Source organism: Primulina eburnea, chromosome 14 (genome assembly GCF_022965805.1).
Source record: "Primulina eburnea isolate SZY01 chromosome 14, ASM2296580v1, whole genome shotgun sequence".
In the NCBI taxonomy this organism is placed as follows: Eukaryota; Viridiplantae; Streptophyta; class Magnoliopsida; order Lamiales; family Gesneriaceae; genus Primulina; species Primulina eburnea.
Genome location: NC_133114.1, coordinates 17,797,596 through 17,869,684, shown reverse-complemented (window position 1 = coordinate 17,869,684; position 72,089 = coordinate 17,797,596). Strand labels below are relative to the sequence as shown.

The window sequence follows — 72,089 nt, the reverse complement described above, 5'->3', positions numbered from 1 at the left end:
CTGTGAAGTTTTTGATGACACTAATACTTGTATTTTGACAGGTACAAGGTCTGCTGACAATTGCTATCAACTTGGAGAAGACCTGATGTGCAATCATTCAAAGGTGAGTGAACTAAACTTGTGGCATCAAAAATTGGGTCATGCAAACTTCAAGACATTAAAGAACCTTGGTAAGTACGATGCTGTGAGAGGTATGCCTAATTTATCCTCTGGAATTCCTTATGTTTGTGGAGCATGTCAAAAGGGTAAGCAAACACGAGTTCCCCATCAAGTGTTGCAACACTTTGGGACAACACGGTGTCTTGAACTTTTGCACATGGATCTTATGGGTCCAATGGAAGTGGAAAGCCTTGGAGGTAAAAAGGATTCATTTGTTTGTGTGGATGATTTCTCTCGCTTTACATGGGTAAGTTTTCTTAGAGAAAAGTCCGACACATTTGCTGTTTTCAAGAAACTACATGCTAAGATTACTAATCTACATGATTTGAGGGTTGGTAAGATAAGGACCGACTATGGTAAAGAATTTGAAAACTCACACTTTATATCATTCTGTGAGAAGAGAGGGATAACTCATGAATTTTCGGTCCCTAAGACTCCTCAACAAAATGGAATAGTCGAAAGGAAGAATAGGACACTGCAAGAAATGGCTAGGGTCATGTTGAGTTCAAAGAATATTTCAAAACGATTTTGGGCCGAGGCCTTAAACACAGCATGTCATATTTCAAATCGTGTGTACTTAAGGAATGGTTCTACTATGACATCCTATGAAATTATAATGAGAAAGAGGCCAAACCTGAAGTACTTTCATGTCTTTGGGTGTGTATGTTATGTTTTGAATGACCGAGACCATCTTGCAAAGTTTGACTCTAAAAGTGACAAGTGTTTATTCCTTGGTTATTCATCCAATAGTCGTGCATATCGCGTGTATAATCTCAGAACAATAACGACTATGGAATCTATTGACGTTGTTTTTGACGATCTTGCAGATCTAACGGGAAAAACTATCGAGGATGATATTGATGGGCTATTGAACGTAAGTGAGACACTGCCTAACACAGATGTTGTACCCAGTGTTGTAACACCTGAGTCAACACCTGCACTGGCAGAATCAAATGATGAACCATGAGAGTATACTGTAAATGATGATGATGTAACCAATGAAGGGTTTGATATTCCCAGTAAGATTCAGAAAAATTATCCATCATCTCAGATCATTGGAGAAGCATTTGGAGGAATGCAAACTAGAAGAAAGGAGAAGGTAGATTATCGGAAAATGATGGGTCTAGTATGCATGACTTCCGTATACTCTCAAGTAAGTCATTCTTGTTTTTTTCCACTAATTGAACCCAAAAATGTAATTGAAGCCTTAAAAGATGAATTTTGGGTCAATGCTATGCATGAGGAACTTGAACAATTTGTTAGGAATGATGTGTGGGATTTGGTTCCCAGACCTAATAATGTGAATGTTATTGGAACCAAATGGATTTTTAAAAACAAAACTGTTGAATCTGGAATTGTTGTGAGAAATAAAGCAAGGCTAGTTGCTCAAGGGTATACTCAAATTGAAGGAATTGATTTCGACGAAACATTTGCCCCTGTTGCCAGAATTGAGTCAGTCCGACTTTTACTTGATATTGCTTGTCACATGGACATAAAACTATATCAAATGGATGTGAAGAGTGCCTTTTTGAACGGCATTTTGAATGAAGAAGCTTATGTAAGTCAACCTAAAGGGTTTGAAGATCCAAACCACCCGAACCATCTCTACAAGTTGAAGAAGGCATTTTATGGACTTAAACAAGCTCCAAGAGCATGGTATGGTAGGCTTACTGAATATCTGCTTGACTTAGGCTTCAAACGAGGTGAGGTTGATAAAACCCTTTTCATTCAAAAGTCGAAGCATGATATTCTTGTGTGTCAAATTTATGTGGATGACATCATTTTTTGTGCTTCTTCTCAAAAGCATGTTGATGATTTTGTTAAATGCATGCCTACCACATTTGAAATGAGCATGGTAGGAGAATTAAGTTTCTTTCTTGGATTACAAATCAAACAAATGCATGATGGTATTTTTCTGTGTCAATCCAAGTATGCTAAGAATTTAATAAAGAAATTTTCTGCTGAGAACACTAAACACTTGAAAACTCCAATGGGTCGACTGAAAAATTGTCCAAAGACGATGTTGCCACAGATGTTGAAAACACCCAGTATCGCAGCATCATAGGCAGTCTTCTTTACTTAAGTGCAAGTCGTCCCGACATTATGTTTAGTGTATGTTTGTGTGCCAGGTACCAGGTTGACCCTAAAATCACTCACTTAAAAGCTGTCAAAAGAATTTTGCGATATATATCTGGAACATTTGACTTAGGTTTGTGGTACACCAAGGAAAAAAACACCAATTTAGTAGGTTTTAGTGATGCTGATTGGGCAGGAAACCTTGATGATAGGAAGAGTACCACTGGTGGATGTTTTTATCTTGGTAACAATCTGGTGTCATGTTATAGTAGAAAACAAAATTGTGTGTCTCTGTCCACTGCTGAATCTGAATATGTTGCAGCTGCTAGTTGTTGTTCACAACTTTTGTAGATGAATCAAATGATTAAAGATTATGGATTCAACAGTGACACCTTAATTGTATACTGTGACAACTCAAGTGCAATTGACATTTCGAAAAACCCAGTACAACACTCTCGAACGAAACACATAGACATTAGACATCATTTTATTCGAGATTTGGTTGAGAAGGGTACAATTTGAATGGAATTTGTTAGAACTGAGAACCAACTAGCTGATATTTTTACAAAACCATTGGATTTTGAGAGATTTTCCAATCTTAGGAAGTCTCTCAGCTTGTGTGCACAATGATCACTCACGGATGTTGTCCTGGGTGTTACAACACCTGTGGACAACACTCAGCATGCATGTGCATTTTATTTTTAGGATGCTAGACATATTACATACATCCTGTTTTGTGTGAAGCCTGTACAAGTGAAGGATACTGAATGGTGTGCTCTCATTTGTGAATAAAACTTTCTACCAAAAGTTTCTAAAGTATGGAGTGAGCTCAATCTAAGTCATTAAGCTGTTGAGGATGTTCGTGTACCACATGATCTTGTCCAATGTAGAAAATGACTTAGAAAAATTCTTGAGCAATAAGGTGAAAAATAGAAAAGAGGAGAAAACTTGAACCAAAAAAAAATGTTTAGAAGAAAATGGAAAAAGCTACCCAGAGAAGTCCAATGAAGACCGTTCTTCTAGTGTGGGAGCTACCACTTCTAAGTCAAAATACAGATGGAAAAAGCTACCTAGAGGAGTCCTATGAAGACCGTTCTTCTAGAGTGGGAGCTACCATGTCTGAATTAAAAAATGTTCAAGAAAGTTTGAGTAAAACTTGTGAGTGTTGCCAAGAGGTGTTGCCAACACCTAAGTACAGACTGATCACAATTTTATCACATACGTGTGTATTTCATTTTTGATCATATCTTAGGCATAAATTTATGTCATTCTTACTGTTGTTTTGTAATTCATCATGTCCAGTGGGCTACCAGTTTTTAATTCTTAAAATGCGAAGAAAACCCTAACCGACTTAATTTTCAACTTTCTTGATTTCTAACTGATTGTGGGGTTAATTCGACGTGGTGTTTTATTCTGACTGGTTTCTTGAGATAATGATTACACTGTTTCAGAATAGTTACCGTTGGGTGAGAGTAAAAACTGAGTTGAAAAGGTGTTGAAGTTGCGGCTAAACAAAATATTACCGTTGGAGGATTGTGCTTAAATAATTAGGGCTGAATTAGGATCACCTTTACTGTTTAGTATTTTCCCTCACATTCGAAAATTTCTCCTGCTCTCATTATTCATTTTGTATTGCGTAAAATATCTCTGTTCTTCGTGATTCTCTGTGTCCGTCGAATCGATCTACTTTCTTTGTTCTCAAATTCGCAGATGGCTGGCTTTGATCCTCATGACATTAGGAGTGAAATGGCTGCGAGCATGAGCAGAAAATCTCCTGAGACAACACCCACAGCCAAAACCAATGTTGAGGGGATGCAAATTGTGGGTGTTGCCGAAGAGCCAACTCCGTTGGAAATAATCGCTCCTAGTGAACCTGGGAACGAGATCAATGTTGAGAATCCTCCGGACTTTGAAGTCTTGAATAAAGCTTTTCCCACTGCTCCTATGCGCCGAAGGCCAAAGAGACAAGCAGGGTTCGATCCTGAATTTTTTCCAACCAAGAAACCACGGGCGTTTAACTCCTCAAATCTTCTGGACCCTGATTTCTCTTCTGGTGACGACTCCAATGATGATGATTTTGAGTTGGTGGCTCGCCCCAAACCAACTGTTGCTGCTAAGGAATCTGGTTCTACTTCTGGTAGTCAAAAGCCAAACCCCATCACAGATACTCAAAATGTTGCAGAAGAAAGAGATCCTGCTGAGCCTGAAGAAGATGAACAATCTCTGGCCGAGTTTCTTGCTCACCTTAAGGAAGAAAAGGCTGCCAAGAAACAAATGACTAAGGATGATGAACCTGATTCAGAAATGATGAAGGAATTTGAGCAAAAACCAACCTGGAGCTTCTGATGATCCCTCGTCATCGTCTGTATCTGACTTTGAATCTGAGGAACAGGGTGATGCTGACTCTGAGGATATTGGCTCTGAAGCCAGTGAGTCTTCTGATGATGTTGCTACTCCTACTGCCGGTGTTGAGATGGATGTTGACAACACCGAGCACAACATTGACTCTGATGACTATGATTTAAGTAAGTCGTTTTCTCCCAAATTTTATTCTGAGGACTCCTTGGCATTATGGCCACTGTTTGTTCAGATAGAGCTAATTGAGGAGAAAAATATTGATGTCAATGCACATGGGAAATATAACTTGATTGAGTTTCTCAAGAACCGAAGATTGATGTCCACTGTCACTACTGTTATGCCCTACTGTCGCCGTGTGGTCTTAGAATTTTACTGCAACCTCCTGAGCAGTGTTGGGAATGAGAAATCGGTAAAGTATGGGAGAGTGTTTGTTCGGGATCGTATCTGCACGTTCTCACCCTCTGTGATCAATACATTTTACAACACTCCGGATGTTGAGGAAGTGGACGAGGATCTTGACATACATGTTGTCACCTCTGTGCTCACTGGAGGTGTGATCACCATGTTTCCTGATTATCCCAAAGAAATTGAGTGCTGCTAATCTCACCTCCTTTTTCTCTGTGTTGCACAAGACATCAATCTGGAATTGGACTCCGTCAACCAATTATACTACTGTAACCAGATCTCAGTTTCTGGTGTTGTTTGCTATTGGCACTGGAAGAGACTTTAACTTTGGAAAGCTAGTGTTTAGGACAGCCCTACAATATGCTGAAGGAGATTTCAAGAGAACGAAGCTGCCCTACCCCTCGCTCATTTATGGAATCCTGGAATCTCAAGGTTTCATCAAGGATATTGATGAAGAACTCTGTCCTGTCGGAGGAACTCTGAAGATTTCTCCTATCTATTTTAAGGGCCACAAAAAGATTGATCTGCCCTGGCTGAGATCGAGTGTTGCTTCGGATGTTGGCCACACTGGTGACACAACATCTGAGCCTCTGCCTGACACTGTTGATACATCTGAGCCTCTGACTGCAAGTTTACCCCCTACACCTCCTCTTGGTTATGTTACATTATCTCTCTCCTACATTCGCGCTCAAATTGCCTATGGTCGACAACAGATTGCTAATGCCAAGGAGACCATTGATCATTACGAAAATCAAGTGGCAGATTATGAGCTTCTACTTGCTGGTAGTATCCATTCTGGACAAAAAATGGGAGTAGATGATACAGCTGGAACCAGTGGAGCCAAAATGGATGATGATGATGGCAGTAATGATGGATAATGAGATTTTGAGTGTTTCTTCTGTTTTTGTCTCTCTTGATGGTTCTAGTACTTCTTAATTTAGTTGTCCTTTTATTTTCTCTAATCTTTGTTCCTCCTGATTAATGAATTGAACTGTTTCGGTGTTATGATCTGAATGTTGCAACATCTAACATACAAAACCTGTGATATTTTTTATCAGGGGAAGGCTTAACAGTAGAATTCAGGGGAGTCAACTAAGTTGGCTGAGTCACTGATTTGATATTTTGTGTGGATAATAGTGCTTTATTATTTAATGATAACATTCATTTTGTGGATTGAAATATTAAATATGAAGTTTTTTATTGTTTATTTGATGAATATTTATTTATCTATTTTTTTGGTTGATGAATTGTTTGCGAAATAATGTATATTTGTTTTAAATAAATACAATAAAAGAGTAAATTATTGTTAAATTGGATTTAGGAGCAATTCCAAATAAATTTATTAAAATCATTTTAAAATATTGGCTCAAACATTGCTTCTATATCTTTTGTTTTACGAACGATTTGAAAACTACTCTCATATCGACAACGTATAGGAACAGAGGAAAACCATTCTTATTGCCAACTGTGTCCAAAGCGGTTTGACATCGGTCCTATATTTCTTGATCCTATATCGATGCCATATAGGAGTGATTTGCAACCGCTCGTAAAGTTGTGATATGCACGACGTGTATGATCGGTGTCAAACCGCTCTTCAGTTGCCACCATCAATGGCGGTTGCAAAGCACTCTTATATTGATGGCGTGTAGGAACGGTGAATGACCGTTCTTACACCTCACTCTTTTTAGAACGCTTTGAAGGGGCTCCTAAATGAAGAGCTACGGGAGCGGTCCAAAACCGTTGTAATATTCACAATATATACAATTGGTTTCAAACCGCTCTTTAATTGGCAACATCAATAGCGGTTGCAAATCGCTCTTATATCCATGGCATGTAGGAGCGGTGTAAGATCGTTCTTACACTTCACGCCTTTTAGAACACTTTGAAACGTTCCTAAATACACAACTACAAAAACGGTTCGAAACTGTTGTAAATATGTTATGGGTACGAGCATTATCAAACCGCACCTAAAATATACAATAGAAGCGGTTCTTCAACTTGTACCACCGGTTGAAAAAACCGCTTCTATAAGATATAAGGTCATCGATAAGAGGAGCGCTTTTGCAACCGATGGTACAAGTGCTGGAGCGGTTAAAAACCGATCTTAAAATTGAAAAAAACCGCTTCTGTAAGAGTGTTTGTTTGTAGTGAGTTGAGCTGTATAACCATTTTTTTGGTTGTTTTGTCCAGAAAGGCAAAAAAGGGGAGATTGAAAGGAATTTTTTTCTTTGATATATTTTCCGTTTTTAACTTTGATATTTTGCCTTTCTAGACATGAGAATAATCTTGAAATCAACATGTAATACAAGACTATATTTGATATGATATCATAATATCTTTAAGATATTATCCTTGTTTCAAAAAGAGATTGTTTCCTAATGAAATTGCTTTCTGTCTAGGTTAAATAGGACTCAAAAAGGAGAAAACGTGGTGATGAAAAAGGGTATAAAAGTTTTGGCAGAGACGAACTCATATGAAGAGAGGTTGTGTGCTCGAAGCAATCTCGCATCATTGATAAAGTGTTGCTGTGAAGTGCTGACAACATCTTGAGATAACACCTAATCAATGTTTTGATTAGTGCGCTGATTTTTGAAGACTTTTTCACTTCTCAGTTGATGCATCCTAAATATTTTGGTTATACGATTTGTTAGAGAGTTAGGATGCAATTTGTTACTCGCCTTTATAAGAGAGTTGTTTGATTCTTTCACTAGTATTGTTTTTTGTAAACTTACAAGTTTTTTTAGTGAATTATTTTGCCCTGAGGCACCGCACAAGTATTTGATACTTGTGCATAATTTATATCTCGTCTCTCGTATTAGTATCATTCGAGTTGTGTGTTAATTTTCTAAACTGTAATTTCCGCTGCATGTTGTCGTGGGTGTTACAACACCTACGCACAACACCTACATTCTGACTCACACAACACTCACCCTCATCACTCTCACACTGTGGGAACAGAAATTTCAGATAGATCCAGTTCCAATCATTTATTTAGACTAAATATATGATGATAGCGCAACACACCTAATGTATCGCTGCTTAGGTACCGGTCGTTAATGAAAATTACAGATCACTGAATTTATGGATAACAGTAGTTATATACCAAATTAGATTGTCAGATTAAACGACATATAACTTTCATATAATTAAGTCATAAACCAACAAATTGTAGTGACCCGTTCCAGAATCACCTACTAATCAGAACTTAAGCATGCAAAATTAACATTTAAGACTGAATCAGGTAAACAACGGAAAAACAGTAATACAACCCAATCGAATCTGTAAGTACAAAATACTTAAACAACCAGATCGAACAAAATACCAAGAACAAATACCAACAACTACAGGTCAACCTCTGCCAGCTCCCTGTCCACTCCCTCCTGGACCGTCCAACCTGAGACCTGCCCCATCGAATAGGGTGTCCAAAACAGAGATAAACCGAGGACGTGAGCATAAAACGCTCAGCACCGAAAGCATGAGTATACAAGACTATGACATGCATGTATGCAAAATGTACTGGATACCAGGATCTGGGTATATCGAAATACTGCTCAGGTAAATGACGTCAAGGTATGTAGCACTCTGCGCCGTCGCACCAGGAGGTGGCTCCCATACCAAAATAAACCTGTGGATATACCGGTGACCTGACCACCGTCGGCCAACGGGGTCCAACCATCCACAACAAACGAGGGCTGAGCACCCTCTCAACAGGCTATCTCAAAAATAGTCAGGCTCAACATGATTATGCAAATGCCGCATAATAAACCATGCATCATATGACAGATAATAATGCAACATATAAACATGCAACACATAGTAAAGCATACTCAATCCTGCTATCTCGGATAGTACTTTCGTACCTCAAACCAGTAGATCCTAGCAATCAGTCCTAGAATCAAGTCTGCGTCCGTAGTCAGCCCACTGATGCCGCTAGCTCCCAACTAGAGCACAGCTCCGCTACAAAACCAGTAGCTCCCCGCTAGTGCCTAAACCTCGGGAAAAGACTAGAAACCCATCAGAAACGACTAAAACGCTCTGGAACACTCGGAATTGGCGAGTAACAAATGAAGCCTCGCGCCTCTATTTATAGACAACGATCGGACGATCCGATCCACTTCGGACGATCCGATCCACTGTACACTTCGGACCTTCCGAACCCTTATCGGACGATCCGAACCCTGCATGTCTTCCACGTGTCCAGACACCTGTCTTCGGACGATCCGAACCCTGATCGGACGATCCGAACTTTGCATGTCTTCCACGTGTCCAGCCACCTGCCTTCGGACGATTCGAACCCTCTTCGGACGATCCGAACCCGCTTCGGACGATCCGAACTCTGTTCGGTCCTTCCGATCCCACCGAAATATAATTAATCCAATAATTAACTCAAATTAGGCATCGGGATACTACATTCTCCCCCCCTAAAAAGGATTTCGTCCGCGAAATCGAGTCTGAAGAATGACAATTCTGAACAACAATACATTCAACTTAAGAATGAATTACAACTGAAAGTACAACTGAAATTACAATCATTACTGAAATTACTACAACTAGAACAACTCTGGATGCTCTGACCGCATGCGACTCTCTAGTTCCCAAGTAGCTTCTTCAGTACCTCGGCGCTGCCACTGCACTAAGACAAGAGGAATAGTCTTATTTCGCAGTACCTTATCCTTCCGGTCTAAGATCGAAACCGGTCTTTCCACAAAAGACAAATCCGGATTCAGCTGAACTTCTGTCGGATGCAAAACATGAGACTCATCCGCTACGTATCGTCTCAACAAGGACACATGAAACACATTGTGAACACTAGACAGATACGGTGGCAAAGCTAATCTGTAGGCCAAATCTCCCACACATTCTAAGATCTCAAAAGGACCAATGAATCTCGGAGATAGCTTACCCTTGAGTCCAAATCTCAGAATCCTCCGAAAAGGTGATACCTTGAGAAACACTTTCTCGCCTGCATCAAAATGAAGAGGTCTGCGCTTGGAGTTCGCATAACTCGCTTGTCGATCCTGAGCAGTCTTAATCCGTTGTTTGATCACAAGAACTTTGTCCATGGCCTGCTGAATCAATTCTGGACCCTCGACCTGTCGTTCTCCGACTTCTTCCCAGAACAGAGGAGTACGACAACGTCGACCATACAATGCTTCAAACGGAGACATACCAATACTCCTATGAAAACTGTTGTTGTATGGAAACTCTATCAGCGGCAGATGATCCTGCCAAGCTGGCCCGAAATCCATCACACAAGATCTCAACATATCCTCAAGAGTACGAATAGTCCTCTCTGACTGACCGTCAGTCTCTGGGTGATATGCAGTACTCAAACTCAAGGTAGTGCCCAAAGCTTGCTGAAAGCTGCCCCAAAATCTAGATGTAAATCGAGGATCTCTGTCACTAACGATACTCACGGGCACACCATGAAACCGTACAATCTCCTGAATGTACAACCGTGCCATCCGATCGAAAGTGAAATCTCTGTTATACGGAAGAAAATGGGCAGACTTAGTAAGCCGATCCACTACCACCCAGATAGCATCTCTATTCCCCACAGACATAGGCAAGTGAGTCACGAAGTCCATCGTGATATGCTCCCACTTCCACTCCGGAATAGGAAGATTCTGTAACAAACCTCCGGGTCGTCGATACTCAGCCTTCACCTGCTGACAGACTAGGCACTTGGAGACATACTGATAAACATTACGTTTCATACCCTTCCACCAAAATCGAGTCCTCAAATCTTTATACATCTTGTTGCTCCCCGGATGAACACTCAACTTGCTACGATGAGCCTGGGACAAAATCTCCTCCCTCAAAGTGTCATCTTCCGGTACAACAACACGACCAGATAAGCACAAAAGACCCTCGGACTGATAGTGGAATCCAGAAGTATTATCTCTATCAGCCAACCGAGCTAATTTCTGAATCTTAGAATCAGACATCTGAGCATCTCTAATCCGAGAATACAAAACTGGCTCGGACAAAATAGTAGCTATACGGATACTCTCTGTTCCCTTCCGATGCTTACAATTGAATCCCATCGAACAGAAATCCTGAATAATCCCAGATACAGCACAAGTCTGAAGAGCAGATAACCTCACCTTGCGACTAAGAGCATCGGCCGTGAGATTCGCAGATCCTGGATGATACTTGATCTCACAATCGTAATCTTTGAGTAGATCCATCCAACGACGCTGACGCATGTTCAACTCAGCCTGAGTGAACAGATACTTCAAACTCTTATGATCGGTGAAAATCTCAAATCGCTCACCATACAGATAATGGCGCCAGATTTTCAAAGCAAAAACGATCGCTGCTAATTCCAGATCATGGACAAGATAGTTTTCCTCATGAGGCTTCAACTGTCTCGATGCATAAGCAATCACATGCTCATTCTGCATCAGAACACACCCTAGTCCCTGCAAGGAGGCATCAGTGTAAACACTGAAACCACCAGATCCAGACGGTAAAGCCAAAACAGGCGCAGATGTCAAACGTCTGCGAAGTTCCAAGAAACTCTCTTCGCACTTTGATGTCCACTCAAATGAAACATCTTTCCGAGTGAGCTGAGTGAGTGGCTTAGCAATCTGAGAGAAGTTGACAATGAAACGGCGATAATACCCAGCCAATCCCAGAAAACTGCGGATCTCGGCTACTGTCGTCGGACGCGACCAGTTCAATACCGCTTCCACCTTGCTTGGGTCAACTGAAACTCCCTTGCTAGAAATGACATGACCAAGGAATACAACCCTGTCAATCCAAAACTCACATTTACTCAACTTCGCATAAAGCTGATTCTCGCGAAGTGTCTGTAAAATAATCCTTAAGTGTTGTGCGTGTTCTTGCTGATCATGCGAATAGATTAAGATATCATCTATAAACACCACAACAAACTTATCCAAGAATTCCCAAAAAACCCGATTCATCAGATCCATAAAAACTGCTGGTGCATTCGTCACCCCAAAAGGCATAACCAGAAACTCATAATGCCCATACCGGGTCCTGAATGCAGTCTTCGATATATCTCCCTGATGAACCCGAAGCTGATGATAACCAGACCTTAAATCAATCTTGGAATACACAGAGGTACCTTGCAGTTGATCAAATAAATCATCAATCCGTGGCAACGGATACTTATTCTTTATCGTCGCACGATTCAACTGCCGATAATCTATGCAGAGCCGCATAGAACCATCCTTCTTTTTGACAAAAAGAACTGGTGCTCCCCACGGGGACACACTGGGTCGAATATACCCCTTGTCAAGAAGATCCTGCAACTGCTGTTTCAATTCTTGCATCTCCGATGGAGCTAAACGATAAGGAGCTCTAGAGATTGGTGCCGTGCCTGGCACTAAATCAATGCCGAAATCCACTTCCCGAACGGGAGGAAAACCAGGAATCTACTCGGGAAAAACATCCGGAAAATCGCAAACCACTGGAATGTCTCTGATACCGACACTATCTGCGGACGAATCAATAGCATAGATAAGGTAGCCTTCCCCGCCCGACTCTAAAGCACGACAGGCTTTCAGAGCAGAAACCACAGGCATCGGGGGTCGCGCTCCCTCTCCATAGAAAAACCAACTGTCGCCCTCAACTGGACGAAACTGCACAAACTTCTGATAACAGTCCACAGTAGCTCTAAACACAGTCAGCACATCTATTCCCAGAATGCAATCAAAATCCTCCATCACAAGAATCATCAAATTAGCAGTTAAAACATTACCCTCAAACTCTAGAGGACAACCCAAAACTAGACGTTTAGCTAGCACCGAATGACCCATCGGCGTGGAAACAGATACCATAACGTCCAAAGAAGTGAAAGGTAACTTATGACGCTTAGCAAATCTCGCAGATATGAATGAATGAGATGCACCAGTGTCAATGAGAACGTAAGCAGGTAATCCACATAATAAAAACACACCTGCGATAACTCTCTCATTCTCCTCAGTCGCCTGATCCTGGTTAAGAGCAAAGACCTGCCCTTGAGTACGCGGTCGGAGGTTAGAACCCTGAGTAGACTGTCCCTGCTATGGCCTCTGATGAACTGAAGCCTGAGAACCAGATCCTGATCCTCTGCCCGTCTGTGGACAATCTCTCTTCATGTGGCCCATCTCACCGCACTTGTAACAAGCACCCGCAACCTTGCGACAACGCTCCGTCGGATGATCCTTCCCGCAATGCTGACACGGGCCCTTCTTCTTCCCAAAATGGTAAATTCCTCCAGATCCAGAGGAAGAAGAAGTAGATCCAGCCTTCTTGAATGCTTGGGCGCGGGGACCCAAAGAACTAGTAGGACGAGCAGACTGCATGGCTCGACCTCTCAGCAAACTGCCCTCAGCCTGGCGACAACGATTCACAAGGCCCTCATACGATGTCGGATCATCGCAGACAACAACCCGATCATAAATCTCCTGATTGAGGCCCTGAAGAAAATGGTTATACTTGGCACTAGCATTGTCACTGACATGCGGAACATACGGAAGCAACTCAAAGAACTTCTGCTGATACTCATCAACAGACAAACTTCCCTGCTTCAGATTGATCAACTCAATCGCCTTGGTCTGCAGAAGAGCTGGCGGAAAGTAAAGCAGCATGAAAGCGGCTCGGAAATCGGCCCAAAGAACTCGACCCTGTCGCTGAACTATCGGTGCAGAGGTAGACCTCCACCACTTGCGCGCACCACCCTCCAGCAAGAAATCAAGGGTATCAATCTGCTGCTCCGCCGAGCACTGAAAAGTCTTGAAGCAGCTCTCCATCCTCTCAAGCCAGTTCTCCGCAACATCCGGGGTCTCACCGCCTGAAAGAGGTTTCGGCCCCATCTGCAAGAACCGATGCATACTAAAACTCCGAGGCTCATCACGACGGTGTTGACGACGTTCTCGATGCTCTCGACGACGCTCCCGATCGTCGCGGTCTCCCCAGCGTCCAACGCTGCCATGACTACTAGCATCGTCGTCAAAACCAGACATCTCTTAACTACAAAAGTTACCAGAGATTAAACTCAAAAGAACAGTTCTAAATCCCAAAATTTTAATGCATGCTCTGATACCATAAATGTAGTGACCCGTTCCAGAATCACCTACTAATCAGAACTTAAGCATGCAAAATTAACATTTAAGACTGAATCAGGTAAACAGCGGAAAAACAGTAATACAACCCAATCGAATCTGTAAGTACAAAATACTTAAACAACCAGATCGAACTAAATACCAAGAACAAATACCAACAACTACAGGTCAACCTCTGCCAGCTCCCTGTCCACTCCCTCCTGGACCGTCCAACCTGAGACCTGCCCCATCGAATAGGGTGTCCAAAACAGAGATAAACCGAGGACGTGAGCATAAAACGCTCAGCACCGAAAGCATGAGTATACAAGACTATGACATGCATGTATGCAAAATGTACTGGATACCAGGATCTGGGTATATCGAAATACTGCTCAGGTAAATGACGTCAAGGTATGTAGCACTCTGCGCCGTCGCACCAGGAGGTGGCTCCCATACCAAAATAAACCTGTGGATATACCGGTGACCTGACCACCGTCGGCCAACGGGGTCCAACCATCCACAACAAACGAGGGCTGAGCACCCTCTCAACAGGCTATCTCAAAAATAGTCAGGCTCAACATGATTATGCAAATGCCGCATAATAAACCATGCATCATATGACAGATAATAATGCAACATATAAACATGCAACACATAGTAAAGCATACTCAATCCTGCTATCTCGGATAGTACTTTCGTACCTCAAACCAGTAGATCCTAGCAATCAGTCCTAGAATCAAGTCTGCGTCCGTAGTCAGCCCACTGATGCCGCTAGCTCCCAACTAGAGCACAGCTCCGCTACAAAACCAGTAGCTCCCCGCTAGTGCCTAAACCTCGGGAAAAGACTAGAAACCCATCAGAAACGACTAAAACGCTCTGGAACACTCGGAATTGGCGAGTAACAAATGAAGCCTCGCGCCTCTATTTATAGACAACGATCGGACGATCCGATCCACTTCGGACGATCCGATCCACTGTACACTTCGGACCTTCCGAACCCTTATCGGACGATCCGAACCCTGCATGTCTTCCACGTGTCCAGACACCTGTCTTCGGACGATCCGAACCCTGATCGGACGATCCGAACTTTGCATGTCTTCCACGTGTCCAGCCACCTGTCTTCGGACGATTCGAACCCTCTTCGGACGATCTGAACCCGCTTCGGACGATCCGAACTCTGTTCGGTCCTTCCGATCCCACCGAAATATAATTAATCCAATAATTAACTCAAATTAGGCATCGGGATACTACACAAATACTTGAACAAAACAATAATTTTAAATTAAAACACAAAAAAGCCTCACAATGCTAAAATTGAAATAGTAAAAATATTCCTTGAATCAGAAATAAAAACTTAGCATAAAGTTCTTGAGGAAAGATGAAAAATTGCTACACCTCCTTGTGTTTCACGTTGAAGAGAGTGAGGGAGAAGAAAGTAGAATTCTTCTCTGTCTATTGTGTGCCTCCTTGCTTTTCCCGTATATTGATTAACTGTGCTCAAGGGAAAGCACATTAATCAATAAAAACCCTAATATTGGAAATATCTCAAAAAACAAATATAGAGTTTTTTTATAGAATAAAACTCTATTTAGTATTCTTTTTCCCCAAAACAACTTCTCTCTCCAAGAATTATTTTTAAGTCAAATACCATAATTAGGATTCTAAATTTTGGCATAATCTTCACAAATTGGGAGATTCACTCCTTGAAATTTCGCTAGCTTCATTTTTACATACAGCTGAAGAACAGTCATAAGACGTGATCACGCCTTGTTCCGGGATTTCTTCTATTTTTATCTTTCTCTCATACACTACAACAAAAATGGCTTTCCGCAGTGCGCGAAATCACTTTCCGCGGCGCGCACTGCAAGCTGCACAGCTGCAAGCTGTTAAAACTTTAAGATTATCAACGGCGTGCCTTGTGTTTCAATATATAAAAACAGTCTGAAAATCCAAAGCAAGATACGAAATCTGTAACAACTAGCTGGTATAGATATAACAATGATTAAACTTTCAATACACGCAAATCAGTAGAATATGTATCATTCGCACAATACTTAAATTTAGATAACCATGCGGTCGTGCTTCCTATCGCGTCCTCGAGAAACTGCATTTCATCATTTGGACGAATTAGGTCCACTTTTTCCACCAAAACCTTATCAACCCAAACTTTCCAACAAGATCTACCAGGAACAGCGTAATGCACTTTTGTGTTAGGATCTGTGGATTCAATTCGACCTTCTGCAACAACTAATTCATAAGCACACCAATGAAGCAGCTTACATTTAGTATTAGCACGAATATCTCCAGGACTCACATTCCTCAAATTTGACTATAGATAGAAAATGAAAAGTTATTGATTCAACCGTGTCTATTTTTGTAACAATTTTGCGGTTCAAAATTACATAATTTAAAGTTAATTACCTGATAAACATGATAAAAATCACCATTTTTCTTGGCACCAATATCGATATCACCATTGCTACCACTATCATTCCCGATACCACTACCGATACCACCACTAGCAACCTAATTTTACAATCAAATCGTGTCAAGCGATGTAATCATGATAATACAGAAGCATTTAAGTGTGTATATATACCAAACATATTTTTTATATGTTATTTTTACTAACATGTTCTTGCTGATTTTGTTTATTCATATTTTGTAAAAACATGGACCTCATTTCTTGCATTTCTAGCTGATTTTGTTGCATTTCTAGCTGATTTTGTTGTATTTGTTGTTGGAGGCTTTGTACCATAGTTTGAAGTTGTTGAACAGTTCCATTTTATTTCACAGAAGCTCCAACTTTCGATGGTGTAACTCCGAAGCCCATTCCGCGCACTCTACCCCGAGCTTCGTCGCCAAACACAAGGCTAATTGCATCATCAACAATATTAGTTGTGTTTTGAGAATCAGATGGACATTCTTGTATTTCTTTCTGCAAGAAAAAAAAATTATGAGAAAATAACATAGTTATCTGCAAGAGCCATGAGAAATAATCGGATTAAAAGAACTAGTTTTAAGGTTATCATCTCATTAATTCCATTTTCCCAATTACACATTACCTGATACAAGAAAAATGATGCAAAGTTAATCTAATTATTACCATTTTCTCTCCAACAGATTGAGTACTAGGCTCTCCATTTTTTTTCTTGTGACCTTCAATCCAAACTTGCGATCTCGTAATTTTTGTATCTGCCGGGCTTTTCTTTTCCTTTAATATAGAAATATATACAAAATCGTTAGAACATAATTCAAAAGATGTATATATCACTAATTACATAAATTATAAAAAAAATTACCATAATGTGAGTCAAATGAGCATAACCTCTCCGACTCATTGTGTGAATGTGATATTGTTTTTTTCTCATCGCTCTAAATCTTTCACTCTTTTCCTGAGATTAGTTAAAATCGCACAATCAAACTGTTCAAAAGATTAAAACTTAGCAGTCACTTGCGATTAAAACTTAGTAGTCACTTGCCTAATGATAAAAAGACAAAAGATTTAAACTACAGATGCATTGCAAAAACAATGAACATAAAACAAGCAAATAATTGAAATGATTATATTTTACAGGCAGTAAATTCTAAATGAGTTTTATAAAAGACAAAATAACCTATCCAATACAAAGAAAAATAAAAAAAGGAAACAAAAAGCCAATGTCATCAACCCGACTGAAGTGGAATATGTAAAACCAAAATCTTTTTTTCCTGGAGACTTGGTTTACACTGTATGCTTGCACAGAATAAAAAAACAAGATTAAATTTAACACAGTCCATCTCTTCCTCCCGACCTGAACTAAATCCATCGCTTTTCACCAAAATCAAACCACAAATTTAGAGTCTTTCAATTTAAAATTAAAACCATAATAATTCAAATACGAAACCAACGATTTTGGGAAGGATTATTGGAAAAGCTTACCTTACGGGAGAATTCGTGATTCTTGCAATTGATAAATTGCAAAAACAAAATTTTTGAAATTTGATTCATATCAGACAGATCTCTTCGATTCAATGATGATTTAGTAGTCACTTGCCCAACCAAAAGATTAATATCAAGTAATTCGAAAAAACAATCTAGTTTTTGTTGCTGCTGAAGTTGCCTCTTCAATGGTAGCTGCGGCTATAAAGGCAATATGTTCAAACAACCCTTACATCCAAACACACACCTAAACTACTGACAAAGTAGTCTCGTCGAGGCAACAACACAAAGAAGTTTGCAAAATTAACAAAGAAGTTAACCTTGAACAAGTCTCTAGGTCCTAGTTATGCCCATTTCGGAACTTAATACAAAATTATGTAACGAAGATTATAAGGAATTTTGGAAAAGGAATTACCACAATTTGATGATATAAAAAATTCTACCAAAAATACCAACTTTGCAAGATAACCTAACATGTACATGAAAAAGACAAAAAAGTTTGAGCCACAATGAGAAGTCTCTGACCCCAAATCTAAAGATCAAAACATATGGCCTCACAGATGATAAATTTAAGTAAAATCGACATATGAGACAGAGATGCCTACAACATAAGCCAGTATACACATTATACATGGACTTAAAGTTGTTGGCAAGCTTATCTAACAGGGAACAAACAACAACTAAAAAATGGAATAAAATACAGAGGAAAAAAAGCAGAGATCAACACTTCAAATTGATTTCTTACCTACAAGCAATGTAAAGACAAGCAGCTTCTACTTGATCCTTCCTGCGGCCCCTTGTGAAGTTGCGTTCTAGTCCAATCTATACAAAAATAACAATTTGTCGTTATATAGAGCAAAAAGGTGGGGCGAGGCGAGAAATTCTTGACGTGCACAAGGAAGTAGGGTAGGGGGTTTGGTGGTGTCACGAGGAACCTATAAGGTGTGAAAAGGATCATTTGGCTTACCCAATTAGAATGATTTAGTTCAAAAATTCCATCATTTTGATAAGCTCAATGGCTCAAATTCGGTGAAACTTGAAGATTCATGCGAGTAATGTTTCAATTCCAAGCAATTCGCAGAAATTCCCTTACCTTTCAGATTAGGGCATCTGATGACTGAAATCAACAATAACGACACAGGCGGCACCGGTTAGAAGGACGTGGCGACGAAGATGGCGGATATGTAGATGCGGCGAGAAGGATTTTGAGAAGAAGAAATCGGCGATTAGAAATGAAAGAAAAGAAATTCGGCTTGCGGGAATGAAAACTGAGAGGGCTTAGAAAATTAGGTTCGCGCTTTTTCTTTCACACCTTACACATACAAAGTACGCCGTTAATAGTATTATTAACGGCGTGCTTTTAATGCGCGCTATTAATATATAGGCACGATTTTTTTTAAAAAAATTAATACTATTAACAGCACACATAAAAAGCACGCTGTTAATAATGCTATTAACGGCGTGCTTTTAATGTGCGCTGTTATTATATAGACACGATTTTTTTTTACAAAAAAAAATTAATACAATTAACAGCGCACATTAAAAGCACGCCGTTAATAGTATTTGCATTGTGCATGAGTACATTTCATTTACACCGGTTAGAAGGACGTGCTTTTAATGCACGCTGTTAATAATATTATTAACGGCGTGCTTTTAATGTGCGCTGTTAATAGCGTGCTGTGAAAAACTATTTTTGTTGTAGTGATATCTTTATCTCGATAATTTCAAATGTGATAAAAAATCATATTTTTAGCTAAAATTTACTCCAATACAAAAAAATTTCTTCCTACAACAAAATAACACCAAAGTGTATCAATTAAGTGTATCAGAACTGAAAATAATGACTAATATGATAACAAAAATACAAACTATTATGAGTCTATCAAAATCATTTACCATTTGATTTATAGTTATAAGAGGAGAAGTCGGGTTATCAATGACCAGCTCGAATGATTATTCTTATTCTATTGAAGGCATGGTCCAGATGGATTTCGATCTGGGTGTTCGATTGTTGTATTTTTATTAGTTTTAGCATCATCATTTTCTTGATGTATTTCTGGCAAGTTGTTCACCGGTTCAATTTCTTCAGCGGCTTGATTTAGAGCATTTTCTTCGTTGCTTGAAAGACTTGCTTCACGGCTGATTTCAGCAGTTCTTTTTAGTTATCATGATAGATAGAGGATTCATCAACGTCAGATAATTATAAATTCTATATGTTTTACTAACTGAAGAACAACCTAAGAACACACCAACATCATATTGTTAGAGTTCTATAATTATAAATTCTATATGTTTTACTAACTGAAGAACAACCTAAGAACACACCAACGTCATATTTAGCATCAAAAGTAGTTAAATGTGTTTTTATCATAAGTGTTGGTGAAACACTTACAAACAAATATGTTTTTCATGCCAGATCGTAGGCAGTCTTCTCAGGATTCTTGTTAGTCATTGATATGTTTTATGCATAGCATATAGTGTTTATGATTTCTACCGAAAATGGTAATTATTCTCTGGATCATGGAAAAACTAAGGAAATAATACAAGCCATGGGCATCGCAGAGTTGTTTAACATTTTTGGATGGCTTGTAATAGACGTGGTTTTTACATGTTTTATTGCATTAGTTTGTGTGTGTTTGCATTGTGCATGAGTACATTTCATTTACAATTTGTTCATGTTAGAGTAAACATATGCATTTGATCATGTCTCACTTGTGTGCGACAAATTTTTGCAGGAAAAATGACCGGAAAAGTGAATCTGGAGCAAAGTGCACAAGCCAAGAAGGAAATGGCAGAAAGGCTGGCGCTCGAGCGGTAGAAAATTACCGCTCGGGCGCGAGAGGTGATCCGAGCAGAAAAACTCTAGAGAGGATGGTGCTTGGGCGGTTTTCTACCGCCCGGGCGCGAGAAATGATTTCCGAGAAGAAAACTTATGGAAGACTCGGTGCTTGAGCGGTAATTTTCCACCGCCCAAGCACGACTGCCGCATTCCCCAAGAAATTTACAGAAGGTGTGGCGCTCGAGCGGTAATTTTCCACTGCCCGAGCGCCACCTATTTTTGGAAAAAGTTCCTTGCCGATTCCTTACCTTATTCGGGGGATGTGGATGATATGGAAAGGATCTTGGGACATTTTTCATTGATTCAGACTTCATTGGAGCAGCCGCCGCAAGCTTTGGAGAGAATTTTGCGCTTAGAGTTGAAGATTCGAAGATTTCCGGGCGTCGTTCCTCGCAATTGTCGTCAAATCTAGTATTTCTAATTTATTTTTTATCTTTTAAACATTGTTGTGTTTATTTCTATTATGAATTCAAGTAGCTAAACGTTATTATTTGTTGGGATTTAAGGGGATCCTACACCGAACTTTGATTTAAATTAATTCACATTTTGATTTCTGGTTTATTCTTGATTATACTATTGTTTTATCATGTTGTTAAAGTGTAGATAACTTTAATAACACTTTTATATTGCGAGTGAGTTCGAGAGAATAACTTGTGATAGGAACGAGTAGTATAATCCGTGGTTCTACAATTTACATAGATATATGAAATTAGATACGTGCCGATAGTCATAGTCCGGTAGAGTGAAAACTAGGAGATTTCATAGATCGACATGCGATTCACTCTCGATAAATAATTGAAGACATTTAATTACTTCATTGAGTAGAATTAGTTTGACATAGCTCGAGAGAGTGTGTTCAATTGAATAGGAAATCCTGTCGGAAGCATATAATCATTATCGAACGAATTAATTAATTAACGAGTGATAGGTGAACCGATATTCCCAACAAATTCATTTCTCGTTGAATTTTTTATCAACCATTTTAGATATTATATTTCATTAAATAATTCTTGAATATTTTTATTTTCATGTTTAGTTGATCACATAAGTAATAATCAATCAATCAATTTTCGTTGCTAAAGAGTTAATAACTGAAAATAATAATTGTCAAATACAGTCACCAATGGAACGATACTCGTACTCACGTACATTATACTATTACTTGATATCGTGCGCTTACGATTAATTTTTGAGCATACAAAATCATATTTTTATTAAGGATTCCACATTGCAAGTTTTGCTCGATCAAGATTTTGGCGCCGTTGTCGGGGACTGTTAATTCACAATTTTATTTTTAGTTATTTTCTTTAGCATTGTTTCATTTTTATTAAATTAACACTCCATATTCTATTACAGATATTTCTTCAGTGCATGCCAAAGTCACTTGACGTGGATGTTCAGCAGTTCGACCCTGAAATTGAAAGAACTTTCCGCAGGAGAAGACAGGAGCAGAGACTGAAAGAACTGATGGCGAGGCACGAGAACGATCGTGAGGAGGAACACCATGATGCTAGACATGTTGAGATGCCACGCCGCATACCGATGCTGGAGTATGCCCAACCTTCTTTGGATGGAGCACGCCCCAGCATTGTGAGGCCTATTGTGCGGGCAAACCACTTCGAAATCAAACCAGCCATAATTCAGATGATTCAGAACACAGTCCAATTTGGAGGATCTGCAGTAGATGACCCAAACACGCACATCGCAGATTTTCTCGAAATTTGCGATACTTATAAATTTAATGGAGTTTTTGATGATGCTGTTAGATTGCGTTTATTTCCCTTCTCCTAACGTGATAAAGCTAAAGCATGGTTGAATTGTTTGCCTGTAGGTTCGATCACCACATGGGAGACATGGCGAAAGCGTTTCTCATTAAATACTTTCCTCCATCTAAGACCATGAAGTTGCGGGCAGATATCACCACATTTGCTCAATTTGAGCATGAGTCTTTATATGATCCATGAGAGCGCTTCAAAGATTTATTAAGAAGATGTCATCATCACGAACTTCCACTTGGGTTAGTTGATCAAACCTTTTACTATGGCTTGCTTACTCCTAATCGTACTATGATAGATGTTGCTGCTTGCGGAAACCTCTTGAGATAAACTGCTGAGGAAGGATACGAGTTATTGGAGGAGATGGCTGCTAGCAGCTATCATCCTCAATCTGAAAGGAAAAACCAGCGAAGAAGTGCAGGAGTTCACCAGGTAACTGACCTTTCCGCTATTACTACACAACTTGATGTCTTGAACAGGAAACTGGACGGGTTGAATATGGGTGGCACGGCTATGCATCTTCAAGAGATATTTTGTGAAAAATGTGGAGGAGAACATTATGTTAAGGACTGTCAAGATTGAAATCCCTTTAATATGCCAGAAGGGGCACCTGTGAATCAAGTGGGAGTCCAAAACCGCCCAAGGAATGACCCTTATTCGAAAACATACAATCCTGGGTGGAGGCAACATCCCAACTTCTCATGGGGTGGTCAAAACAGCCAGAATCGACCACAAGGATGACAACCATATGGGAAAAAACCGATGTACAGATTTGATCCACCTAGAGAAGAGAAGTCCAATTTGGAGTAGATGATGTCTATGTTCATCTCATCTACCGAAACTAGACTCCAAAATCAAGATGCTTCGATAAAGGGGATAGAAAATCAGATTGGACAGTTAGCAAGATGATAGCAAGTAGAGAGCTGGGCACCTTGCCAAGTAACACCGAGACCAATCCAAAAGAGCAAGTGAAAGCCATTGAGTTGAAGAGTGGAAAAATTTTAGAGTCAAGAGAAAAAGAAAAAAATCAAGTGCCGGATTAACTGACTGAGACATCTAAAGGTAAGTCTTCTAACTCTACACCAGCACTCACTGCACAATCTAAAATTGTTATACATCCCCTTTTTCCTGCATCACTGAAAAAAGCAAAACTAGATGCACAATTCGGTAAGTTTCTTGAGGTATTTAAAAAATTGCATATCAATATTCCTTTTTTCGATGCTTTGATGCAAATGCCTAGTTATGCTAAATTCTTGAAAGACATATTAGCTAATAAGAGGAAGTTGGAGGATTACATGATGGTGAACTTAACGGAAAATTGCTCTGCTTTGGTGCAAAACAAAATCCCACCGAAACTAAAAGACCCAAGGAGTTTTTCTATTCCTTACATGATTGGGGATGTTGTTTTTCACAAAGCTTTGTGTGATCTTGTTACAAGTATTAATCTTATGCCATTATCTGTATTTAGGAAGCTCGGACTAGGAGAACCTAAGCCAACAAGGATGTCCTTGCAACTAGCAGACAGATCTGTAAAATACCTGCGAGGAGTCGTAGAGGACGTCTTGGTAAAGGTGGACAAATTCATATTTCCTGCAAATTTTGTGGTACTTGACATGGAGGAGGATGTGGAGATGCCTTTGATTTTGGGGAGACCATTCCTTGCAACTGGCAAGGCCCTAATTGATGTGCAAGAAATGAAGTTGAGATTGAGAGTGGGAGAAGAGGAGATCACTTTCAATGTTTTTAATGCACTCAATCACACATTGCACTCTGAGAGTTGTTATAGAATTGATGCTTTTGATGCTCTTGTGTCTAACTATGTGCAGGGTGCTATTAGAGATCCTTTGGAAGCCACTCTCACTACTGAACTGAGAGAAGATGAATTGGACGAAGAGAAAGCCGAAATAGTGGTGTACCTCAATGCCAACCAGCCATGGAAGAGGCCAATAAGGATGATATTAGAGGACTTGGGGGATCGAAGAGACTTGACCCCCCAGAAGTCAAGTCTAGAGGAGCCACCAACTTTGGAGCTCAAACCATTACTTCCACATCTGAAATACGTCTATCTAGGCGAGAATAATAAACTTCATGTGATTATCTCTTCTTCTTCGACATATGTAATGGAGGACAAACTATTGGAAGTTTTGAAAGCGCACAAGAGTGCTTTTGCGTGGAAGGTGGCAGACATCAAAGGGATCAACCCGTCAGTCTGCATGCACAAGATCTTGATGGAAGATGAGTACTCACCTCTTGTGAAACCTTAGAGAAGATTAAATTCAAAGATGCAAGAGGTAGTAAAAGCAAAGACTATCAAACTCCTTGATGTAGGTATTATCTATCATATTTCTGATAGTGCATGGGTAAGTCCTGTTCAGTGTGTGCCGAAAAAAGGTGAGATTATTGTGATCACAAATGAAAAAAATTAATTGATACCCACTAGGAAAGTTACGGGATGGCGTGTGTGCATTGATTATAGGAAATTAAATGATGCTACCCGTAAAGATCACTTTCCACTGCCCTTCATTGATCAAATGCTTGAGAGGTTAGCGGGTCATGAGTTTTATTGTTTTTTATATGGGTATTCAAGGTGTAACCAAATCATGATTGCGCCCGAGGACCAAGAGAAAACCACTTTCACTTGTCCTTATGGCACTTTTGCTTTTAGACGGATGCCCTTTGGTTTGTGTAATGCTCCTGCCACTTTTCAGCGATGCATGACCGCTATATTTCATGACATGATAGAAACTTTTCTTGAGATATTTATGGATGACTTCTCGATTTTTGGCTTTTCATTTGACGACTGTTTGCAGAACTTGAAAGCGGTATTGATGAGATGTGAGGAGACGAACTTGGTACAAAATTGGGAAAAGTGTCATTTCATGGTACAAGAAGGAATAGTGTTGGGGCACAAGATATCACAGCATGGAATAGAGGTGGATAAGGCAAAAGTGGAAGTTATCAAGAACTTACCACCTCCGACATCAATAAAGGGAGTTAGAAGCTTTCTAGGCCACGCCGGTTTTTATCGGCGTTTTATCAAAGATTTTTCAAAATTGCCAAACATCTATCTTCCTTACTTATGAAAGATGTGCTTTTTAATTTTAATTCTGACTGCTTGCAGGAATATGAGGAATTGAAGGAGCGCCTGGTGACGGCTCCTGTATTGGTGGCACCAGATTGGGATCTACCCTTTGAGGTCATGTGCGATGCTAGTGATACTGCGGTGGGGGTTGTGCTTGGCCAGCAGCAAAACAAGGTATTTCATACAATTTACTACGCAAGTAAGACCTTAGATGAGGCTCAATTTGATTATGAAACAACTGAAAAGGAATTACTTGCAGTAGTATTTGCGCTTGACAAATTTCATGCATATCTTGTTTTGTCCAAAGTCATTGTCTACAAAGATCACTCTGCATTGAAGTATTTACTTGCTAAAAAAGATGCAAAACCACGCCTACTTAGGTGGATTTTATTGCTGCAAGAATTTGACTTAGAAATAAAAGATAAGAAGGGTGTTGAGAATGTGGTAGCAGATCACTTGTCTAGACTGGAGGTTATTAGTAATGACTGTGTTGATCATGCTATCAATGATTGGTTTCCTGATGAGCAACTATTTGAGGTGAGACATTGTCCTTGGTATGAAAATTTTGCTAACTTTCTTGTTACAGGCTCAAACCCCCCCTCCCCCCCCCCCCCAAATTTAACATTTCACCAAAGAAAAAATTCTTTTCAGACGTGAAATATTATTTTTGGGAGGAACCTTTCTTGTTCAAAATATGTGCAGATTCTACGATCAGAAGGTTTGTTGCAGAGTAAGAGTTGGGTCAAATCCTCAACCACTGCCATGATCGTGAGGTAGGTGGTCATTTTGGACCAACAAGGACATAATCGAAGGTACTTGAATGTGGCTTTTATTGGCCAACTCTATTTAAAGATGCTCGTTCTTATGTGCTAGCCTGTGATAAATGCCAACGATCAGGTAACATCTCTAACCAGGGATAGATCATGGGACCGTTTCCCAGTTCGTTCACGAAAAAATATATCTTGGTTGCGGTTGATTATGTATCTAAGTGGGTAGAGGCAGAAGCGTATGACACTAATGATGCTCAAGTGGTCTTGAAATTTTTAAAGAAAAATATTTTTAACAGCTTTGGGATACCAAGAGCAATCATTAGTGATGGTGGCACCCATTTTGCAACAAATTATTTGAAAAACTTTTGAGCAAATACGGTGTCACACACAAGATCTCTACCCCATATCACCCCAAACGAGTGGTCAAGTGGAAGTGTCGACCCGAGAGATAAAGCGAATTTTGGATAAAGTTGTAGGTGTCAGTAGGAAAGACTGGTCAGTGAGGTTAGATGATGCTCTCTGGGCATATAGGACTGCGTTCAAAACACCTATAGGCACTAAACCATATAGGTTACTGTTTGGTAAAGCGTGTCATCTACCTGTAGAGTTAGAGCATCGAGAATATTGGGCCACAAAAGCACTAAACTATAACTTTACTACTGCAAGTGAACGACATCTGCTGCAATTGGATCAGTTGGAGGAATTCCGGAACCTGGCATATGATCTTGCACTGTCATACAAGGAGAAAACAAAGAAGGCTCATGATAAGCGGATCGTCGGGAGGGAATTCAAGGAAGGTGAAAATGTCCTACTCTACAACTCTCGATTGCGACTTTTTCAATACGATGGTCTGGTCCATTCGTGATTTCCAAAGTTTACCCATCGGGAGCTGTTGAATTACAAGATGGCAAGGATGGCACATTTACGGTCAATGCCCAGCGACTGAAGCACTACATGGGTGGCACAGCTGAACCACAACTTGGAATCATCCGGTTCCAAGACAATCCGAACTAAAACTGACTGACAGTCAAGCTCTCGACTATAAATTGAGAACTACCTCTTTTCTCTTATCTTGCATTTAATTCGATATTTTGGTTATGTTAGTTATGTTTATTTATTTTTATTTTAAAAAATTAAAATTAAAATGTGGGGACAATTTTCCAGCGAGCTCGGCGCTCGGACGGTAATTTTTTACCGCTCGAGCGCGCCTGCAATTAAAAACGTGAAATCCCCTTTCCCCTTCCTCATTCTGCACTCTCTCAATCCCTACAAACCCTCTCACCCCCTTTTCAATTTTCTTGTGCAGGAACCTCAATCTCCACTCAAATTTCCGGCAACGAGGCACAATCTTCATTAGGAAGCAAGAACACCTCTCTCCGGTCATCCACCATCTCCATCAACACCACCATGGCTCCCAAGAAACAACGAGGTAATCCTGGGTCCTCTTCATCTTCGTCCTTTGATAGACATCGTTTTATGAGTGAGGCGGCTAGGGCTAGATACGATGATGCTAAGATTCACATAAACCCTATAGCCGAAAGGGGATTCCGTAGACAATTTGAGGACAGACATTTAGGGCCTCTTGTGGATTTGGAACGGCGTGGATGGAAACAATTTGGGACTCAACCCAAGGCGGCAATAGTTTCAGTAGTTAGAGAATTCTATGCAAATGCAGCGGAAGAGAAAGATGGTAGGGTCTTTGTTAGGGGTCGACTAGTCTCATGTGACTCTGTTACGATCAATGCACTATTAGAAACGGAGGAAGTGGACGACTCTCAATTCGAGGCATTGGTCGCCGACCCCGTTTATGATATGATCCTCACAGAGCTGTGCCATCCGGGCACAATGTGGAAACCATTGGGCGGACCGCCAAGCTGCTTTGACGAGAAGTATTTGAAAGCGGGGATCGCCCTTTGGTATCTATTTGTAGCCCGCAGGATGATGCCGGTCTCACATAAGAGCGAGGTGCAAAAAGAGCGGGCGGTGCTCCTGTTTGCTTTGACTGCTGGATACAACATAAATGTGGGCAAACTTATAAATTCTCAGATCATGTTAATTGCTCACAATAGTCATGTCGGTCTCTTATTCGCTACAATCATCTCTGAATTGTGTGCGAGGGCGGGATTTGTATTCCATGATGATGAGGAGTGGTTGCAGCCGATGAAGGCTATTTGTGTAGATGACTTACAGCGGAAGAGGGAAAAATGACACGTCGACTTCCCCACTTAGGAGGAGGAGGCATGTGGATCAAGCATTGTCATCCCTCATCGCTCACAACCCCGCAGGCGCACTCAGAACGACAAAATGGAGGAGAGTCTTGCCTTCATGGCTCACCAGGAGCAGATCAACACCAACGTCACGGCACATCTTGCCCATCTCGACTCCATGATGCGCACCATACTCATCCACGGGGACGTAGATCCAGGGACCATACCACCACGTCCGTCGTTCATTCCTCCCTACCAGTTTCAGTATGACTATCTTCCGCAATGGGATGCCGCTGGAGTTCCACCACCGGAGCACGATGAGGAGGAGCCTTGTTCAGGGGAGTACACTGTTTCCCCTTTCTTCACGTTTTTATTTGAGTTTCTTTTACTGTTTTATGTTCTATTTCTTACCGTTGTTTCACTCTGTCATTTATTGTGCATTATTTTTTTCTGTGTCTGCATTCGTGTTTTCACTTATGTGTTTTGGTCTTATGTGATATGGAGACATTGCACACCTTTAGTATGAGGGGGTCGTTTCTCGTATTTGTCTTGCATGAGTGTCAGATGATGGTGAAACTAGTAAATCGGTAGCCAATGATGATTGTGGGATTAATGAACTGCATGTTGCTTAGTCTTACCACTAGTTAGGAATCCCCCGGTGAATTGAAATTTACCATGCACATATAGTGGTTTTTGATAGTGGTGTGAATGACAGTTAAGTTCAAAATAATCTGTGAGGGAAACTGGAAAAACATGAGACGCGAGTAGAACTTAAATGAATTTCTGTTGAAACAAGTGACTGACCAGTAGCATGAACTCGAGTAGAAAATCATAAGTATACCTCAAATACCCTTCATCCCAATCATGCATAGGACCAAAAAAATTTTCCTCTGAGCCCGATAAATAAACATACCCTTTATTCCAATCCTAGGGAGTACGCACGAGAAAACTATGCATAAAAGAAAAAAAAAATTAAAGGGATGACATCAAAAGGGGATGTAAGGTGTGGGGGAGCCAAAAAGGGATGGAATCCTATTCCAAGGCTAAAAAGATGGAGATGTAAGACGTTGAGGAATGTCAGAGAAAATTTCTGACAAGTACATAGTGAAAATGATCGACGTACTCCCAATCTTTCTTAACCACTTGAGCATTTATGGCTATTGACTCCCTGCATTTTGTTGTTCAACTATGAAATTCTATCCCTCTATATGTCTACTGGTTGGTCTCGAATAAAAACAGAACTCAGGAAAGAGAAACTTGCGTTTACTTGTTGATTTGGTGACCCACATGATTGGCGAATAAAACTGTCTGAAACACAAGCTAGAAATATCCACAGCACACACGACCATACTTTTTGGAAAAGTACAAATGTTTTGTGATGTTTTGAAAAGGGATATTAATGGATATTGTGTCTTGACTAAGTGGATGTGGTTCACAAACCCGCTGAGGCAGGAGATGTCAGTTTGCTACTTCGCCATCAATCTAGTTATGTTAATACGTTCACTTTGTGTTTGTTTCGTGTTTTGGTTGTAGCCTGTAACCTATTTTGCTTGAGGGCAAGCAAAAGGTTAGTATGAGGGGGTTGATAGACGTGGTTTTTACAAGTTTTATTGTATTAGTTTGTGTGTGTTTGCATTGTGCATGAGTACATTTCATTTACATTTTGTTCATGTTAGAGTAAACATATGCATTTGATCATGTCTCACTTGTGTGCGACAAATTTGCAAGAAAAATAACCGGAAAACCGAATCTAGAGCAAAGTGCGCAAGCCAAGAAGGAAATGGCAGAAAGGCTGGGGCTCGAGCGGTAGAAAATTACCGCTCAGAAAAACTCCAGAGAGGATGGCGCTCGGGCGGTAATTTTCTACCGCCTGGGCGCGAGAAATGATTTCCGAGAAGAAAACTTACAGAAGACTCGGCGCTCGAGCGGTAATTTTCCACCGCCCGAGCGCGATTGCCGCATTCCCCAAGCAATTTACAGAAGGTGTGATGCTCGAGCGGTAATTTTCCACCGCCCGAGCGCCACCTATTTTTGGAAAAAGTTCCTTGCCGATTCCTTACCTTATTCGGGGGATGTGGATGATATGGAAAGGATCTTGGGACGTTTTTCATTGATTCAGACTTCATTGGAGCAGCCGCCGCAGGCTTTGGAGAGAATTTTGTGCTTGGAGTTGAAGATTCGAAGATTTTCGGGCGTCATTCCTCGCAATTGTCGTCAAATCTAGTATTTCTAATTTAGTTTTTATCTTTTAAACATTGTTGTGTTTATGTATATTATGAATTCGAGTAGCTAAACGTTATTATTTGTTGGGATTTAAGGGGATCATACCCCAAACTTTGATTTAAATTAATTCACATATCGATTTTTGATTTATTCTTGATTATACTATTGTTTTATCATGTTGTTAAAGCGTAGCTAACTATAATGACACTTTTATATTGCGAGTGAGTTCGAGAGAATAACTTGTGATAGGAACGAGTAGTATAATCCGTGGATCTATAATTTACATAGATATATGAAATTGGATACGCGTCGATAGTCATAGTCCGGTAGGGCGAAAACTAGGGGATTTTATAGATCGACATGCGATTCACTCTTGATAAATAATTAAATACATTTAATTACTTCATTGAGTAGAATTAGTTTGGCATAGCTCGAAAGAGTTTGTTCAATTGAATAGGAAATCCTGTCGGAAGCATATAATCGTTATCGAACGAATTAATTAGTTAACGAGGGGTAGGTGAACCGATATTCCCGACAAATTCATTTCTCATTGAATTTTTTATCAACCATTTTAGATATTATATTTCATTTCCCGACAAATTCATTTCTCATTGAATTTTTGATCAACCATTTTAGATATTATATTTCATTAACTAATTCTTGAATATTTTTATTTGCATGTTTAGTTGATCACAGTATTAATAATCAATCAATCAATTTTCGTTGCTAAAGAGTTAACAACTGCAAATAATAATTGTCAAATACAGTCACCAGTGGAACGATACTCGTATTCACGTACATTATACTATTACTTGACATCGTGCATTTGCGATTAATTTTTGAGCATACAAAATCATATTTTTATTAAGGATTCCACAGTGCAAGTTTTGTTCGATCAGCTTGCAGTAGTCTTTCAAAGGCATTTTTTCTCATTCCTTAATCATGTTTTATCCCTGGTGAGTTGGAAGATATAATTTGCATTTTAGTATGAATTTATTCTCGACTGGACTGAGAACTTTGTCGAAGTTGGGAAGTGAAGGGAAAGGAAATATACATGCAAGGACTTTTGTGAAGGCTAACATAGTGATCTACATAAGCAAGTGCAAGTTACTTAATGAGAGTTTATATCATACTTTTATTCTCATCTAAATACATACTTACATCCAGTTTCAATTGATTATCCATTTGGAGGGCATTGTTTGTATGGGAGAAGAAACAGACATTGCTTCAAAAAATTTTAATTTACAGATGGTACATGGAAAAACATGTAGGAATATTTGTCTACTTGTAGGCTCAAGTAGTTTTTAAATTCTTTTATTGTTATTGTTGATTACTGCTACTCAACAAAATTCTTGGTGGCTCGACATTGGAAGGATGTCAACAAGATTTGGAGTAGGAATTATTTCTTATGAGGTACATACAGTTTCACGCTCCTAAATTCTCTCGATTTACCTTTAGAAGGTTTTTTTTAGAGATTTCTTATGCTAGATACATGTATATATAGCATAAATAACACGAAGAATCATATATATATATAGCGGAAATAAGACCGAGAATCTCCGTGGAGAATTTACAGGAGTGAACCAGGTAAAATAAAAATATTCTTCACACTTTCAAGTCCAAATTTTTATATTTTAGGTTAGTGTGCTTCTGCTGCTTCAGTTGATGATATGTCTTGGTGCCTCCGTAATGTACATAGTTGGTAATGTAATAACATGGCGTCTCTTTACTTTGATGGGTAATTTTCTTTCCATGTTCTCTTTCTTTGATATATGTTCAAGTCAGTTGAAGTGATCAAGTTGCATTTTAGGAATTATTCAATGTGTAATATAGCTTGTGGGCCTAGCCTTCATTCCAGAGTCTCCCCGATGGCAGTTAAGCTCAAACTGAATATTTTTTAAGTTTTTAAAACTTGAAGGATCGCATAATGAGTTTGCTCAGTTGTGTTCGAATTTTATCAAGCTAAGAATGGTCAGTGGGATGGCAGTGAATCATCTCTGGTATGCTTGCGCGGGAAGAGCGCTGACATTCTTGAAGAAGCTGCTGAAATTAAAGTACCTTTTTTTTAACTTATTTATGATTGTAAGTGTGATGCGATTGTAGGTGATCAAGCTCCTAAGAAAGCATGAGATCCGCTAGAGTTGCTGGAAGGACCAATAACAAGAGAGCGAAGCCACGAGATCCCTCAATAATATGAGCCGAAGTCATAGGAGTTCCACGTAGTTCACATCAAATATGTCAGTGGAAGTCACAGCTTTCTGTCGTCCAGGCCTCCCCAATAATATGAGCCAGACACTGACCGCGGGTAGCGTTCATCATGGAACAATCGTTTATGGAAGGCGAGGAATTATTAAAAAAAATTATATTATCCTTTTACGGGCTTGATTTAAATTTTGGATCTCATCCAAAATGAGGGATTTTAATTTTGAAAAATTTGTCTCATCCTTAATTTTATAATTTGTGCCATGTTTGTTTGGATGATTACCGAATTCATGCAACTCTTGTTATTATATTAATAATAACACACATACTGATTATATCACATCCATCATAAATAATAAAGGATGATTGATAACCAAGAGCTAATTGATCTGTACGAGCCACATACGGATCTATGTCCATAACCTAGGTAAATTCAGGGATGAAAATGCAATATTACTGTTTAACCCAAATATTGAAAACCCACCGACTATAAAAGCCTGCAGAATATGAGAAGGCCCAATGAACAAGCCCATAAAGTGTCAGTTGAAGACCATGACGGAGGAGGTGATCCACAACGCATCATGGATAGACGTGGAAAATGGCCAAAACCGTTTAGGGGAGTTGTACAAAAAATGGGAACGAAAAAATCAAGAGCACCGACAACAAACACATCCAACAAATCTACAGCAAAGCTCTGCAGAATTCTCTCAATTCAATTTGCTCTGCAGAATTCTCTCAATTCAATTTCTCTTTATTTCAATTTCCAGCAATCAAGTATTTGAATTTTTTACATATTCCTTCAACTTTCTTGTAAAAATGAATATCAAGTTCATAGCAACATAATTATATTTGATGTTGTCAATAGATTCCTCCTATAATTTTGTCATATTCCTCATTCTGTGTTTACGTTTTTTAGCCATTTTGAAGGAACTATAACTAACGGTTGAATCGAGACTCGCAACGCTTGACAAAGAAGTCGGATCATTCACATTTTGCACGAACACGTGCCTGGCACGCCCGCAATTTTCATGAGAAACAATTACATAAGCTTTCAATATTTACATGTCTTCGATCTTCAAAACTCTTTCCGAGGATCGGGCCCACCGTCTTTAAATATTGATCTCACACTAATTCTAATATTTACATTAAATATCCATGGCACATTGGTATATAAATTTAAGGGTTGAGAATGGACCATAAACCAAGTCCACTTTTAATTATAAAATATTCAAAAATTACAACACGCAAAATTTCCTAACATACACTAGCACATTGGTCGTGGCTTTCGATCATCCTTTTACCATGTAATATCATATATTATATAAATCCGATAATATCACATATTATTAATAAATAATGTATCTCGTGAATTATCACTAACCGCCATAATTATCAAATTAAATAAAGACTTTTATTTAATTTCAAATAATTAAATTTCTTGTAAACACATTTTACTATAAATAATTAAAATCATATTTTAATTATTTATTTTGTAAGAAATTTATTTTATCAAAATTGTTGTAGAGGTAAAACAGTCCATATTTTCATAAAATATTAATTTAACCCAAAATTTTGAAAAATCAGAAAATCGTCCCCAGGTCCGAACAATTCAACCCCACGACCCAGCGCAGTGCCCGAGACATTCCCGGCACCCTCCTGTGCTTCCCGCCCGCTCCCCAATCCGATCGAGCGGTGGTGGGCGCGCCGCCATGCGCGCGCTGTGTGGGGCGCGCGTCTGCCCGGAACTCCGGGCAGACCCAAATTTTTTTTTTAAATCTGTTTTTTGAAAAATAATTTGGTTTTTCTTAAAAATTCTCACGGAATTAGAAATAATAAACTCAACACAATTTTATTAAAACACACGATTGTGAATTACCAGCTTTTATTAAAACACGCGTGTTCTCGCACCCAAGACGCAACGGAAGTTTAAATTTTTGTTCTTGGGCGTCGTGTGTTTAGAAACATTCATAGGGTGTTCTAAGAATTTTACCTTTGCGTTCGTAACGCTTGGACTCTAAACTATTCCGGTGTTTAGGCGGATATAATCCTTCTTGTAAATTCCTACGAACGGCTCTTCTTCTTTGATTGTCTAATTAGGTCCACGATCAGAAGCTTTGTTCCTCGCTTGGATTGCACTAGAAATCACAAGCAATTTGTGCATTGAGACTGTAACCTCCAAATTTTTCAAAATTCGGAGTCGATGCAGTGCGGCGCGGCGTGGAAGAAAGCTCTTGGCCGAATTTTTTATTCAAAAACTTTATGTGGCCGTGACTTTCACTTGATGGAATGGAGAGAATTTCCTTTTGTTTTGTGTGGAAAAATTAGGTTAGTAATTATGAGTCCTAGTGGTGTTTATATAGACTGAGACTCTTAATCTAATTAGGAGTTCCTCTCCCACAGACTCTAATAATTTCATTATATTTTAACTCACATATAAATAATATATAATTTATTATTAACATTTAATAATACATGATTTAATAATATCATATACACATATTTTATATCATCATATAAAATATATACATGTATATGTATATTAAATTAAATAATAATTATTTAATTTATAAACTAACTCTTTGCTTAATTTAATTCTAGACTCCTCTTGAATATATATGAGAATTTGTGCATGTTAATAGTCATCAGTACTAGCACAATCATTTAATTAGTAAATTCCAAATTTACAAAAAAATAATTATGAACTCATTAAAACCTCGATCGACGATCCGAGAGCGCCGATATACCTAGGCTACAAATCTTGTTCATATAATGAAAATTGAAAATTTCAAAGATCTAAATTTTCATTTGCCAAATTTAGAACTTACCATATATGGCAGCTGCCAGTTTTAGTGAACTCTTTCACAAATAGGCAATTCTACTATCCTTCCTCATTTAGCAATCATGTCAACTTCCATTTCTTCCATCCTATGGAATCAGCTCATAAACTCCTTTATAAGCTTCTTATTTGTTCTTCATCAAACTATAGTCACCAAATTCCAACTCCTTAAAATATGACTATCTCAACAGGAACAAGGAATCCGATACTTGTGTGACCATCAATGGTTCAGGGATATAACTAGTTGTGGGTTCACATCTCCATGTGATTCAAAGTAACATTTATTCTTATTCGGATTTACCCTAGTTAGCCTCATTCTTTTCGTCAACTCCTTGATCAAGAATGTCAGAATTTATTTCTAATTGCACTCATCGGATCATGGTAAGAGCGTCTAGTAGCATTGCCCCATGATCCCCTAGATATCACTAATAGTGCCTGCAAGAACCTTTAGTCATTGTTAGCATACAATACGATCTCTTCAACACATATATCCCGATCGAAACTGCAACCATTGGTCATCGAGAGTTGAATATGAATTCGATAATGATGCGATTTATCTTTGAGTACTAATAGTTGCATGGTATGTGCAATTAGGAAAACACATTTCCCTAAAGCACATTTCTTGCTCTGGCCATAGATTCCTTGTACTATTAACTCATCAGATCACATAAAATATTTTCACCCGTAGGCGAACGGTGAATCCCCGACTACAATGCATTTGCTCCTATGTATTTTGAAACTACACCCAACCTCGCCACCCAATGACCCTCGATCGATTCGGTAAAAAATTCAAAGTGCATGCTAGTACGTATAGCCTCTACATTGTCCCGAGTCAAAGGACTAATGGTGTACAACCATAACTGCACACTATTCCACTCGATAAGTGAGAACCACTTGAACAGTACGATTGAGGGTTATTCGGTGCACCATCATATGATCACTCATCTGTATAAATGGACATCTCCATGCCCTTGCCAATGAAACATGGCATTTACGTCACAGAGCTAGTCTCGAGCGCAAGAGACCTTTATCCTTGTTTGAGACGTACTGATTCGACTAGAAACCTATCTAGAATATACGATACACTTCTTAATGAATTTCATGATCTTACGTTGCTACACAAACCTCATGGTATCTATATTATCTATGCAGTTTGCATAAGTATACAAATAAAGTATAATATCATAATCGAATAAAATCATAAAATATTATTAAAATAAATATTATTTTACATTAGAGTCAATAAAAACCATAGTCATAAGTTGATTTATCGGACATCTACTCTAACATTATTACTGGTAACTACAAAACGTGGCAATACTTAGAATATTGACTTATCCTTTCATCATATCACATTGGCAATTCTCATGTTTGGAGACTTTGGAAATTTAATTGCAAAATAAAAAATTAGTTGCGCAAGAAAATTACTAGTTGTTTTGCTTTGCTAGAGCGTCGAGTTTAACATACTCGGGGACTTCTGTGAACAGAGCTCAATTTCGTGCACAAGCACGCATAAATCAATCACCAAGTACTGGAAATTTACGTATATTTTTCAAAAAGGAAATTAGTAGGAATAGAAGATCGCTGTTTGTTACACACTAGCTGAACTCCGAGTTGGTCTCGGAACTCAGCAAGACCGGAATGGTCTGCTTTAGCATCCCTTGCATTCCGTCTTAAACAACAGTTATACCTCTCATCAAACATCAGTCGGCCTTCTGTCTCTCTTTCTTGAAACGTCGAGAGAACAATGACAGCAACCAATACCAAATCAAAACCAGCCAATTTTTCGATTCTGGTTTGGGATCTGGCCGTGCTCCAAATAATCCCTTGTAGAGCTCCTTCTGTTTCTGATAAACAGCTTTATCATCTTCTGCTAGCAGGCGCAACTCTTTTGTTATTGCTTTGTCTTCAGGGGCAAATTTTCGGGCCTTCATGAAGTCTTCACGAGCAGCATGTGTCTGCCCAAGTTCCGCTCTAGCCTTGCCACGTCGAAACAATGCTTTGACATTGTTCTCATCCTCGGCCAACACCTAGCAGCATCACATTTCAAGTCATATATATATTATGGTAGTGATAGCAGTAAAAACAAAAAAAAGGAGTGCAAAATGACAGAGTAAGGGCAGATAACATCATATCGATCCAGAAATTCAAGGTTCCATTTAGTTGTAGCAAACACTTGGCACATCATGTATCTGACAAAGAAAATACTGAAAACTGAAAAACTAACTCAGCAGGTCTCGGGAAACAGAATACAAAACGTTTCACATGATCAAGAAGAAAAGAAAATTCAAAACCATAAAGATTGTGAATTTTACGCAATTCTTCTGAAAATCGTACTGCAAAATAAAGTTTCTACTTTCCGTAATGAAACTCACCTCATTTTTCTCCTATAAATATTATCCTGGATGTTATTAGAATAGCTTGATATTGCATCAAGTATCTGAAATCATCTCTGAATTGATTTAGTTTTTCTTTTTCAAATGTTTGAATTGTACCCAATATTTGGAAAAATGTAATAGAAATTTGTAATCCGACCAACATTAGAATCAAAAGGCGATGCTTGTGTTTCCTTTGTCTTTCCTCTAAAAGAGAGAAGGTACTAGCCGGCGATTTCATTGACCAAGGGACTATTTGCTTTTGAAGCTCGATAAAGGTTCAACAACATTTGATGATGAGAGAGTTGAAAGAAATGAACAGTCAAAACAGTCCTGAGTGGATGAATTTTCAGGAAGTATCTACATACAATACCACATTGGGCAATAGCTTCGTCATAGCGCTTGAGCTTTATCAAGCAGGCTGCCATATTAAGGTGGCAAGGATTTTTTACTGCCATAGCCATATCACGGTACTTCCCAAACAACTGGAACATGAAGTCATCTCCCATGTATGCTATGGCCTAAAGCAGAAAAAAATAGTCAAGGAATGTTGATTGAAAAAAGAAAAGGAAAAAAAACTACAGAAGAAGTAGTCAAGAGGAGTAATTTGCAACCATTTCATACTGCTGCATTGCCTCCTCCAATTTATCCTCTTTGAACAGCTCATTCCCATCCATCTTTCTTCGATCTGCTGCACCAATTCTCTCTTCTACTGTCATGTCACTGCGGGCTTTTCCCTGTGTAAAGATTAGTCATGGAGAGAGTGAATTTTTGGAAATCAAAATTAATCCACAAAAACTTTAAGCACGGAGAGTGCACAAATATAAAACACGCACTTCTTTGGTTTCATCAAAACCAATTAGTTCAACTTCATACACAATATCTGCCATTGGTGGAACATTTGGAAAAGAAAAATTTCCTTCTTTTCCATATCCTAGTTCCCAACCAACATTAAGCAATGCACGTTCTCCAGATTTCATGCTAGAAATTCCAATTGCCAGCCCAGTCTTCTCTTTTTTCTCTGTAGGAAAAGATCAGAGACAAATATTACACTCTTTGCCAGAAACTTATATCCTATCATTTTTCACTTTTTATACATGGAAAAGTTCAATGAACTCATGGACCAAAAATTTGAAAAAAAATTAATAAGTTTCATAGTTCCTTTTTGCAGCATAAGCATAAATTCCTTCAGAAGAACTGTAATTTTAGTAGCCATGTTCCATTGAATTAAGAAGTTCAGCAAACTCGTCAAGAAAGAAACAGGTTTCTACACACTAGTAGCACAAATAGATGGCAAATGATATTTTGGGAGTTGCCATAAAAGGATCCAAACGAGTATGCATACAAATAACTGCAGCTAACATCTTCCTGAAAACCAACATGTTTTATTAATTCAAAATTTTGGAGCACTCCTTATGCATTACCTTTGCCTAGGATAAGCTCAAGGGGTTGCTGTTCATGCCATGTATCTTCAAACTTGTGTTTGGTGCTTTCAGTCCATGCCCTGTAGTGCACTGCCAAACAATTTGATGTTAGTGTGCATACGCACCTCTTTCCCATTAAGGCAAAGCGACGAAAAATTTCAAACAAAGGAAGTAAATCACCCTAGACTGCCATTTCAAAAGAAATGAATCAAGTGAGAATTCAAACTATAAATGAAAGTTCACGATAACATTACATCAGCAACATCTGGATCAAAGAGTTTTGTTTGGCAATAACATTGAAATTTTGAAATTCAAAAACTTTTAGGAAACATCTGAACAAAGATTATGGCACTTGTAAGTCCAGCAACCATTTTCGTGGATAACTCACAGGCACAAGGTAGTCAAATTCGACCAGTGTACACTTTCCTAATTTGTCTTCATGAGTGTACACACATTCCTTACAGAAATCGAGGAAAAGATCTACGCACATAAGAAGAGGAATAAAATGAAAAAGGCTATGATTGGTTAAAATTTCCAAACAATAAGCAAAATTGAATAAGAAAAAAGAATCTGGTTAATAACTATTCGGCGTGCATTTGACTTGCAAGTATTCACCATGTAGGAAACATTACAACATCTAGGAGAATCAGATTGAGGTAGAGGATCATTCCTGAAATCTTCCCATATCTACACAACCTTTCCCAACTGTAGAAGCTTATTGTGTTTTCCCAGTTCATGGCTAAGTATTTCTTTCTTTTTGTTTCAAACTTCTCATGAGAATGTTTCAGAATTTTTAAAAACTGCTACAAATGTTCTTCACGATAGATAACATTTAGTCAGACATGAATTTTGTCACACAGTTTCATGGTCATCTCATCCCCAACTCAATATTCAGCTGAATGTCTAGTTCTTGGGATGCTACCGTGCATGGTTGCATCATCTGTCTAAATTGAAAAGACAACTATGTTAACTCATGGAAAGCAATAAGAGGTCAATAAGATCTTATCATTGGACTTACTGAAGCATGTTGAATATTTTGATGGCTTCTGACCACGGCCCTCCTTTATAATTTGCTTTGTCACTTTCACATGGAGAACTTCCACAGCAGAACTAACCTTAGGGGGGCCACTGTCATCTTGAGGAAGTTCTCCATGCACAACTGAGGCACCTTCAGCAACAATTTCATCATCACCATCTTGATCTGCAAATGATGCATGTTTTATTCATCTCAAATATTTTAAAATCAAAATAAACATTTTATAATTGATCTACAGACAGAAAAATACTTCATAATGGTAGAGAAACACTACCCTCATGATTCAAGACCTGTAAGGAGTCACTCTAGGAGTAAAGTTAACAATAACACATATTATCAAAGTGAAAGTGGTATTAGGCTCAAATATATTTCAAAAATCAAACACCTTAGACACATCAATAAACTACACCACTTGAATTCCAATTTTGCAGCTAACTTTACATTTTCAGGAATTTCAAAACTTGAAACATTATCCCTTTGGGACAGAGGAGAAGCAGCCCTGCTCAGTTGCTCAGCCAGAGGAGAAGCATGTCCAAAATTTTATTTGTACACCTCACACAATGCTTGGAAAATGACACCCTATGGCTCACCTCAAGATTGCGAACAACCAATAGAAGTAATGACACAAGTACTTAATCTTCAATAACACCACATTTTTTAAACCAAACTTGACATGGAAAACGCCAGAACATGGTAACTACCTGGTGATGGCTCGGGCCGCTCCTCCAATTCCACCATAATCTATATCTTAAAAGAGATTAATGATATCTGCTATCAACTGCTTTCAATCTGCAACTTTAAGAATACAAAATCCAATAAAAGGGAACTAAATAACATAAAATTTGATTAAAGGCGTATCCTACGAAACTAAAATCAGCCACTCCAGTCAAAACGACCGGTAGATCATCAAAATGACAAATAATAGAAATGAATTAACGCAGCAAACTTCAGTTCTCTGGTGCAGCAGTAAAATAGAGCCAAAAATGGGGTTCAAATCAGAAAACCCTAATAAAGAAAGAGGGCAACAGTAGCACGATTACCGTAATTAGCTCAATCTTCTGCAGATACACACAATGCCGGATCCCTTTCACCTGTGAGTGCGTGAAAGTGTGTGTAGTCTCTGTAGTGAGCGAAGAAGATTCTGGAGAGAGAGTGGACTCGATCAAATATTTGCAGGTTCAAACTTCAAACATTTCCTGATAGTCAAGTAGACCCGGCCGAAGTCATATCCGAAATTCAATGAGTTCGACCCGGTTGTAATTATATTTAAGCAAAATGTTGGCGATATTTTTAGTTTATATATATAAATTTTGGTTATGTAATTATTTCTCGATATTTTAGTGATTTTGAGTCTCAAAATTATTGATTAAATTATTACTATCATTGATAAATTTTTATAATTACATGGCTAAAAATTTCTTATACGTAAGTTTAACAATGTAATTATAAAAATGCAACAATGATATCATATTTAATAATTTCTTATACGTAAGTTTAACAATGTAATTATAAAAATGCGACAATGATATCATATTTAATTATATAATTTTGAGAAAATATTAAAATTGATTTTCGAAAATTTACACTGGACCCTACCCACTTACTAGGCATTTTCCGAGCACTGGGTCCAACTTTACACTAGGGATTACAACTTTCTGCATAAGTCCGGGGACTCTGTGATAAAAACCCGAAACGGTGACAGAGATCTCCGATTTTTTTGAGTTTGGAGAATTTTTAAAATTCTCGAAGTAGTTCGGAACAGATATTAGATTATTATTCTCATCCCTGAATCTGTCTAAAAAATAATATTAATAATAAAATAATAATATTATTTTTTAAAATAATAATAATAATAATAATAATAATAATAATAATAATAATATTAGTGATATTAATATTAATATCGGTTTTCCTCTGACATCCAGCTGAATTTCGAATATGTTCAACCAGCTGAGACAAATGGAGACTTAAGTTTGTCAGAACAACTAGCCTTGGAGTCTATGAAAGAAGTTGAAGAATTAGTTCAATCAATTACCATGACTGAACAACGAAAACAAGCCGAGACGCTCAGTTACACTCTAAACTTACAGTTGATTTGCAAGTGCCAACTGATGCGCCTTCCAGTTAAACTGCTGCTCAGCTAACTACTTCAGTCCCAGACAATCAGCAGGAAGCAGTTGAAGAAGTTGCTAAAGAACTAGATCAGACTGAGACTGAATCACAACGTCTAGCTATGGTAATTTTCGGCGAAAAAGACAAGGACAAAGCATCAGCCACATTTGAAGTCTTATCTCCTGAAATACCTATGGAATCTGACATCATGATTGAAGAAATCTAATCCAGTCCGAACAATCTCATCTCAACTGTTTTCGATATGAAATCAACCTAGTTGATGCACACGGTTAATATTGATTTTATGAAGGAGAATACCATGAAGAACCTCAAGCAGGTCACTAAGGATGTTACTTCACTATTTCTCCTCGTAGATCAGCTGAAGAAATACCGAGTGACAGTTTCGGCTCTTTTCCAAACTCAGCACATGCTCATCCAACGAATTGATTTCGTGCATACAAGTATGTCTAAACGAATGGATTTGATGCAGGAACAGATGCTAAATGCTATATCTCATATCAACTCAGAAGTCCACCTTTGTATCAAACCGTGTTGGTGTTGACAAAAAAGGGGAATAGGAAAAAGAAGAGCAACAGCAATAAAAGAAAAGATCGAATCAACCAACTGATCAAGAACCTGCTGATAAAAGAGCAAAGAAGTGAAAAGCAGCAAGATCAATTAGATGATAGTTCTTCATTCTTTGATTTGTATGAATCTGTACATTTGATTTTTTCATTCTTTACTTGTACGAATCTGTACAGAGAAATATTATTTTATCTACAATAATTCAGATTCTTTTATCTACGATGGAGTTTATCAGTTCCTGAATTCTATGTTTTGTCAAACACTAAAAAGGGAAAAATTGTCGGAATTAGAATTTCGGAGTTTGACAAATAAATCTTTTGAAGATTTCAGAACTGATTGACTCAACTGAATTAATTCGATCTTAAACTGAAGTTGCCCGAACTGATAATTAATGCGTAAAATAATCGAAGGCAATCGAACTGATCATATCTAACTGAACTATCAATTAAGACTGATCAGTTATACAGACAACTCAACTGATCGACTATATAGTCAACTGATAATCAATTTAACACGTCATTAGTTAAGAGCATAGCCAACAACCGACAATTTGTACAAAGCATATTGTAACTCGTAGTGGAAGCGCCACATATCACAATGCCACAGTGTAATATTGTCCGAAGAATGTTGACACATTCAGAAAAGACAAATCAACGGATATAAGTCATTTAAACGCATTCCATATTACCGTTGGAAGCAAAGCTTATAAATAGACGTGAAGCTCAGTTGAGAAAGAGGCTTTTTGGTGAACATACTCTAAGTGAATTTGAATTCAAGCTTACAAGCCCAGCTACGATATTCAGACAGAAAAACCCATAGTAATATTCATAGCTTTCAGGCTATCATCTGAGCAAAAGTATTAGCACATTACATTGTTGTATACGATCTCGTAAGATCAGTTGTGCTGAGATAAGAAAATCAGTCGTATACTGATAAGTTGTAATGATATAAAGAGTTTCAGTTTGGTAGTGTTAAGACCAAATTGAAGTGGGTTATTACAGTTTCTGTAATTAATCAAAGTCTTTTAGTGAATATCATATCATTGTAATAGAAGGGGTAACGTAGAAGTATTTGAAGTCTCCGAACATCCGTAAAATATTTTGTGTTCTTTACTTCAGCAATTCATTGAGTATTCAATATGTCAGTCAGTCTGCACTTATACTAGTTAACTAATTGACATTGACAACAAGATTTTTGAATTCAGTTTATCGCTAAACTGATTAACCTTTATCGAAAAAGAGTCAAATATATTTAAGTTTTTATTCAACCTCCACCTCCCCTTCTAAACACTTTGACCCTTATAGCAGATTCTAACAATATTTGAATATTTGATTTTTTTTTATTCGAGCCAAATCCAAGTAACAGATATTGAAGAAATCAAGTTTTAATAAAGCAAGATTTCGGCCGTATATTTTTCTTAATATTCAACTCATTTTTTATTTGTCTGAACTTCTAATACAACCCAAAAAATGAAAAATCTTTAATGGATAACTTTTATGAGTATATTTTTATTTTAAAACATTGATAATTAGATATATTTTTGATAACTTTTATGAGTATATTGTACTTTTAAAACATTGATAATTAGATATATTTTTTTATATACCTGATGGGTACAAGACCAACCTATGATGGGTATAAGACCAATTTGTTGGGTTAAAAAAATCAATTGGGTTTAGCATTATTGAGGCCCAAAATATTGATTATGCTTGCAAAGGCCCAAGCCCATTAGATTCTCTTAAAAATCTATAAATAGAGGAGTTTCCGCCCAATTGAAGGTATGCTCTCATTTTTATAAAAGCTCTTTAGTTCTCTGAGTTTTCTTGGAACTACTTACTGACTTGAGCGTCGGAGTGTTTACGTCGGGAGCCCTCCCGACGCCCACTTAACGAGTGTTTGTGACGCAGGTGACTCCCCGCAAATTAATTGTATATCATCTACGTGGATCTGTTTACCAACCAAGAGAGCTCGTTTACGGGTCCAGTGGACCAGTTACTAATCAGCCGGATTTCATGCGTGCAGTCTACGCAACTCATTTATTTTAGCTGCATCAATACCATTACTCATTAACTAGTCTACTTCATGAGACTTAAATCTTAATTTTTTATTTTAAAATTGTTGTTCGTGTCACGTAAATATTTTTTATATTTAAAATTATTGCAGAGGCGGGACATTAAAAATTAGCCGAAATATTTTAAATAAAAATTAGCCGAAATAATATAGAAAATATTTTAGATTTATATTTAGATAAAATATTATTTAAAAAATATTATGAATGGTACATTAAAAAATAAAATATGTATAACCATAAAAAATAAGTGCAATATTATGTAGATTTAAAATATTTCGGGTGATTTTTATGTGTCTTTACAACAATTTTAAATATAAAATACATTTATGTGATGATGAACAACAAATTTAAAATAAAAAATTAAGAATTAAGTCTCCAAAGAGAGGTCAGTTAATGAGGAGCTGTAAGACATTCTACTTGTCCATTTATCAAAAGCTATAAATAGTAATAACGGTGCAACTCAAATATTTTAAAATGTACAGCAACTAAAGCGCAACGTTTCGATTGCCTTATCAGCATGAACAATAATTGCACCAACACTCTCATTCTTAATAATTGCACCCAATACTCTCATTCTTAATAATTGCACTTATTTACAATCAATGAGAATCAAATTCATGATCTTTCTTCTGGTTCCAATTGTAGGACCGAACGTTTATCGTTTTACCAAAAGTTATAGTTGGTGGTAATAATACAACTTAAATATTTTAAACAATACAACAACACAAGCACCACGCTTTGATTGTTCTACCTAGTATAAACAATTATTATACCCAGCAAAAGCTACTTTTAGTATAGTACCACAATCATATATCTAATGATTCATATCTAGAACACATAGCAATATTATTGTTGATATTGCTAATATGACAAAACATGAGTCATTAAATTAAATATTATGATAAATTGAATTAAATGCATTAATCATTATTTTACCCAGCATCTTGTAAACCATTCTTAAAATAATATCGATAGTCAAATTTCACATTAGTATGATAAATCTAATTCTCCTTTTATAAATTACCCATTATCAAGTTAGGCAATCATTATATTGTAAAATTATTGATCATTTAAAAAAATATTCTCATTTTAAAATTTTAATTTGAATGTTTTTAAACATTTGAAGAACCTGTAATTTTTTTTAGAAAATTGAAGGTTGACTATCAAAAGGTGCATTTAAAAATATGATCTCGATCTATAAACAATTTTTCATAACTTGACCGATGATCAAACCGAATTACATTATAAAATGGTTCAACCGGCCTCATTGTTCAATCGAACGGTCAAAACAGAAAATTATTATATTATATATATTTTTCAAAGTTAAAAATCAAAATAACATATATATAATCAAATATAATTATATCTATAGGTTTTAGGCATAAAAAAATAAAACAAACTCTAATACTACTAAAATAATATTTTTAAGAAAGTTCAAAATTCAAATAAATATATATAACTAAAAAAAATTAAAATATAAAAAAGTATGATTTATAATGACCAAATAGTGTTTCTTCATAGTTCGACAATTCATCGCGAAGGCTTGGAAATTAGCATTCTCGTCCGTTGTTTACCACATTTGGATTGTTAGCCTAGGCCGCTGATACTATAAAGTCCCGAAAATTCAAAAGTCCTCGTAAACCACATGCATGGAAGTTATTAAATTTTTTTTGTATTTTATTAAATTGTTTTAATGCATTAAATGTATGTTTATTTCATGAATTTGTGTTTTAATTTATGATTTATTAAAGTTTCATGCATTAGGATTTTAAGTTGCAGTTCATGTTCGAACGTATTCGAACATGGAACAGCGACCGGGGATATTCAGGAAAAATATTTTTATTAAATAATTATTTTTAATTATTTAATATGATGTGTTTTCAAGTATGATTTTTGAAAATGGGCCTTGGTTGGGTATTTTTACCTGCCGAATTATATTTTTAGTCGGTACGCAAATTTTATCGATTCATGGTGACTTTTTTAGGGCTCGAACAATATTTTCAAAAACGTACCAAAAAGAAATATTTTTGGAGAGTGTGTTTGGGCTTGATGGGTTTAGTTTAGTGCTTAATGGGCCCTAAAACCCTTTTAATCCATTTAATTCTAACAAGAGGCCCATTAATGTACTATATCTTGACTTAAATCGAATTAATTAAACCCTAAACCTAATACCTCCTCTTGTGGTCGCCTTCCCACTTTCTCCAGTAGCCTCCCCACGTTTTTACAGCAGCTTTCCTCTCCTCCTTTCAGCAGCTAGTCATGGCCACTACAAGAAAAACGGCATACGACAACGGATTAAATCCGTTGTCGTAGCCTTTTTAAAACTGTTGTAACTGAGTGTGTTGTTGAAAGTCCGTTCAACGACAACAGTTTTTGCCCGTTGTGGTAAGTAGAATTTGCGACGGTTTTTCAAAACCGTCCCTAATAATTTTAGCGACGGTTTTATTCCAAACTGTCGCTAATCAGCGAAGGTTAAGACAGATGTCGCTAACTTAGCGACGGTCTTTATATTATAACCTAGCGACGGTCTTGTATCATTATTTCCGTCGCTACATTGTTTCGAAAAATAAAAAAAAATCGTTTAATAATTTAATAAATCTAAAAGAAACTAACAATCGAAACTAAAATCGTGTAAGAAAGATAAATTAAGTGTTATGAATAAGTGAGAAAAATTTTATGTGTTATGAAATAGTGAGAAAAATTTTAAGTGTTGTGTAAAGTGATAAAAATTGTGTAAGAGAGAAAAATTTTATGTGTTATGAAGTAGTGAGAAAATTTTAAGTGTTGCGTAAAGTGATAAAATTGTGTAAGAGAGAAAATTTTAAATATTATGAAGTAGTGAAAAAAAAATTTAAGTGTTGTGTGAAGTGATAAAATTGTCTAAGAGAGAAAAAATTTTAAGTATTGTGGGGGAAAATGGAAAGAAAATGGAGATATTTATAGGGAGTTTGCGCGGTATTTGGTTAAACCGTTGCTAATTTCAAATTAGCGACGGACTTCGGAAAACTTCGCTAAAAGTAGCAATGGTTAATATCAAACCGTCGCTATATTGAGCGACGGATGTTTTAAAAATGTCGCTAATTTTAACCATGCGACGAATGTACTGAAAACCGTCGCTATCACTAGATAAACAGTCGCAGTATGTAGCAATGGTTGGTTGCAAACCGTCGCTAATTTGAAATTAGCGACGGGTAATGAGAACCGTCGCTATATTTAGCGACGATTTTAGAAAAGCCGTCGCTAAATGTGGCAAAGTTTGTTTTTAAAAATCGTTGTCATTTGTTCAAAAAAACACGCTAATAGACAACGGTTTTTAAAAACTGTTGTTATTTTTTAAAAAAAACGCTAATCGACAACGGTTTTCAAACGTCGATTGTCCAAAAAAAAGCACGCGAAAAGACAACAGTTCATAAAACCGTTGTCTTTAGCCCGAAAAAAACGCTGAAAGACAACAGTTTTTAGAAAACCGTTGTCGTTGACACCCTAAAAGACAACGGTTTTCAAAAACCGTTGTCGATTGTCTAAAAAAACATGCCAAAAGACAACAGTTCATAAACCGTTGTCTTTTGCCCTAAAAAAACGCTGAAAGACAACGGTTTTTAGAAAACTGTTGTCGTTGACACCCTAAAAGACAACGGTTTTTATAAAACCGTTGTAAAAGCCAACGGTTTTATAAAAACCGTTGTCAAAACGCACCTACGACAATGGTTTTCACTAAAACCGTTCTTAAAACTATACGACAACGGTTTTTCAAAAAAACCGTTGCCGTAGAGGTGTTGTCGTTGGGCGTTTTTCTTGTAGTGGGCCCCTCATATTTTCAAGAAAACTTCTTCCACGCCTCTCTGGTTTACATCACGCGCGTAGATCTTCGAGTTTTCAAGAATCTAAACGTCAAGGCACGCTTTGCATCATCATTTTCTCATTATTCATGCTGTATTTATGCTTATCCATGTGCCATGTATGTAGATTTCATAGAACTAGCATGATAAAAACGTTGTTGCTTCGGTTTCTCATGAAAACAAATATTCTTGCGCATAACTCACGTTTTCCTGCATTATTGTGTAAGGGGGCTACTGATTTTCATGCTAGGGGATTTACACGTCGAGTAAAAGGATGTCAAGACGCTGGAGTCAAGATTTAATCGGGATCTATTGAGGACCGTTTGGTACTAGGTGTTTGGTTGAGCGGATTTGGCTATATCGAGAGTTTTTGGCATGTAGCCTTGCTTGGCTCGATCCCAGATAAGGATCCGACCATCTTGGGTGTGTGACAAGGCTAGGAGAGGGCTGTGAGTGGCTGGTCGTGGTCCATAGGCTGTTCAAAGGGTGTGGCGCTAGGATGGTTCTTGATTGTTTCAGTGTAGGGTATTGAGAGTCGCGCACGTCCATGAGTTTGGAGGGCTAAGGCATGGTCAATTCGGTTTAGGAGAAGGGTCCTTGGCTCGGTCTTAGTCCTAAGGTGTGGGGTTGAGGGCTGGACACGTCGGCATGTAGGCTAGGGGTGAGCATTCGATCGGTTCGGTTACCGACCAAACCGAATTAGCCATGATCGAATCGAACTGAAATATTTTTCCATAACCGAACCGACCGAATTATGTTTCATAACCGATGAAAACCAAATCGAATTAAAATCGGTTAATTCGGTCGATTACCGAATTAACCGATTAGTTTTCTAAAAAAAATTATGATTTAACTTTAATCTTTGAACAGCCTAGTTTGGTTTTAACTCGCTATAACGTTACAGGTGTATTGAGTCTTTAGACTCACTAGGTGTGCATGATGCAGGTGAGCAGTTTGAAGTTGAGGAGACTGGATGCGCTTGAAGTTGAGGAGACTGGATGCGCTGAAGACTGAGAAGACGGAGTTGGTGGTGCACTGGATAACCCGAGGACCTAGCTTTTTTCCGCATAATATGTTTATGATACATGTGTTTAAGTAATATGGTTAAATATTTTGAAAGGTTTTGAAATCTATTACGTTGTGGGTTCGTCAGACTTTTGGTATCTGTTTGAGTTTCTCTTTTAAATCAGTGGACCAGGAGGTTGCATTCATTTTAAGATTTAATTAACCGCAGTTATTATTATTCAAAGGTTGATTAACTTTTTAAAATGTATGGTCGACTGCTTTTATTCGCTTGCATGTGTATGAGTACTTTTCGATTATAGCTTTAAAAAAATTGTTTCAGTAAAATTTTAAAACGAGCAGCCGCTACAGATACAGCTAGGGAATTGTGTATAATACTTTAATTTACATAATATAAAAAATTATGATTTTAATAGAACAATTACGATCCTGCTAAGCTATTAGTTCCATTCTCAATTTCCATCATATCCAGAGTCTTGAAATCACGTATATGAAATTTACAATAAATGGAAAGAAAATAGAAGTTAAGTCTTTAGGGACTTAGTTAATAAAATTAGGCTTATATATTTTTAACAACTCAAGCAAAAATTTATCAGTAGAATAATTCAATATGAGATGACATGTATTAGTAGTAATGTATTCTTATGCAAACATCTTACCAAGTGACATGCAGTGACTGTTCAGAACTCTGAAGTGAATAACGTAATCTAAAGAGGTGACTTCTACCAATATTCGGTGTAGCACTTTTTCCCAAGCACTCAAGTAAAATGTGTACAATCGATCATTTATTTGTATCGGTTAGTTTTGGTTACAAATTCATAAATATATATCAAATCAAATACATGTCCAAAAATTAAGAAACTTCACCAAAATTGATCGGAAAATAAAAAGTCTGGACTCTGGCTGATGCGTGTAGTGAATTCGCTGATGCAACGGCACGTGTGGCTGCTCCTGCGGACACGCACAACTAGGCTTTGGAAGAAAAATGTATTTCTCGATGATCTACAACGTTTTTGTTGAAATTTTTTTGAAATTTGAAACCGATTAACAGCAGATTTTGAAAAAAATATAATGAATGTCAAGCTTGCTTCGGACGACCAAAAAAATATTTACGGCGATCGTCAGAGCTATCGGCCGACACATATGAAAACTAGAAAACCTTTTTAGCAACTTTTATTTTAAAACTGAAGGAAATATCGTTCAAGAAGAATGTGTAAATTGAGCTTGAAGTGGCTACCTGAAACAAAGATTTCCAAAAAAATTCCAAAAATGTTCTTCGCGAATTCGAATTTTCTGGAATGATTGTGATCATGTTACACCTCAATCACATGATGGGTTTTGGGTAAGAAAAAGGTTGTTGTGTAAAAATTTTGGGAATTTTGGACAATATTTGATATTTTTCTTTTAATTTTCTTCTATTTACCATTTCCTCACTACACAATTTTCTTCAAAATTTCCTTCAAGACACAAATTTTGGATTATTTTGTGTGATAAAATACATCGGAAGTGGTCTTTTTATAGGTAAAGCGAGATGAGATGAGTCTGTAGGATCAGATGAAGTGTTTAGAAGGGGATTGAATAAACACTTGATAAAATTTTGTTTCTTCTAGTTAATTTATCCGAGTTGACAACTAAATTATATATAATCTTGAGTGTCAATGTCAGTTTACTAACAAATTAGTGCAGAAAGAAGGCAAATTGACATATTAGGACAAATCATAAACAAGGTTAGTTAAGTGAATTGAAAGGTAAACCGAATGTGGAAAATGCGCATGTATGTTTCTGGATGTTCACATACTCAAGCCTCTATGTCATCCATTCTTCCTTTTGGAAGGCTCGCACTGGAAGACTTTTGATTATACAATGTGATTTACAATATCCTAGTTCAGTTTGAAAATAAATACTGTCAAACTGAAACTCCTAGTATATCTATGCTGATAATAGACAATATGCAATCTGCTATTCGAATGTAATAAATTACAATACTATGTTAGCACTTAATGATCCTTAAATGATCAGATACAATACTTTTTGAAAGTGTGCTTGACTATTGAGTTTCGTTCAGATGAAAGCTTGAATATTTAATCTTTTTCAGTAGTAAGAATCTTCTTGTGTTCGGCTGAATTTCTTCTCTATATATAGTTTTAGAAAATAAAAAATCTATTCCAAAGGAAAGTGTCAGTTGGCTTGTTTTTTAGTCAATGTCAACATGTTTTTGACAATCGTACACTGTTGCGATCAGTTTTTGTGGCTGATGTAAACTAATTCTGGTAAACAGAAACTAGATAAACTGAAATTGTTATAATATTTCATGTTCGCAATCCTGATTTTGATGTTAAAAAAACTTGTTATTGTGTTTCTAACATATTTACTCAAGTGTGAAGTTATTAACACAAGAAGGAAACTGAAACCGAGTTTAGCCAAATTGAATTTCTGGCGAGCTTTGGTGTGTTGACGATATCTCTAAACTAGATGATGCAAATGGCCATCCGCCAACTTGACCGATCAGAAAATCTAATTTTGAACAAGTCGTATTTCACGTCAGTTGAGTAAAATCGAATAGTATCTACGTCAAACCGGTTGCTGAATGACCAAATTGATTGCACGAAAACAACAATCAGTTTGGTAAACGAGCTAAGGCTTACTTTTAATGTGAGTAGTTGCAGTATATTTGCCATATCTCTCAGCTTGGTTATTTAAATGAAGCGATTAAGTATGTGTTGGAAAGATAAGACAATGATATACAAATCATCTTCAGAAGTCAAAGTCTGAATTGAAACTTAAGATGCTGATAAATGATGATGAAGCTACTGATTTTGTACAAACTGAAATCAGTTTGCTGATTTCAGCACACTAGATTGAGCTGCTGACCAGTTCAGTTTCAACAGCAAATCAGTTTTCAACCACTGAACAGTTCAACCACTGACCAGTTTCAACCGCTGAACGTCCAATTTAAGCTCGGAAAAATGTCCAGCAAGGAGAATTTGACTATTGCAATTTCAGAAATAGTAAAAAAAACTTTCCAAACGATCATATTCTTCTGTCTAACGTATATCATTTTGAGGCCTATAAATAAGATCAAACAAGAGCTTTTTAAGAGGATTAAAAGCATGGGCAACTAGCATGAAGAAATATGCTATTTGAGAGTACAAGGCTTTGTGTGAGGATACATATGAGATGTACACTTTAAAGGATAAATTTCTCACACACAATCACTCACACCTATACAAGAGAGTTGAACTTCAAATTTTAGTTGAAGGAGTCTTCACACAAAGACATTAAAGATTGTATTTGCAGTCTTGGCATGAGAGACGTTGCGGATTGTGAGGTTACGACCTACAATCTAGAGTATGCTAGGAGTTTCAATTAGGCAAGAGATAAGTCCTAAGTTGAAATGAGTTTGTACAAGCTGTTGTATATATCAAAGTCTTCTAGTGGATCCTTCCCAAGATGAAGAAGGGACGACGTAAGAATTGTTAATATCCAAAAATTCATAAACAAATTCGCGTCTATTTATTTATTACATTTACTTATCATTTCCATTGCTTTTAAAAATTCATTGTTGAAGCTTTTTATGTGTTCTTCAAATACCAAAATATTGCATACCAAGTGTTTGATAAAATGCTTCAACCAAAATATTTTTACTCATTCAACTTGCATATATCTTAAATGATTTACAAAAATTTTTAATCGGTTTCTACAAATGATTATTTTGAGTATCTTCCGCTTGGTTTGAAAACCAAACTCGATTTAATTCATCGGTGTTCAATATTTCAACAACCGAGCTATCGTAGCTCAATGATAATCCCCCTAATCGATCATAACAAGTGGTATCAAATCGGGTTGTTCTTGAAAGAACATTGAAACTGATTTTGATGTTTAAAATTCGAAAATTTCAGATTTACATTTATATGAAAAACTGAATTTTCGTTCAGCGTGCAACGACTGTAGGAAAAATGATATATCTCTTTGCTCGAGTGTCCAAATGAAGAACCGTTTTTTGCGTTGCAAACTAGACTTGTAGGGTTTACAGCGGTATAAAATTGATAGCCTATTTATGCCCTAGAAAAAGCAGTTTATTCCTTGAAGACAGAGCACATGTGCTGCAGCAGAAAATGAGTCATGGAGAATATTGGTTAGTCACTCCTCTACTTTTATAAATTTCAAACTCTCAGAAATATAAGGGGAAAACTCATTATAATTTTGACGGAGAGATTTTTTATAAATATTGAGGGGGAAAAAATTTCGTGCTTAAAATGTTTTGAAAATATGATTTTTTTGATTCACACAAAAAAGGGGATAATATGTTAGTTGAATAAATTGTTTATTAGAGTTTTGTGATCATCGAAAAGGAGGAGATTGTCGGAACATTTCATGTTCGTAATCCTGATTTTGATGTTAACAAAACTTGTTATTATGTTTCTAACATAATTACTTAAGTGTGAAGTAATTAACACAAGAAGGAAACTGAAACTGAGTTTAGCCAAACTGAATTTCTGGCGAGCTTCGGTGTTGATGATATCTCTCAACTGGATGATTCAAATGACAATCCGCCAACTTGACTAATTAGAAAACGTAATTTAACAAGTTGTATTTCACGTCAGTTGGGAAAAATCGAATAGTTACTAGGTCAAACCGGTTGCTGGATGACCTAACTGATTGCACGAAAATAACAATAAATTGGGTGTGAGCAGTTGCGGTATTTTGGCCATATCTCGCAGCTCGGTCATTGAAATGAAGCGATTAAATATGAGTTGGAAAGATAAGACGATGATTTACAAATCATCTTTAGAAGTCAAAGTCTGAATCGAAGTTTAAGATACTGATAAATGACAATGAAGCTGCTGGTTCTGCACAAGCTGAAATCAGCAATTTCAGCACACCAGATTGAGCTGCTGACCAGTTCAGTTTCAACCGCTGACCAATTTTCAACCGTTGAACGACCAGTTTAAGCTAGGAAAAATGTCCAGCAAGACGAATTTTACCGTTAAAAATTCAGAAATAGTACATAAACTTTCCAAACAGTCATATTCTTGTGTCTAAAGTATATATCATTGTTTGGGCCTATAAATACATCATCTTGAAGATAAAAAAAGAGCTTTTGAAAGGGATTAAAAGCATGGGCAACAAGCATGAAGAAATCTGCTATTTGAGAGCACAAGCCCTTGTGTGAGAATAAATTTGAGATGTAAACTTTAAGGATAAATTCCTCACACACAATCACTCACACATATACAAGAGAGTTGAACTTCAAATTTTATTTGAGTGGGTCTTCACACAAAGACATTTAAGATTGTGTTTATAGTTTTGGCATAAGAGACATTAAATGTTATGCAGATTATGAGGTTGCGGCCTACAATCTAGAGTGTGCTAGGAATTTCAATTAGGCAAGAGATAAGTCCTAAGTTGAAATGAGTTTGTACAAGGTTTTGTATAAATCAAAATCTTCTAGTGGATCATTCCCAAGAGGAAGAAGGGGTAAGAGTTGTTAATATCCGAACATCTATAAACAAATTCGTGTCTATTTATTTATTGCATTTACTTATCATTTTCATTGCTTTTAAAGATGCATTTTTGAAGTATTTTATATGTTCTTCAAATACCAAAATATTGCATACCAGGTGAATATTTTTAATCATTCAACTTTCATATATCTTAAATGCTTTACAAAAATGTTTAATCGATTTTTTCGAAGGATTATTTTGAATGTCTTCTGCTTGGTTTGAAAACCAAACTCGATTTAATTCATCGTGTTCAATATTTTAAGAACCGATCTATCATAGCTCAACGATGATCCTTCTAATCGATCCTAACAGAAATTTTTGAAACAGAGTGAGGAAAACTGATAATCTGACAATAAATATTTCATTTTGTGACTGTATCAATTTTTTTCGACTAAACCAGTTAATCCTAAGTCAGTTTTACTTTAATTTTTCTAAGCACCAAAACATAAGAATTCTCGATCCAATAATTTTTCATTTTTTGGTGTTTGACAAAATAAAAAGAATCATCCAATGTAGGTTACTGAAACTGATGAGAAAATTCATAAACTGATAAAATTGATAAGAGCTATTTTTCAAAACTATTAAAATAAATCTGATAAAACTATTGTCTCTTGTCTTCATTCTTTGAATCTATTTCAGAATTTCCTTCTTTTTTTTTGTCAACACCAAGAACAACTACATATCTTTGTAGAATATGTATGATCTAGGCCATCTAAGATGACATAGTGTCAATCTTTGAGGAAATCTGAGTGTGAACTCAGTCAATATTTTAAGTGAGGTTGTCGTGAACTAAGTTCATATTATGAGAAAAAACATCATGAGAACTAGATAGTTGGGATGTTGAAGCACAATTTTTCTCATGGGGTCTATTTGGATGAACATGGAGTTCGCATCTTTGGATAAATTTTTCATATCCTTGACCACTTTGTCTTTGAAATCGGAGCAAGATTATTTTTTGATTCAGTGATAAAGAATGTCTCTGGAATTATAACTCTAGTAACTTGAGTTGATTCTTCCATTGTCGATTCTTCAGTTGTCATCACTGTAGCATAATATCTTTCAATTTTTGTAATGCTATTAGCCATTGTTATTACAATTTGATCGGCATCAATCAGTTGTGCCTCCTCAACAAGTTCAGTTGGAAAATGTACATATGAGGTTAAACTGAGTTACAGTTCAGTTGAGGCAACATGATTCTTAGTTGAGCTGGATAAGGAAACTGATGGATTCTGGATTTCCGTTTGTTGATCTTGAATCAGTTTAGTCGATTTTTTGGTTAATTTCTTACTCTTTGTATCAACAGGAATGAACAGTTGTTGGTCCATTTCCCAGAACTTGACTTGCATTTGAAGTGAGCTAAAATCTACATTCAACTGTGTGAATGTAACTCTATATTGTGGGCTGTTGGACATGTTAAATCATAATTTTTCTCCAACTCCTCATAGATAAGAGTTAGTTTCTTAATACGCATGATAATGAAGAAGTAGTCCCTCTTTTCCAATGCATGGGTTAATGACACAACTTTTACAGCTTTTATTATCATTTTCTCAAGAGCAATAAATTTCTTAAGCGTCTTTTTATTCTTCAGTTTCCTTGCAAGGTTGACTATTCGAAACTAATACCATTCATCATAGAATTCAGTTTTTGTCTCAGAAAATTCATTTACTTCATCCATCAAGATGTCGATCTGATATTGTATGGCAGACATGGGTATGAACTGCTCATCTTCTTTCATTTTTTCTTTGCCTTTTCCTTTTGGCGCTTTCGAAGTATATGATAAGACTCGTTTTTACGTGTTTTTAGTGTTGGTTTTGAGTCGCATTCATGCATCATATTAGTTTGTTTTAGTTTAATTTTGCATTTTTTTAGCATTATTTAGCATGTGATTGATCTCGTGTATTTTGTGGTTATTTTGTAGGAATTGAACCAAAAAGTGGGAGAATATTTGTCAAAATATCGAAGAGGATTCGCTAGGGCGGTCAAAAGTGACCGCCCCAGCGAGCATTTTGGTCTGGCCGAGGATTTTATGCGCAAGTGTCTCGCTAGGGCGGTCAAAAGTGACCGCCCCAGCGAAATCAGGGACATGCTCGAGGAAGTTTATGCGAGGACCTCTCGCTAGGGCGGTCAAAATATACCGCCCTAGCGAGAAGCGAGATTCGGGAAGATTTGTTTCTAACTTTTTATGGACTCTATCCTACACCAAAACCTAATACACGAGATCAGCATTTTTTTTGGCAGACTTTATCATATTTTTCATCACTTTTCTTGGAGGAGAGGTTAGAGAAAAAGGAGATTTCGAAGACCTCGAGATTTCCACGCGTCGTGGCCGTCATCCATCGTCATATTTAGTATTTTCATTATTCAGGATTTTATTTCTTACATTGATTGTTGGTTTTTATCATGAATTTCAGTAGCTAAACTCTAGATTTGTTGGGATTTGAGGGGATCCTACCCCGTACTCGGTGTTTAACATTATTTCTTGACGTTTTTATTAGTGATTTGTTTTTGATATTGTTCTTTCTTGTTTCAATCGAAGCCTAGCTAAATTCCTTTGATTATTTCATGTTGTTGATGATTTCGATAGAACAATTAACAATAGGATCAAATAGTATAAACCACTGATTTACAATTTCAGTAGATATACGGAATTGGGTACGTGTCGATAGTGATAGTTCACCCGGATGAAAGCTAGTGGATTCCATAGAATGTAATGCAATCTTGAACTGTTAAATAATTAAGGACACTTGAGTACTGCATGTTTATGATTAGTATTAATATAGCTCGACATAGTATATTAATTAGTCTAGCGAATTCCGTCGAATGCACGAGTAAAAGTCGAGTGTAATTATTTAAACACAAGTGGTAGGTGAACTGCTAATTCCCAACAAATTCATTTCTCAATTGATTTAATCCAAATTAATCATTGCCTTCTTGAATACGTTTTCTTTGCATTTTAATTATTTTAGTTGTTTAATTTATATTAGTTTAATCATCAACTCATTTTATCGTTGCTAAAGAAATTTTACTTGAAAATAAAAAAATAGTGTAACGCAGTCCTTGTGGAACGATACTCGTATTCACTTACGTTTATTATAACTTGACTATCGTGCACTTGCGATATTTAAATCGAGCTTTCATTTATAAAATAAATTTTGGGACTATTCACTGTGCAAGTTTTGCTCGATCAAGTTTTTGGCGCCGTTGCCGGGGACTGTTGATTCACAATTTTTTATTTTTTTATTTTTCATTTAAATTCTTTAGTATTATTTATTTTATTGTTATTTGATACTCTCATTGTGTTGCAGATTTTTCTTGTGGTGCATGCGAAGATCACTCGAGTTTAAGCTTGAGCCTTTTGACCCCGAGATTGAACGCACAGCTAGACGTCGACTACAACAGCAAAGAGCGAAGGAAAGAATGGAAGACGATCAACACAGAGAGGAGCCAAGGCGTATACCAATGATGGATTATGCACAGCCGTCTCTTGATGGAGCACGTCCAAGCATCGTAAGACCAGTCATCCGAGCTAATCAGTTTGAGATCAAGCCAGCTATCATTCAGATGATTCAGAACACTGTCCAATTTGGGGAAGTGCACTTGACGACCCTAATTCTCATATAGCTGACTTTCTTGAAATTTGTGATACTTTTAAGTTTAATGGCGTGTCTGATGATGCTGTTCGTTTGCGTTTATTTCCATTTTCACTGAGAGATAAAGCTAAGTCGTGGTTAAACTGTTTGCCTGTAGGGTCTATTACTACATGGGAGGATATGGCAAAGGCATTCCTGATCAAGTACTTTCCTCCGTCGAAGACTATGAAGCTTAGAGCTGACATTACTACTTTTGCTCAATTTGAGCAAGAGTCACTTTACGAGGCATGGGAGCGCTACAAGGACTTGTTGAGGAGATGTCCACACCATGAGCTGCCGTTTGGGTTAGTTGTTCAAACTTTCTACTACGGTCTGCTTACTCCTAACCGTACTATGATATATGCTGCTGCCTGTGGTAACTTGCTGAGAAAAACGGCTGAGGAAGGATATGAATTATTGGAGGAGATGGCTGCTAGTAGCTATCATCCACAGTCTGATAGGCAGAGACGAGGTGCTGGAGTTAATCAAGTTAATGATTTGTCGGCGGTTTTAGCACAGTTAGAGGCTTTGAATAAAAAGATTGATGGGATGAGCATGAGTGGGTCGGCTATGCGTCTGCAAGAAATTTTCTGTGATAAGTGTGGGGGTGAGCATGACGTATAGGATTGCCAAGATGGAAATCCATTCTATGTGCCTGAGGGAGCACCGGTAAAACAAGTGGGATTCCAGAACCGTCCTAGAAATGACCCTTATTCGAACACATATAATCCGGGATGGAGGAATCACCTAAACTTTTCATGGGGAGGTCAAAACAACCAAAATCGCCAACAAAGAGGTCCACCATATGGGATGCACCAAGGATTCAAGCCAGAACCGCCTCGGGAGGAGAAGTCCAATTTAGAGCAAATGATGACTAAATTTATTTCTGCAACAGAGACGAGATTTCAGAACCAAGATGCATCCATAAAGGGGTTAGAGAATCAAATTGGACAATTGGCTAAGTTGATTGCTAATAGGGAGCAAGGAGCTTTGCCAAGCAACACGGAAACTAACCCAAGAGAACATGTGAAGGCTGTGGAATTGCGTAGTGGAAAAGCACTCGAGTCTAATGAGGAAAAGACCAAGCACGGTGAGGATGAGGTGGAAAATCGAGGAGGTAAGTCTTCTAACTCTACATCTACACCTATTGCACAGAATAAAATTTTTATCCCTCCACCTTTTCCTGCAACAATGAAGAAAGCTAAATTAGATGCACAATTTGGTAAATTTCTTGAAATATTTAAAAAATTTCATATTAACATTCCTTTTGCTGATGCTTTATTGAATATGCCAAGTTATGCAAAATTCTTGAAAGATATCTTAGCAAATAAGCGGAAGCTAGAAGATCATATGACGGTGAATTTGACTGAAAATTGCTCCGCTTTAGTTCAAAACAAGATGCCTCCTAAGCAAAAAGATCCAAGAAGTTTCTCTATACCTTGCATTATTGGTGACATTAATTTTCATAAAGCTCTATGTGATCTTGGTGCGAGTATTAATTTGATGCCTTTTTATGTGTTTAGGAGACTGGGATTAGGTGAACCCAAGCCAACTAGGATGTCGTTGCAGCTGGCTGACAGATCTGTCAAGTATCCACGTGGGATTATCGAAGATGTTTTGGTGAAAGTGGATATGTTTATTTTTCCTGTAGATTTTGTGGTACTTGACATGGAGGAAGATTTAGAGATGCCTTTAATCCTAGGGAGACCGTTTCTGGCTACAGGGAAAGCACTGATTGATGTTGAAGAGGGGAAATTGAGACTAAGAGTTGGAGAAGAAGAAATTATTTTTGATGTCTTCAATACTCTCAAGCACACAATGCACAATGATAGTTGTTTTCGTATTGATGTCTTGGATTCTCTCGTTTGTGATTTTATGCAGGATGGATTGAAAGAAACATTGGAGGCCACTCTCAATACTGAAAAGCAGGAGGACGAGCTAGACGAGGAAAAGATGGAGATGGTAGCTCACTTGAATGCCATTCCACCTTGGAGAAAGCAAGTGAGGCTTAGACTAGAGGAATTGGGAGACAGAAAAGATTTAATGCCTCAAAAGTCAAGCCTAGAGGAGCCACCTACCGTGGAGCTCAAACCACTACCTCCACATCTCAAGTACGTATATTTAGGAGAAAATAATAAATTGTCTGTTATTATTTCCTCTTCTTTGACAGATGATATGGAGAGTAAGCTCTTGGGAGTCCTCAAGAAGCATAAAGGAGCATTCGCATGGAAGGTTTCGGACATAAAAGGGATAAGTCCTTCGATCTGCATGCACAAAATTCTGATGGAAGATAAATACTCACCTCTAGCACAACCACAAAGGAGACTCAATCCAAAGATGCAAGAGGTAGTAAAAGCTGAAACAATTAAACTTCTGGATGCAGGTATTATCTATCCTATCTCTGATAGTGCGTGGGTAAGTCCTGTACAATGTGTGCCTAAAAAGGGTGGGATTACTGTTATTACTAATGAAAAAAATGAGTTGATTCCCACTAGAACTGTTACGGGTTGGCGTGTGTGCATAAATTATAGGAAATTGAATGATGCAACCCATAAAGATCACTTTCCCTTGCCATTTATCGATCAAATGATTGAACGATTAGCAGGTCATGAATTTTATTGCTTTTTAGATGGATATTCGGGATACAATCAAATCACAATTGCACTTGATGACCAAGAGAAAACTACTTTCACTTGCCCTTATGGTACTTTTTCGTATAGGCGTATGCCCTTTGGTTTATGCAATGCACCTGCAACATTTCAAAGATGCATGACCGCTATCTTTCATGACATGATTGAAAATTTCCTTGAAATTTTTATGGATGATTTCTCTATTTGTGGCCCCTCATTTAATGAATGTTTAGAGAATTTGAACTTGGTGTTAATTAGATGTGAAGAGAGCAATTTGGTGTTAAATTGGGAGAAGTGTCATTTTATGGTTAAAGAGGGGATTGTGTTAGGACATAAGGTATCAGAGAATGGAATTGAGGTCGACAAGGCCAAGGTGGAAGTAATCAAAAACCTACCACCACCTTCATCAATAAAAGGAGTTAGAAGTTTCCTAGGGCATGCTGGTTTTTATAGGCGTTTTATTAAAGATTTTTCTAAAATTGCTAAACCTTTATCCTCTTTGTTGATGAAAGATGTTGAATTTAATTTTGATTCTACTTGTCTGCATGCATTCGAGATACTCAAGGAAAGCCAGGTGACAGCACCTGTTCTGACTGTCCCTGATTGGGAGTTACCGTTTGAGGTTATGTGCGATGCTAGTGATACAGCTGTTGGTGTGGTGCTGGGTCAAAGGAAGAAAAAGGTATTTCATACCATCTACTATGCAAGTAAGATTTTAAATGATGCTCAATTGAATTACGCTACTACTCAAAAGGAATTACTTGCTATAGTATTTGCTTTCGACAAATTTCATTCATACCTTGTTCTGTCTAAAGTAACTGTGTATACAGATCATTCTGCCCTAAAATACTTGCTTGCTAAGAAAGATGCAAAACCTAGGTTAATTAGGTGGATTTTATTATTGCAAGAATTTGATCTCGAGATTCGAGATAAAAAGGGTGTGGAAAATGTAGTTGCTGATCATCTGTCTAGGCTTGAGCATATTAGAATTAAGGGCAGTGACGATGATATAGATGACTGGTTTCCTGATGAACAATTGCTTGAGATGAAACATTGTCCATGGTATGCAAATTTCGCTAACTTTCTTGTCACAGGCACACCTCCACCAAGCCTATCGTTTCACCAACGAAAGAAATTCTTTTCTGACGTGAAATACTATTTTTGGGAGGAACCGTTTTTGTTTAAAATTTGTGCAGATTCCATGATAAGACGGTGTGTTGCGGAGGAAGAGTTTGATCAAATTCTTAACCATTGCCATGACCGTGAGGTAGGTGGTCATTTCGGACCAATAAGGACGGCATCCAAGGTACTTGAATGTGGCTTTTATTGGCCAACTCTCTTTAAAGATGCTCGTTCTTATGTGCTACATTGTGATAAATGCCAGCGGACAGGTAACATCTCTAACCGTCACGAAATGCCTTTAAATAATATCATTGAGTGTGAGGTTTTTGATGTGTGGGGGATAGACTTTATGCGACCGTTTCCTAGTTCTTTCACGAAAAAATACATCTTGGTTGCGGTGGATTATGTGTCTAAGTGGGTAGAGGCGGAAGCGTATGCCACTAATGATGCTCAAGTGGTCCTAAAATTTTTAAAGAAAAACATTTTTAACCGATTTGGAACACCACGAGCAATCATTAGTGATGGTGGCACGCATTTTTGCAACAAACTATTTGAAAAACTTTTGAGCAAATATGGTGTCACACATAAGATATCTACCCCCTATCACCCCCAGACGAGTGGTCAAGTGGAAGTTTCGAACCGAGAGATAAAGCGAATTTTGGAGAAAGTAGTAGGTGTCAATAGGAAAGATTGGTCCGTGAGGTTAGACGATGCTCTGTGGGCATATAGGACTGCTTTTAAAACAGCTATAGGCACTACACCGTATAGGCTTTTGTTTGGTAAAGCATATCATCTACCTGTAGAGTTAGAGCATCGGGCATATTGGGCAACAAAAGCACTAAACTTTAACTTTATTGATGCAGGTGAACGACGTTTGCTTCAACTAGATCAGTTGGAGGAATTCCGGAATCTGGCCTATGATCTAGCACTGTCATACAAAGAAAAGACAAAGAAGGCTCATGATAGGCGGATCATCGAAAGAGAATTCAAAGAAGGTGAAAACGTCCTGCTCTACAACTCCCAGTTACGACTATTTCCCGGAAAACTGAAGTCATGATGGTCCGGTCCATTCGTGATTTCGAAAGTATACCCATCGGGAGCGGTAGAGCTGAAAGATGGGAAGGATGGGACATTTACGGTCAATGCCCAGCGCCTTAAGCACTATATGGGTGGCACAATCGAGCCACAACTTGGAATCACCCGGTTCCAAGACATGTCGAACTGAGACGGACCGACAGTCAAGCTCTCGACTATAAATTGAGAACTACTTTTCTTCCCCTTCTCTTGCATTTGATTTAATTTTTCTTTCGTGTCGATTTGTTTATTTTCTCTTGCTCTTGTTTAGTTTTATATAAAAAAAAGTATTTTGGTGTGCACAGCCGTGAAGCTTCCGCCCGGGCGGGAATTTATATCCGCCCGGGCGCGCCCTTTTCAAAAAAAAAAATTTCGAGGACCCTCCGCCCGGGCGGAAACTTACATCCGCCCGAGCGCGCCCTTTTCAAAAAAAATTCGAGGAATATCCGCCCGGGCGGATCGTGCAGACTTAAAATCTGCTAAACTTTTTTCTCCTCTCCCCACTCGAAACCCTCGCCCCCCCTTCCGAATTTTTCGCCCCCACTCTCTCAATCTCACTCAATTCATCTCTTCTCACCAAATTTCAGGTACAATCGTGCACCCTCACCTTCACCGAGTATCAAGACGCGATTTTTCCGGTCAAGAACTCAACTCTCCGGCGAACCCAAGCGATTTCCGGCCACCGCCGCCTCTTTTTCGGTGCCTCCTTCCATCTTTTGTGCTCAAGACTTATTATTTGGTGATTTTTCAGGGCAAAGACTCAATCTTGGTCTATACACTCCACCAGGAAGCATTTAGGCTACAATATTTTCTTCTCCGGTGGTCTTTCAAGCAACTCCGGTCATCTTCCACAGATTCCGGTGAGCATCTCCGGCGACCCTCAAGAATTTTCCGGCGTTTTGATACTTTGTGCACTCCAGTCTCGACATGGCACCCAAAGATCCAAGGTAACTCATGGTGCTTCTAGTTCTCGTTCCACTCCATCGATGTTTGTGAATGAAAAAGCTAGGGAGAGATTTGAACATGCTAGACTACATAGGAAACCAATCCCTGAGCGTGGATTTAGCTCGTTTATTATCGATCAATTTTCGGAGTCCCAAGTAGAAAGAAGAGGGTGGAAATTCTTTGTAGCACAACCGAAAGCAGCATTGGTTCCGGTTGTGCGTGAATTTTATGCCAATGCTCCGGAGGGGAATGAGTATAAGGCAGTTGTGAGGGGACATCTAGTCCCGTATGATTCCAAGACGATCAATGAAATGTTGGGTTTACCGTCGGTGGACGATTCGGTGTTTCAGGCGTGGGTGCTTAACCCGGATTATGATTTGATCATTCGCACACTCTGTTATCCGGGCACCACGTGGAAACAACCAGGACTTATACGATCTTTCTTGAAAAATTTTTGAAAGTGGAAGAGGCATTGTGGTATGCATTCTTGTCTAAGAGATTGATGCCGGTCGGTCATACGAGTGATGTGCAGCGTGAGCGGGCGGTTGTTCTTTATGCCATCTGTACTGGGATGGTGATTGATGTGGGCAAGCTCATTTTCGGACAGCTTAACATGTGTATTAATAGCAGCAATTTGGCTTTTTACTTCCCGACGATAGTGACTAAGATGTGTGCCCGAGCGGGGGTGATATTCGCAGATGATGATGAGTAGTTACCGCCGATGAGAGCCATTGATGAGGCTCTTTATAAATCCAAAAGGGAGAAAAGACAGGCTGAGCTGCCCGAGGAGGTATTTTTCGATTATGGGAGAGCAGCTCAACCACCTCCGGCCTTAGGACATGTCCCACCACCTCCGCAGCCACGCCGCCGTGCCATGCGAGATCGCGTCGACGAATTGGGCGCTTGGGCCACTTATCAGACTCAGTACCAGGCCGTTAATCAGGCTCACATTCAGAACATCGAATACTTGGTGCAGGGGATCTCGACTCATTTGGGCATCGACACTTCCGGACGGCCACCTACACCCGCATACCCGCCACCCTTCCATTTTCAGTACAATTATCCTATGCCCCCAGCAGCTGAAGAGGGAGTTCCACCGCCAGAGAATGAGAAGGAGAATGATTTCTGATCAGGGGAGTTTACTGTTTCCCCTTTCTTTTTATTCTGCATATTCTGTCTTTGCATTTACATTCATGAGTTTTTATGTTTTTAGTGTTTGTTTCGTTCTGTGCAATGAGGGCATTGCACAACTCTAGTATGAGGGGGGTAGATTGTTATGTTTGCTTAGTTAATTGGTTTTAATTTCGTTGCATTTCTTTTGTTTGGTGGAGTTTATATTACTTTGGTGGTGTCAAGTGTCAGTTATGAGAGTTTATTTGGTGTTGTTAGTATTGCTTGTTTCGAGTTGGTTGTTTTTAGTCCGTTATAGTATTGCTTGTTTCGAGTTGGTTGTTGTGAGAAGACATAGTTTATGAGCTAATAATGATGTTGAATTGATAGCATACAAAAGTATTGATTGGGTCACTTCATGAATGGTACTCTTGATTGTTAAAGCATGAATTTTGGTACAAAGTTTGATCTTTTTGAGCACATATGTGTGGGGACTAGAATTTTGTAGGAATAATGGTGAAATTTGAAAGTTGTGTGTGGTTAACTTGAAAGGCATTATTTATGAGTTGTTTTAGCATGTAAACCCGTGAAAATAAGTCACTAATTGGGACCTTGAATGAGAACATTTGATTTGCCTTGAACTTTACATTTACCCCCTTTTCAATGCACTGAATTAAAATATCATACCCCTAACCAGCTGTAATCCAAAGTTATATATTCTTAGCCTAGGGAGTACATGTGTGAAAATTGTACATCTAAAAAAAGGGAGATATAAGGTGAGGGGGAGCTGAAAAAAAAGGAATGAAATTCTATTCCTAGGCTAAAAGTTGGAGATGCAAGGAGACGAGGGAAGTCAGACGAAAATTCTTGACGATTGCACAATGAAAATGATCGGTGTACTCCCAACTTTTAGCCACTTGAGCTTATTTTCTTTCTTTTCGACACCCTTATCTGCACTTAAGAATTGAATAAAGTTCAATTTATGATTAGTGATAAATGGACACGGGGGTGCATGCTAGTGAGACTTGTATTGAAGTGTTAATTGAGTGACTCGCATGATTTGATGATTGATCAATTTGAAGTACGAATGACTAGACCCATCATGACACACACACACATTCAAATTAGTGTCGAGATTTATGTGTAGATGAGAATGAGTATTCGTTTGTGATTTGACTTGATTATGATTTGTATGGGGGAAAGTTCACTGAGGCATGAGCATAAAAGTTGTTAACTCACCATTGACATTTACTTGTGTTGGTTTTTCTTGTTTGAGTATTTTGTGTTTGTTGTGTTTGTTTAGAATCTCGTGCTTTAACCTATTTTGCTCGAGGGCGAGCAAAAGGTTAGTATGAGAGGATTGATAGGACTCGTTTTTACGTGTTTTTAGTGTTGGTTTTGAGTCGCATTCATGCATCATATTAGTTTGTTTTAGTTTAATTTTGCATTTTTTAGCATTATTTAGCATGTGATTGATCTCGTGTATTTTGTGGTTATTTTGTAGGAATTGAACCAAAAAGTGGGAGAATATTTGTCAAAATATCGAAGACGATTCGCTCGGGCGGTCAAAAGTGACCGCCCCAGCGAGCATTTTGGTCTGGCCGAGGATTTTATGCGCAAGTGTCTCGCTAGGGCGGTCACTTTTGACCGACCTAGCGAAATCAGGGACATGCTCGAGGAAGTTTATGCGAGGACCTCCCAGCGAAATCAGGGACATGCTCGAGGAAGTTTATGCGAGGACCTCTCGATAGGTCGGTCAAAAGTGACCGCCCCAGCGAAATCAGGGACATGCTCGAGGAAGTTTATGCGAGGACCTCTCGCTAGGGCGGTCAAAATATACCGCCCTAGCGAGAAACGAGATTCGGGAATATTTGTTTCCAACTTTTTATGGACTCTATCCTACACCAAAACTTAATACACGAGATCAGCGTTTTTTTTTTTGGCAGACTTTATCATATTTTTCATCACTTTTCTTGGAGGAGAGGCTAGAGAAAAAGGAGATTTCGAAGACCTCGAGATTTCCACGCATCGTGGCCGTCATCCATCGTCATCTTTAGTATTTTCATTATTCAGTATTTTATTTCTTACATTGATTGTTGGTTTTTATCATGAATTTCAGTAGCTAAACTCTAGATTTGTTGGGATTTGAGGGGATCCTACCCCGTACTCGGTGTTTAACATTATTTCTCGACGTTTTTATTAGTGATTTGTTTTTGCTATTGTTCTTTCTTGTTTCAATCGAAGCCTAGCTAACTTCCTTTGATTATTTCATGTTGTTGATGATTTCGATAGAACAATTAACAATAGGATCAAATAGTATAAACCACGGATTTACAATTTTAGTAGATATACAGAATTGGGTACGTGTCGATAGTGATAGTTCACCCGGATGAAAGCTAGCGGATTCCATAGAATGTAATGCAATCTTGAACATGTTAAATAATTAAGGACACTTGAGTACTGCATGTTTATGATTAGTATTAATATAGCTCGACAGAGTATATTAATTAGTTTAGCGAATTCCGTCGAATGCACGAGTAAAAGTCGAGTGTAATTATTTAAACACGAGTGGTAGGTGAACTGCTAATTCCCAACAAATTCATTTCTCAATTGATTTAATCCAAATTAATCATTGCCTTCTTGAATACGTTTTCTTTGCATTTTAATTATTTTAGTTGTTTAATTTATATTAGTTTAGTCATCAACTCATTTTATCGTTGCTAAAGAAATTTTACTTGAAAATAAAAAAATAGTGTAACGCAGTCCTTGTGGAACGATACTCGTATTCACTTACGTTTATTATAACTTGACTATCGTGCACTTGCGATATTTAAATCGAGCTTTCATTTATAAAATAAATTTTGGGACTATTCACTGTGCAAGTTTTGCTCGATCAGTATACGAGGAGGCTAGGCCAAATCTTGTATATTCAATAGGATCCCTGATTATTAAGCCTTTTGGTCTAGCTACTGGTAGAATGGTAGGTGGAGAAACTGACTGAAGAGGGGCAGCTATTCCAACCATGGTTAGCTTTTCAATGGGATCAGCAGAAACTCTCTTGTTAGTTGTCTCATTAGTAGCTATATTGACATCAGTTTTGGGCAATGATAAATTAGTATTCTGAGCTATGATCTCCTGTCTCTTCTCTTTCTCAGCATATAATGTTGCCAGTTTGATTGGCATTGAGATTGATTTGGTTCTAGTGGTTCTGGCTTTTTTGACTAGTGGAGGATTTGTTGCTTCAATATCACTGTGATTCATGATCAACTTCCTCTTAGGCTTGGGCTTTAAAGTCTTAGACTGACCAATTTTATCTTTTGTGACATTAGTCTTGAAAGGTGTCTTGAACTCCTTTTTGACTTCTATCAGTTGACTTGAAGACTATTTGGCAGTGAGATCTTCAGGTCGTGGAGTGAAGATTAATGATACATTCAACAGTCTAGTCTTGTGCAGAGTTTGCGATTCACTCAAAAAGACGTCTGCTTCTTCAAGTAGATGAATTAGAGGAATTGCTAAGCGAGATGACTTTTTGGTAAACTGAACCATGGCCTTCAAAATGTTGAATATGATGGAGTACTAGTTCACCTTATTTCCTTTGATTATTGTAGTCGTAACTTGAAATGGTTCCAATGTAATTGCAGCAAAAGATCATGCCTTAGCCAATAACTACTTTAACAATATCATACAATATTTGATATTCTAGCTTCATTTCTTTTTAGGGGTAGAGGTCTTGATTGCTTTCTCAGATGCAGAGAAGAAAGTCGGCATTTCTTTGATGTTTATAGCCTCAATGGAAGAGAAGTTGGTCAAACCATCAGAGGGCAACTGAAGATCTTTGCGAAGAAACCCTCGTCGAAGAGGATTTCATTTCCCCTTTTCATAGATATTTAGCTGCTCAAGAATATATATGTCCAACAAAGAGCCCAGAAAATATTTGAGTCCAGATGACTCAAGGACCTTGAAAACTTCTGCCCATGGCATAGGTAGAATTGAAATTGACTGCAAGATCATTCATGATATAAGCGGGTGTTACGGTTGCTGCCATTTTACAGTATTTGAGAGATTGAACGTGTTTTGAAAATCACAAAAACTATTGAAAGTAGAAATATGAGAAATTACAGAATGATTTGCAGAAATATCCTAAGTATAAATAATGTAAAGAGTCTAGACTGAACATATATACTGTGACTTTTTAAAATTCCTTTTGACACGTGGCAAAAAAATCATTTGAATTAGTAACTATTAATCCTAGAAATGGATTGGTCAAAAGTTAACAGATATTGATGAGGAACTTTGAAGGATCCTGTGCTGGTGCCTTTGAAGGCATTTCAAACACAATATTCTCCAATGAGCTGCATTAGCTCGTGTTCTAAGAATGTTAACACAGATGAATTAAATCGAGTTTGGTTAAAACCAAGCTGAAGAAACTCGAAGTAATCCTTCGTGAAGAAGACTGTTAAATTAAAAAACATTTTAACTTGTGTAAACTGAATAACTGAAAAGCAGGGGATCGGTCGTCGCATATATCAGTTCAGTTATGGCAAGAACTGAACCGACAGATGCTCTAACTGATCAAGTCAGTTTGAAAACAATAGTTAATCAGTTAAATACACAAGATATGTTTATGGATGTTCAGAGACTTCAACTGCTCCTACGTCACCTCTTCTACCACCTCGGGTAGGATCCACTAGAAGACTTTGATTTATACAACTACTTGTACAAACCCACTCAGCTTAAGACTTACACTACTGCCTCAACTGAAATCCTAGCCTAGACTGAAGGCAGCACCTTTCAGCCAACACTTTTTTAACGTATGTGTGTCAAAGACTACATACACAAGTTTAACATATTTGTGCAAGACTGTATTTCAGTGGAGGCAGTGAGTGTGTGTGTGTGTGGGAACTGAACAAAGAATACACCGGAAATGTGTTCCCACACACTGAGGGAAATTTGCTTCTTATCTAAGCTAATAATACGTGGAAGTGTCCCTCTGGGCTGATTGCTTCCTGTAAGCTAATATGCAATATGCGAGCCCTTTTTCTTTGTATCTTCACTCACTCTATCTTTTGGTCTTCACTGATCTTTTATTTATAGGCGGGAAACTGATCGTACAGTGAGACTCAATTATTGTATCTGTTGCATCTTGAATTTGTTTCTTGGACTCTGTGTCTCGACTCTTCGACTGTCTTTTGAAACGTTTGTCTTTAATGCTCTGATGCAATGTTCATTATTGTCCTTTGATTGGACAATTACTTTGTACCTTTGTGTATAGCTGGAATCCACTGAATGAGTTTGTCGTCATCTAAAACTGAAAGATTCTTAGTTGACGCTCCGAACTAGTCAGCTGAACTGATCTTCAGTTGGGCTGGTGAAATCAGTTGACTCGTCAATTGCACTGATTTCACTCTTGTTCAGTTGAACTGATCAGCTGGGTTTCTTTATCAGTTGAACACTCCTTTGGCTGGCCGGGCTTCTAAGGTTCTCCTGCTGAACTACCTATCTGTTAGAGTAGGTGCCAGTCGAGTCAACTGTTGGCCGAGGGTTCATGTTTAAATTCTATGTATGAACAGTCTTTATTTTAATAATATTTGAATTTATTGTTTTGGCACTTCTTTATCTGTATAACCATGCTAGTTGCATAGATAAAATCCTTGAATATACAAATAGTAGAAAGAAAATGAGATGCACATATGATGAGTA

General features: G+C 37.8%; 3 protein-coding genes and 2 non-coding genes across 6 annotated transcripts in view; 1 reads left to right on the top strand and 4 right to left on the bottom strand.

Moving 5' to 3' along the window:
* LOC140811222 (uncharacterized) overlaps nucleotides 1–2,586 on the top strand; it is a 4,589-nt gene extending 2,003 nt beyond the window's left edge. Inside the window, exons 4-9 of the mRNA XM_073169090.1 lie at nucleotides 42–245; nucleotides 342–494; nucleotides 987–1,070; nucleotides 1,164–1,312; nucleotides 1,679–1,815; nucleotides 2,289–2,586. Coding sequence (XP_073025191.1) covers nucleotides 42–245; nucleotides 342–494; nucleotides 987–1,070; nucleotides 1,164–1,312; nucleotides 1,679–1,815; nucleotides 2,289–2,586 — 1,025 coding nt within the window. The remainder of the gene's footprint in view (nucleotides 1–41; nucleotides 246–341; nucleotides 495–986; nucleotides 1,071–1,163; nucleotides 1,313–1,678; nucleotides 1,816–2,288) is intronic.
* Nucleotides 2,587–16,053: 13,467 nt separating this feature from the next.
* On the bottom strand, nucleotides 16,054–19,258 carry LOC140812348 (uncharacterized). Its single transcript, XM_073170595.1, has 7 exons — nucleotides 19,070–19,258; nucleotides 18,722–18,798; nucleotides 17,357–17,449; nucleotides 17,161–17,268; nucleotides 16,687–16,992; nucleotides 16,476–16,580; nucleotides 16,054–16,383 (listed from the first exon to the last, which is right to left on the bottom strand). The coding sequence occupies exons 5-7, from the start codon at nucleotides 16,810–16,812 to the stop codon at nucleotides 16,057–16,059; spliced, it is 558 nt and encodes a 185-aa protein (XP_073026696.1). The 5' UTR covers nucleotides 16,813–16,992; nucleotides 17,161–17,268; nucleotides 17,357–17,449; nucleotides 18,722–18,798; nucleotides 19,070–19,258; the 3' UTR covers nucleotides 16,054–16,056.
* A 3,459-nt stretch (nucleotides 19,259–22,717) lies between these two features.
* Nucleotides 22,718–22,823, bottom strand: LOC140813387 (small nucleolar RNA R71). The gene has a single exon (XR_012113922.1). It is a non-coding gene; the product is annotated as a small nucleolar RNA R71 (small nucleolar RNA).
* Nucleotides 22,824–37,325: 14,502 nt separating this feature from the next.
* On the bottom strand, nucleotides 37,326–41,940 carry LOC140812110 (peptidyl-prolyl cis-trans isomerase FKBP42-like). Of its 2 annotated transcripts, none has more exons than XM_073170307.1 (8): nucleotides 41,786–41,940; nucleotides 41,444–41,534; nucleotides 40,728–40,910; nucleotides 39,710–39,799; nucleotides 39,122–39,306; nucleotides 38,900–39,022; nucleotides 38,654–38,806; nucleotides 37,326–37,940 (listed from the first exon to the last, which is right to left on the bottom strand). In XM_073170307.1, the coding sequence occupies exons 2-8, from the start codon at nucleotides 41,481–41,483 to the stop codon at nucleotides 37,614–37,616; spliced, it is 1,101 nt and encodes a 366-aa protein (XP_073026408.1). In that variant the 5' UTR covers nucleotides 41,484–41,534; nucleotides 41,786–41,940; the 3' UTR covers nucleotides 37,326–37,613. The 2 variants fall into 2 exon arrangements, with proteins under 2 accessions (XP_073026408.1, XP_073026409.1); XM_073170308.1 differs by having other exon boundaries at nucleotides 41,447–41,534.
* Nucleotides 41,941–59,697: 17,757 nt separating this feature from the next.
* On the bottom strand, nucleotides 59,698–59,804 carry LOC140813393 (small nucleolar RNA R71). The gene has a single exon (XR_012113928.1). It is a non-coding gene; the product is annotated as a small nucleolar RNA R71 (small nucleolar RNA).
* Nucleotides 59,805–72,089: the final 12,285 nt, after the last annotated feature.

Bases quoted from the DNA above. Each gene is read 5' to 3' on its own strand.
- LOC140812110 (XM_073170307.1), bottom strand. From the start codon at position 41,483: ATGGTGGAATTGGAGGAGCGGCCCGAGCCATCACCAGGTA. The intron at 40,911-41,443 runs GTTACCATGTTC...CATCATTTGCAG, and splicing joins GCCCGAGCCATCACCAGGTA to ATCAAGATGGTGATGATGAA. The intron at 38,807-38,899 runs GTTGCAAATTAC...TTTCTGCTTTAG, and splicing joins CAATGCAGCAGTATGAAATG to GCCATAGCATACATGGGAGA.
- LOC140812348 (XM_073170595.1), bottom strand. From the start codon at position 16,812: ATGGTACAAAGCCTCCAACAACAAATACAACAAAATCAGCTAGAAATG. The intron at 16,581-16,686 runs GTTAGTAAAAAT...TTGTAAAATTAG, and splicing joins AACAAAATCAGCAAGAACAT to GTTGCTAGTGGTGGTATCGG. The intron at 16,384-16,475 runs GTAATTAACTTT...TTCTATCTATAG, and splicing joins ATTTTTATCATGTTTATCAG to TCAAATTTGAGGAATGTGAG.